Here is a 71,566-nt window from a genome sequence, read left to right as displayed (position 1 = left end):
AAAACATCGTTTTGATCTCTCCACACCGCTGGAATGTGTTCACAAAAAATGCTCGAATCTCACAGATTATTGTTTTGCCTCACCTATTCGCGACTCCAATTCCGTATAGATTGCATCACCTGTTTGTTTTTTGTTTTTTTGTTTTTTTAATATGCGGTTATAGTGAGGGTCGGAGATGCGTGGGGAATTACCAGTTTCTGAGCCTGTCTAGTGTGTTGGCTTCACTGAGCGACACAAATTATTATTCCTGCTTATACGAGGAAGATAGGATGTTATAAGCCGGGTCACCCCTGAAAGCAAAAACGGCATTTAACGTAATAGTTATGCCAGGAAAAACGTTTTAATTCTGGAACGAAACCGAAACTAACTTCTATTTTGGAGTGAATTTCTCGGTATAGGTGCTAATTTCGTATCCTTTAATAACTCAAAATGTGTCTCACAGCGTAATTATTGATCTAAAAAAGTTCTTCGCAGAATATTTTTTTTCCTTACGAACGTTTTTTTATTAACACCATCATCCATCACACCATCTAGAATAATTAAAGCCTCCGCATGGCCTCCTCCCCTTTCATAGAACGTCAACAGAGTCGGATAGCGCTAACTCGGCTATTGGGCGCAAGACCTTCGACGCGCTGATTTCGGGCACAAGTTCGCCCCATTAAGCGTTTAGTTTATTTAGTTATCATCGCCTCATCAATTGTCATTCGTGACAATACACATTAGAGGTAAGATAAAATATTGTATTTGTTGAAGAAATCTGCACTGATACTTTGTGTTCTTGCTACCTTATCTTGCTCCGATAATTGTCATGTGAAATAATCAACTGCGTTCATTTTTATTGGTTTTGGGGTATTTAGACGATTAATTGATTTAACTTTATTCCCGAACACCAGAATAACAGAATCAAACTGAATTTTACAAAATATCGCCACGGGTGATAAATTTAGAATATGTTTACAAGACGTATAAATCAAGAAACGCTGTTCTCACAGCAAAAATCCCAACGACGGAATCTGAGTCAGACAGCAGAAGTGTGTGTTCTTTAAAGAAATGCGTGAGGCATAAGACTTTATATAACATCCTGTGTTTGACTGCTTGTAGATCTTGATAAGGAAGTCAGTTTTTCATATGCTATAATGAAAACAAAATACATTTCTGGAAAGACTATTATGGTTAAATGGGGTATTTTTGTAATCGTGGCATTTATTTAAAAAAATACAGTGCGGAAATTTGTATTAATCATGTGGGACGCTCAATAATACTGCCACCCAATCGATCTCCCCTTAGTTAGATCTCTCAACAAGTCACACGTTGGAGAAGACGTGAATAAACATTCTAATATTCCTTGCTCCTTGTTCCTTACTCCGGCGGATATCCCAGCGATTGTCCCGGGTCCTTGGTGTCTGACCGAGTTTTCGGAGCTGGCTCGGTCCTAGAGGAGGCTATGTTTGGTGTCATCTGTGACGATGGTGGTTTAAGAATGCGACGACTGCGAGCTTCCACCGTTCTTTTTTCATACATCACGATACTTGCAGTTCACAACCGATAACTCAAGAATGTACGACTCATAACGTAACGGCGAGGCAAATTTTGGTCGTGACGTCACGAACGTACACCACAAGAGGGCGCCACCGAAACATCTCGGCGCTAATACTCCGTTTGACGAACCGTGTTTGCACATCTGATACGATACGATAGGCCCTCCAGTACGAATTGCGCATGCGCGAGTCTGATGGGGTAGGGCGTATACGCAGTTCGTAGTGCAAAAACGGTTCCCTAAAACTTTCAATTAGGGAGTTTTAGGGAACTGTTTTCGGCACATCCGATATGGTACGATGGGTCCTCCGGCACGAACAGCGCATATGCGAGTCTGCTGCGGTAGCGCATGCGCAGTTCGAACCGGGGGGGGGGGGGGGGCACCGTACCGTATCTGATCTGCAAAAACGGTTCCCTAAAACCCTCTATTATATGCCCGACCGTAGCCAACGCTACGTTGTGACGGAGCCAATCGGGCAGCGCAAAAGTTCGTCCTCATGGCGCTCGGTGCTTTTGTGCGTTTTGTACCACGAGATCTATCGCGCACATTAAATGCGGCGTGATTCTTTTTGTTTGTGCGTGAATGGTTCAGCCGGTAATAGTAAACACGCAAAGACGACAAGCATCGTACTTTTGTCGCTGCTTGATTGGCTACATCGAATCGTAACGTCGGCTGGGGTCCGACATAATAGGGCGTTTTAACGAACCGTTTTTGCACATCCGATAAGGTACGATGGGCCCTCCGGTACGCACTGCGCATGCGCTACCGCAGAAGACTCTCATATGCGCATTTCGCACCGGAGGGACCATGGTACCATATCGTATACGCAAAAACGGTTCCCTAAAACTGCCTAATGTGAAACGGAGCATCGACTAGCGGCGGTACGGCATCCGACTACGCAACCAAGAAATCTGCTAGTCACAAATCGGTGTACCCCAGCGCAGACGCCGCGACGCCAGCGCCACTGACTCCTCCTCGTTTGCTACGCCGACGTTTCTCCGGCCACCCACCAGGATCGCCACGATCTGAGGTGTCCCCTCGGGGCCGCCCGAGACGTGTTTTGTTGTCTTTTTCGCGGGTTCCTCGGGTTTGGTTTGCCTAGACTCGGTAGAAACACACACACCAATCACAGATCCATTCTCGAGACACCCTAGAGAATGCGCAAGTTTCACGTGCGGCGGCGGTTGTGCTGTACTCTCGATCGGTCAACTGGAACTGCCCGAAATCAAACAGTTCATGCATGGTTCCTAAAAACCGCAAAGTCATCCCCGTTAGTTATGCTAACACCGTTGACAACAGAACCACTTATGACCAGAACCTTCAACTCGCTCTATGAAGGACTGCAGGCAAAGCTGTGGGCGCTATGGATTAATCACCAGCCAGTTAGAGACCAAGTGGTATATTTAAGCAGCATGTCAGTGCACCGCTCGTGAGTCTAATAATAAACGTCATTAATATCAGTATCAAGGACGCATCACGGTGCAAGTGGGCAGTAAGAGAACGCAGCTTTCTTGAGTTTCGACAGAGAATGACAAGTGCCAACCCACTGACATGCTTCGTACCTTTTGTTGGCACCTAAAAACTATATTGAGGATAATAAAATCAATTAGCGCAGCGGTACGCGCGCATATGCTGCGTCACCTTAGTCGGTAAAGTTTGGTGTTCGAACATTAACGCGCATCAGCAAAACAGGACAAGGAGCCGCGATGTCGCCTCTGTACTTAACACGTCGCACGCTGTAGTTCAATATATTGTCACGAATGACAAAGGATGAGGCGCTGAGTTAACTGGAGAAACTAAACGTTTCATGGGGCGAACTTGTGTCCAAAATAAAATATAAGAACGTTAGCGTCCCAGGCGTCGATGTCGGCGAAACAGCAGGATCGAGCACTCGGGCGAAGCTGACTTCGACACTCGAAGCTTCTTTCGGCGTAGAAGGTTCGACGCGTAGAACCTTCGGACCTAGAATAAACCACAATGTTCTTGAATTCACCAAAACGGTAAACTGAAAGAATAAATACAAGACTCGCAACTCCCAGGGATCGAACCGTGGGCCTCCGCACGGAAGTCAAGCGCTGTAACCACTCGGCCATGCACGCGCTCGCTCGCCGACGCGCGTGGCGACATGCACATCTGCGATTGGACAAGAACCTCTCAGTCCTTGCTGTCACAGCAAGCGTCAAACGAGAAATCCAGACCTCGTTGAAGGTCTTATCGACATTAGAGACCCTGAAGTGTATAGGTTACGTCGAGTCTTTAGCACAGTTAACTGTCAGTTCCCTATAAAAAAAAAAAAAAAAAGCGATTGTTTATTAAAAAAAAAAAAAGGAATTACGGCTGGTGGTGTAATAAATTTCTGGCATACATGAGATTTATTTTTCACTATAAGCGGGAGAGCTACCGAATCTCGGTGGATATATTGAGTCACTTTATCAAGAAATCTGACATATTTCTATCGCTTGTTTGTGATGGAAATAGTTTTGTTTTGCCTAGTCGTGCACCAGTTTCAGCAGTCACGCCTAAAAAAGAGTCTTAACAGAGTGCGCCATGGCAGCGGGTCCTGTTTGTTGCTTTCGCTTCACTGGCAGCAGGTTCCTTAACACTGATGAGATATCAAAAACATGGTCCCTGCAACCCTCGGTTGTACCAAAAATAGAAGTTCGAGGTTCGACCTCGGAGATCAGAAACTTCAAACTTTTAAATTGTGTTAACTTCCGCTGGAAGCGGCCTTGAGCTTCCGAATGATGTCTTGCATTGCAGTCTTCGGGACGCTTTTAATGAACGCAATGAAAGCAGGAGAAGAGTCGAAGCCTTTGGGGAGAGCGTGAGAAATAAAACACATCGAGGACTTATTACAGCGCAGTCAATGCTTCAGCGAGAAGTCCATTACTTTGATAGTTTTGAGAGGTTGATATTGCCGCGTGCACTGTTCTGTCTGTCTTGATTTCCGTATGCACTGTCATCCTCTTCGCCTCTTACCTTTTCATTCTACGCGAAGCCAGCTCGCCTGTCATCACTTATCGCCGTTCGCAGCTCGTTCGTCTTCAGGGCGCTGCCATCTTGCTCGGCTGGGGTCCGCCCGAACGCACCCCACTGAGCAAGATGGCGGCGCCCTGAGATCGGACTTGCAGACGTATGTAGATCTTTGCATCGCTTATCACCCAAAAGAAAAATGCTGAGTCACTGAGCTGTGGACTCATGCGCAGCATTTGATATACCGCACAACACGTCGACAGCGCATGCTCAAAAGGCGTTCCACAGCCCAGCAGACATAGATTCACGCAGAAGGCGATTTTTGCAATGATCGAGAAGGTTCCAGGTATACGCTAACCATCTCGAATGTACCATGACTGTGCATAAACAGAACCGGGTCGCACACAGCGGCATTCCATTCGCCGACCGCCGACGGCGCTTGTCAGCCTTGCTGCTTCAAGTTTTCTTCGCGGGGAACTAGTTCGCCAATAAACAGTTTCTTCTCTGAACTATCCCCGTCACTTCACGCGTGACGTTGCCTCCGAGCAACACTATCACAAACACACACAAATGATTTTTATGACTTTCTACGACCTGTACATGCACTCGGGAACTGTATACGTAGGAAATGACGTATTTCATACGTGTCAGTGAAAACAAACCGATGTAATACGAACCAGACGTGCTTCAGGGAAACAAACTGACCACGTACAAAAGCGGTAAACGGTTTACGTTAGCGCGGAGGCAGAATCGGGAGTTTTCGTAGATCGTTTTCGCCATCCCGCAAGGCCCTCCGCAACCCGCTACAATAGCGGGAACTCCACAGTCAAGGCTATCGGCGCGCAGGCGCAGTAGCAACTTCTTCGTTGCGGAACGCTTAGCGGAGGGGGCAGCACAGTCTACGAAAACTCCGTATTACGTTTGAAGCGAAGGGAATTTTCGTGGCAAGCACAAGCAAAAAGGAAGGTCGTCGCTTATTTGAGTGATCCATTGAATAGGTGTTGTCATTTTTTGAGGGTATATAGACAGTTGCGTATATATTTTTGAAAGTGAATGTGCATTGTTGTGTGCTCATTACGAAACTCTGAGAGCAAGCGTGTGCAACTCTGAATTATGCTTACCTTGTTCAACCCTTTGCACTGTAGATAACTGACACCACTGTCCTGTATAAACACTCGACTACCTGTCCTTATATGTGGCAAATTGTTCATTCACTCATATCTTGAGCTTCTTCTGCGGATGTAAAGGGGAGGCGGGGGCTTCGTCAAGTAGCGACATGCTGCTTTTTTTCCTTGCCTTCCCCTCTTAGATGGAGAAGAAATAAAAATTGGTCGATTGATTGATTTAGTTATTAATCTTTTATTTTCGGAATGCGCAATGTGTAATTTGCGTAAAAGGCACATATTACAGGATGCGTGATATATATAATGACTGACTAACGAAAAAGTTGAAAATATATCTCAGCAAACAATCTCAGTAACCAACAAAAAAAAAAAAATCGCAACCCAAGAAGGCAAATTTCGCCACAGACTCAGAAACCTACAAGCAGTGAGTGTGAGACATTATTTATTAATAATAGGCGTCATGAAGATGAAATAACAGACACGACATTAAAATTGCGAGAACTATGAATAGCCACAAATGCCACTTCGATAAGGGAGAAGTAGACATTTCACTGAGATTAAAACCTGATTTACATCGGTTACAAGTTCCAAGCATGCATGCAGAATGCTGTGCAAGAAAAGTCAAATAAAATACAATATAATACATTACGAGCTATATACAGTGTTTACTGCTAGAACACGACTGCGAACTCGGAGTCCTGAGTGCCACAGCATGCCATGACCACTAATTCGGCATCGTAATCAGCTAATTTTGTGAAGTGGCAGCATTTGACACTTCATTTTTGCCTCATTTTTGGAAGGCATTGTGTGACTAACTTCGCCAAGGTACAACAAAGAAACCGAAAGCCTCCAGAATATAGAGTAGTGGAACGAAGCGTTTGGACGGTCACTTTTTATGATTGGGGCGACGTGGGCAGGTGCCCTAGCCTCAGCGAGAAGAACTGAGACACCAGAACCTCCATCAGCCTCTCTCCAACTGTGGTGACCGACGTCGAGGCATCGCAGTCGATGTCACTTGCTAACGCAGCGATGCAAGATTGAAACTCTTCACTGTCTGTGTTCTCAGTAGCAACGATGTCTGAAACCGAGTCAGTAGACATGTTCAAGGAGACTGCGCAGATCCGGGTCCAGAATGCTTCGGCATGTGGGCATCTGGATTGCTCGGTTCTCTTTGAAACTTCGACTTCGAAACTTCGAAACACGTTTAAATCAGCACAGTCTTTTTCGAGACGGTCTCCTTTGCGCTGCTCAACGTCCACCGGAACTAGGCCATTCTCCAGATTGTCCCTCGGGACTGACGGAAAGTCGTGTTGCCTTACTGAAACCTCGGCTGACTGTTCGGAAGTGGATGGCAGGGAGCAGTCGCGAGAACTTAACGAAGCCTGATGGGCTGGCTCACTGCGCTGAACCGGCGAATCGTCTTGAAGGCTTGGTGACGTCTGGACGGGAACAGTGCATGAACGTGTGGTGTCACAAGAACTGGTTGCGTTACAGGATCTGGTTGCGTCGAAACGACTGTTCGCACTAAAATAACTGTTTGCACCACAATAACTTGTTGCACCAGAAGGACGGGTTGCGCCACCAGGGCAGGTGGTTGGCAAGACAAGTGCCCAGAAGTCTTGTTGGGCGACTGTGGGTAACGGGTACCGACCAGGGGACTTTGCTCCCTGTTGCGGCAGCACTGCCGGTTGTGGGCTCATCGGGAGACCAGAGGAGTCGCAGTCGCGTACTTTAGGCCGCTTGCTTTTAGAAGGCTTGGAGCTGGTCTCTGGCAGGTCCTGATCCAACTGCTTAGGCTCCAATACACGTAGTGGTTGTCTCTCCTCGGCACACCTCTGACACGTTGCGCTGCTTGAAATGAAGGACAACGAATATTAACCTACTTAAGGCTCTAGATTCACCAACACAACACTAATTTAGGCTCGTCCAAAATTACCATCTTGACTACCTGAATAACAATTTCAGCAGCATACCTCGTTTACGAATATGTCTTTCTGTAGCAGCTGAAGACGTTCAAGAATAGGGCGTAAAAAAAGGTTGACTTAAGTGTCTGCGAGTGGTATAACAAGAACGCGTCAACTCAAGCAAAGTAGGATGTTCGGTCTACTTACCCTGCTGTGCGCTTTCGTTTCGCGTTCATAGCTGGGATGCCCCTTTTCTCTGTCTTGAGCTTCATTTGGGACCGGGAGGCACTGCGAGCGACGGTCACGAACTGGAGTTGTCTGAGAACCACTGACTCTGGATTACCAGGTCCAAAGAACTGGACAACTAGTTGGTACCGTCTGAACAGGTCCATGCATACCTGCGTGTATCACGTTCCCAAGGTATGGGAAAAGAAAAAAACGCTGGCGCTCAGCTACTTTTACGTCAGTCAGCAGCTTCCTCGCATCAGCCACGTGAACGGCTGGACAGGCCAATAAACATAAATATACAAATGAAGAGTACAGTCGCGCAAAAACACAAATACAAAAAAAAAACAAGAAAAAAAAACGGAGGACAGAAAAATGCATCTATAAACTAAGGAGTCCTGCCGAACACGAAAGTGATGATGATCGTTGTGACCGTTGCCCTGATCTGATTCATGTGCCATGTTACGGATGTGATGCCTGGATTGTCGCTGCGGGCGTCTGCCGCAACGAATGTCTGTGATGATAATGACTCTACTCTGCCATTCTCCAAAACTGTTAAAGATAACGTGAACGACGGGCCATGTTTGAACCTCTTCACTTTTTGACATGAACGGCCACCACGGACGAGACCAAGCAGGACGTTAAGCCTTAAGTTTGGTGGAAAATGGGACGCCATTGAATATGAATACTTAGAACATCTTCTCAATCAGCGATCGTCTCTCAATTGTCCGGAGGGTCGTGTCTTGTACTTTACACAAAGATGCTGAGATGATGCGGTCGGCAACTTGCACGACAGATTATGTTGGTAGATGATGATGCCAATAAAGGTGGGAAACAGGAGGTAATACGTCCTTCATTGCAGTACACTGATTATATCGAAATTTTATAACATAATCTTAGGCCGCTTAGCGGCTGGGTTGTTCTTGACGAGACAACGAAACTATATATTAGTATGATGCGGTTGACAGCAAACGCGTCAGGATGTGATAATTGTGGAACACAAAAGGATTTATTAAAGATAACCTTAGGCCGATTAGCAGATCGGTTGGTGGTCAACCATACGTCAGTGAATCCGATGAATTCTGACATCCAGCATAGGCCACTCATTGCTCCAGAGGGATGAACGTAGGTGGAAACTGAAAAAAAAAAAAAGAGAAGCGACTTTTGTCATTTTTATATTTCTGCTACTTTCTAGTTTTTCTAAGACAATAAAAATATTTAGAATTAAAATAGACATGATGACGCATTTGTAATTCGTCCAAAAGTTAAACAGCAATGTTTAACCCCACCAGCCCGCATGTTCCGTCTTTTTATGTGTAATTCTTTCGCTTGTTCTTAGACCATAACGATGCGCTCACCTGACTACCAGCACAAGCTTATCTTTAGCATTCTGTAGCAGAGTTTTCGGTGGAGCCATCTACAATCGTTGTCGTAAACACTTCACCCCAGGATTTGATTTAATGCCGAAAAACAGCTCGCTTGATTGGCTTTGTCGGTGGTCAGTGAATCCGATCAATTGGGACAGTCTTGAGGAAACAACCAACCGAGCAACTTTCAAAAAGCAGATGCTTTAAAAAAAGACAAAAAAAAAAAAAGACCTGCGTTTAGCTTTGATTATGAAGCTTTAAAAGCTATAATTGATACTTGGTATGGTATGAAGACTTGGGTGGTAAATGTTCAAGAAGGGCGACCAAATTATCAGAAGAAAGAGCGAACCAAGCGCCATGAAGACCCGTTTCTTACTATTTAAATTCCGCATAGGGGGCTCGTTGTCGGCAATTAAGACGCCGTCAAGTCCTCGAAGCATCATTTCCGTCGGCACAAAGAGGAGAACCAGCCTGTAAATTCCCTCGGGTTGGAGGCCTCGGACCCGGATGATCAGGGCCGGAGTCATCCTCCTACGTTGAGAAAAGCGCGGGACATCATTCAATTGCCTGTTAGTATACCTATACTGTCAAGCCTGAGAACAACCCACTCGACTGAGTAGCCTCGTGCAGTTCACTCCTTTTATAGATACAAATTTCTTAATTTACCTTTCGAAAGTACTGGGTTACCTGCCGTGTTAAAAGTAATATTTAACGTTATTAGCAAATCTGCACTGCTTCAGGACTCGTGCGGCAGCTTGCCCCAAGCGAACCGATTCGTGGATGCTAACGTCTTGCCATCTTACATACAAGTCCAGCGGGTGAGCGCCGCCTGTTCATCTGACAGGTAGAGCGGGTGAAATCCAAAGGTGCTTACAGTTTGAATGAAGATATTAGAGAGGAACTTTCTCTAAAGTTCTAAATAGCAGCCTAAGTTTGCCTAAGGGACGTATTAATCCTGGGGACTATACGTTCCGCTAAGATGGTCAGGCGTTGATACAATCCTACGAGAAAACCGTCATGAAGATCCGTCGCGAGGAACTGATGTCACGTGACACAATTACGTCACGTGTTTCTGACGTCACAGTGTCCCGTGACGTGATGTAACCTGATATTATGACGTTATTTAACATAACGACGTTAGCTTTCACCATGAAGTCGCTTGACGTCACGGGGTCACATGACACCATGACGTCATGCAAAGTCAGTCATGTCACCTCATACCGCCACGTTACGTCAAACACACCTTAAAGGCCGACCAACAAGCAGAAAGGGGAAAACTCAATTCCTCCTTTCCATTTGAGAAGGAGAGAGACACTCCTCCTCTCTGCGGGGAGTTGCTCGGAGACCCGTTCCCGTGGGCAGAGGAAGAGAGAAGAGTGCAAGAGGGAATGGAGAGAAAGAAACTGGGAACCGGGTTTCGACCCGGCAGAAGACAATTCTGGCCTTTAAGTCCAGACGCAGCCGAAGCTACGAGCTGATGCGACCCATCAGACAGCGTCAAAAGCGCTGCATCATGCATGGTGTTTGTAATGTTTTCGTACGTGTACCCTCATCGCCGAACCAATCATAAACAAGAAAGTCCAACTGACCTGCCCTTTTGACGCTGCATGATTGGTTCCATTAGCAGCTCGAAGCGTCGGCTGTGTCTAACGAAGTACAGAGCAATTTTGTAACAGCCGCGAGCCTCGGTGGCTTTTCATATCGAATACCTAAAGCGAATACAGGCAGGGGAAAAATGTGCGGACCAATTTCTCAGCGTTGCTCACTTACAGGTGGGGTTAGGATGGTCTGCCCACCGGATTCTTTACGTCTTCTATCTCGATCAAGCGCGGGACACGGATCGGACACGGATGCCGAGTCAGCGTTCGCCAACGTCCATAGTTCTACCGCTGTCTCACTAACTGGACACGCGTCCAGGGCCAACGCTGATGCAGCGTTCGGCTACAAACAAGTACTTTACTTTTGTTGCCCACACAGCTGAAGTGAACTGCTGTTAGTGCGTGTCTGTTCGGGACATGACAGATGGTGTCCCAAATGGACCTTCCGCAGAAAACGAGCGGGAAAAATCAACGCCCGGCAATATTAAAAGCTCGATCTTTCACGAAATGTACACAGAGCAGGTAAGTTCTACCGCCAGAAGTCCTCAAGGCGCAGTTCTCGTCCCGTAAAAAGAAATTAGAGCGAAAAACTCGCCCTAGTCAAGGTTGGTTGCGTTCGCAGACGGCCAAGCAAGCGACGCTATTTGCTTGTGGCGCCACCTCCCGATAGCCCCAGCGAGACGACGACGCACTCTGTTGTCTTCTCGCTGCGCCTATCGGGAGATGGCGCCACAAGTAGATACCATCGATAACTCGGTCGTCTGAGAACGCGCTCAGCCTTGGCTTTATTCTTTGCTTAATTTTTTTTTTTTTTTTTTTTTTTTTTAAGAAAGGATTTTTGCTTTGCGGTTACACAAGGTGCCCTGCTCAGTGCACAGTCGGCGAACCTTTGAGCTATGAGCAGGCGACAATTCTTCCGGCTAGTTTTACAGGGGAAGGAGCGCTCGGGACACCCTTTATAATGTTTCTTTCCAACATTAGATGGAGCTTGATGTATTCTACTTGAAATTGAATCCTGACAGGGGAAAGCGGTGCAGCCCTACCTATTACTGTTGGTCACTTCCATCTCGTGGGTCTCAGCGGCCAGTTGAGCCCAGATGTCCTCGTGGACCAGTTCAGCGGCCAAGACAAGGCGCCCGTCAGTCTGGCTGGCTGCGTCGGCTTCCAAAAAATAAACTTGTATTCATCATTCTGATAATCCAGAGGACCACTTGACGTATCGCGCGGGCATTATGCGTGCGTTATAATTTTCTGTGCTGGATTACTGGTTTTGCCTGGTTTCGCTTATACACTGCACACACGACGCACCCTCGTGTTTTCCAGGTTCGTCAGAACGATCAACGAAAGCATAGCCTTTTCTATATATAATCACAAAGCCTGGCAGATTTGGAGCGCGAGGATCTGGTATCAGAGAGCATCAAAGAGCCATTTCTCGGGGAACCTTGACGTCAGCGCAGAGCGTTTGCAGCGGCGAGGACCACACTTCTCCCGAACGAACAATTGTGTTTCGGTGTCTCGCCGCAGCGGGGCGCCAGGCACGTGAATCTCCTCTCATCCCGTTGCGCACCGCTCCATTTTTTCCATTTCGGCGGCCGCTTCTGGTGGTGATATGCCAGGCTCTATCAGTATATAGGAGGCAATGACATAAGTTTATAAGAGATTTTATAACTATTGACATGATTAAAAATACAGCGCGAGGTTTCTATCTTCGACAACGCTTAAGCGTCTCGTGAGCCTCGTGCGTGCACACCCGGCCAAAGCATGACGGAAGGCAACGAGCGCGTGCTGAAGACCGGAGATTCGAAAGAGTCCCCCTGCCGTTATTATCTCGTCACTGACTACAATAGAAAACACGACTTCATCATGGAGTGCACGTCGATTACCCACCCAAGCGTTACACTTTGGGTACTAACTGCGTTTCGACCGTCTCGGAAATACATTTTGAGTAACGGTGCATTTCAAGTACCTCACCTTAAGGACATTCCGTGAGCGTGTTGCATAGCATACTCGTGCTGCAGTACAGGTAGGCGACTACAGCAGTGGACAATGTAAGCTAAAGAAACCGAGCGATGACTTACTTGTATGGCTAGTAGCCGCCCCGACCCGAGAAGTTAACCTGTCGACGAGAGATGGCGTGTGGACGAGAGTGAGGTCGCCACGACCATCTGACTCAGCCTGTTTCTTTCTCACGCTTTCGAGCACTTTGATGTGATTTGCCTTTACTCTTTACTACCGCCCACCCACGCGTTTGTCGTCGCCTTCTGAGTGCGTGGACCCTACGCCCGTCACGGGATAATTTCCTTGTTGTCTCAACAGGCTGAAGTGATGATAACTAGAAACGCCCCCGGTATACCAGCACGTGCACAGAAAAAGCGCGCTATTTTAAAGCTTGATCATGTTGAGTCAGAGAGTATGCTGGGCTCTCGCCCGCGTGCTAACTTTCGTTGCTAGTTCAACTTGGATGGATGTATGAATAAGGCTGAGCCCTTTAAATCGGGAGGCGGCTCGCGTCGCATTACTAAAGCTTCTAATTTAGATTAACTTATCTCCGATTAAATTCGTAATCAATGAAGAAAGGCAATATAATCTTGTTTCGCTACTAAGCACAAGCCTTCATCTACCATTCTCCACAAAACTCAATTCTTCCCTCGACTCATGCCTCCAGTTCGATAACCTTTGCTTGGTGATCTCAGCTTTCCCAGCGTCTGTTTTTTCGTTGCTACATTTAAAGCGCAAAGCCTTCACACTAAATCAGTATCGCCTTGAACAACTGCCGAATGAAGCCGCTTACCGTAAGGTATTAAGTTCACAGCCATCTTCTCTTGTTCCCCACGTGCCACTTACACCGTGTCTATGTCCTGATATTTCGCTCTGTACACCCTAGTTCGTTCCTGGCCTCAAACAACAACGATCGCTTCTCCTGGAATCGTCATAGATAATTTCCTTAGCAATATCCATCTTATATTTTCTATAAGGCTCCGAAGTCGTTTTTTGTATTCTTCCCAGCTTCCCATATTTGCCTTTCCGTTGCTTTAACGCTCTTCTTAACTGTCATTTCCTAATCTGAGCCACTTCGTATCGACGGTCTTTATGTACAAGTACACGTAGCAGAGAGCGTTGAAAACTACAGAATACGCAGAAAGAATAAAACATATGAAGGACGAACACAGACACTGTGTTCGCCCTTCATGTGTTTTATTCTTTTTGTGTATTTGTACAAATGGCCAAAAACTCTCCATGCCCATTCATTGTTCCTCCTCGACGTTCTCCAGTTTCTACTCAAGTTATATCTTACTACTATCGTTCCTGCCCTCATACCTCTTGTTGGAAAAGAATCACCGGTAACTTTTAGTAGTCGATTGGTTTATTCAGCTTACTTGGGTGAGGATCACATATTTCTCGCATTTTATAAGAAAAATATACAATTCATCGTAAAATGTCTGCGTAACCACTTGACTATTCATGTCAATACGTTTGTTGTTTCTTGCCAAACCAATTGGCAAGGTTTCCTTTTGTCAACTTGTGCAATACTTCTTTCTAGACCCAGATACTACTTAAGGGGATTGTCCGGTCAAATTTTGTATTCGAGAAAACAATTGAATATCATAGTTATTGCCTCGAGACGCATCGTACGTGCAATATCTGAATTTTATATGCCACTCTGCGTGAGTACTTGAATTTATACTGCTCCAATCGCATTCTAGCGTAAACGCTGCTTTCGCTGGCAACATTGCAGCTCTGACGTCGCAAAACACAAAGCGAGCATTTTTGTCTCGTCGTTTGCTCAGTTTGCAAAGCTGTGGACTTCTCAGCGTGCCTTGTTTTGATTGTTGTGCTTGACTTGTTTCGTGGTTGGGTGAGAGTTTTGTTGCGCGGTTAGGTGCCGCAACCACCGGGCAGCACATGCAAGCCAAGACATGACGTTCCACACTTTTCCGCGAGGCGTGAAGTGACGAGCGAAGTGGAGCGTCGCCGTTCGTAGGGACTGGGTTCCTGTCAAGATCGAGATCCCGCTTATGCAGCAATCATCTCACAGAAGAGAGCTACGAGCTGAGCTCTAAGCAAACAGGCTGGTAAGCTGAGGTGTGATGCTGTGCCAACGATATTAACCTACGTCCATCCACCCTTGCCCAAATCAGATCAATCAATTTGATTATGCAGCGAAACCGAAACCAACAGCTAGGCCATCTGGAAATGTTATCAGATGTTGTATTTAGCAGTCGTGCAGCCCGATTCAGTTCGACCCGCGTGTGAAAATGGAGCGTGACTACGATCCACCAAGCAAGCTCGTCCAAGTCAAGTGACGACATGTATTTGAACGATTCGTCGTTTGTCTTCGACCCGCGGACATCGCCCCTGAGGGAACGACCGGCCGCCTCATCACCGATCCAGTGGATCCGCCGACACGTGTATCTAGATGCCGCTTTGTGTACCTAGGTGCCGCTTCAGAGGCGAAATCTGCATCCTTTGCTTTGCAAGCGCCCCAGTTCGATCGGTGGCCGTCGCAGTTGTGTTTGCGCGAAACGGCATACGTTTGTTCGAAGCTTATGGCTGTCTGCGAGTAATTTCCTGCTAAAAGGCGTGACTTTTTTTTGCACACGCTTGGGAACTGCATTACAAGAACCATCTTTCAGTACGGTACAGCCTAGGAGACTACATAATTCAAAACAAAATACAAGACATCCGTCGACCAACGCTTGTTATCCCGACCATCCGACAAACCTTTGCGTTTTGTGACGTCACGCAGCAGCTACGGATATCAGCCATTGACACTGACGAAATTTGGGGTGCAGTTTTGTATATAGGTTTATGAAAGGTTTTATTAATAACGGGAGATCATATATCAAAATAAAAATGACGTTTGTCTACATGAAGGCTCCCTGGACGTAAGGAGCGTAAGAACTTAAGTACTTCCGGTTGCGACCGGACAATCCCTTTAATACCCTAACGTCTCTTGTCATTACATAAAAACTGAAAGACTTTGTACTATTTTCATTAATACAAAATGAAACCTAACAATGCTTCCTAAAACGCTTAAGAAACAAACAAAAAAACAGTGACTTTCCTTTTTGGGAGATATTTCTTTTTTGCGGAAACTTGTAACGGAGGCTGTGAAGGATGACGTGTGCTTTCATATAGAACGAAACCCTATCGCAGTGACTTGCCATATATTTGGTTGATTTACAACCTCGACTTCAGAGCGCCATTATTCCTCGCCTGTCCAAACACATTGCGCAAGAAACACACATAGAAAAGAACGTCGGCGTTATTCCAGTCAGAATAATCAATATCTAAATTAGCGCAACGTACGGAAATAACTGCGACGTGGACTCGAGTACCGCGATGGTCTCGACGCGCTATTGGTTTATGGCCAACAAAACTTTTAATGCACGCCTGGTTTATCGACGGACACAGCTTTGTTGATGAAGCCCATTTTGACAGAACACGAGTAAATGAGAAAAGAAGTGGGCGCACACACGCCAACGTTTATAGTTGCGTCAACTTATTCCTTGCGCACTGGCGTATGTCTAAGGTGTCTCCATCAAGAATGATGTCGACGATCGGGTTAAAATGAAGCCCGTAACGTTACAGCTATTGGGACGCGATATTGTCACATGAAGGCTGATGTTGACTTTATGAAAGCAGCACCGTACCACCCCCAAAGTGCTAAATGAACGCGATCCATGCAGGAAATATAAAAAGACTATCGGATTTATAAAACTTACCCATATGTTCGATCCGGAGCGATGCTTTCTGAATCTTGTTTGTCGCCCTTCGTCTGATGGCACAATGTGTTTGGAATTCGTTAGATCCAGCTAGACTTCCTGTTCGGCATCAAGGTTCTGACCAATGGGAGGGCTTACTGGAATAGCGGATGGCACCGTGCAACAGTGACGATGCGTATTTCAGGAGCCTGCAGTCTGTCATATTTGACACCGACTGGGATGACCGCTGACACTAGAAGTCGATGGGCAAATCGGGCTACGTCACGTTCGCGGCGTCACGGAATTAATTATTTTTCAGTCCGTGGGTTCGGCTGAAGCAATCCAGTGCAGTCAATGCGCCCTAGCTTTGCGCTTCTGACATAACTGTTTATGCATTTCTATGGCTTTGAACCTTACAGTGCGCTCTGAATAGTGGTGAACCAAATAGCGGCGTGCGTTTATTTTTGTTTCATGTTCAATTTTTGCCTTTCTGATGTCACACTTCCGTCTTGTGCCAGACCGTAGAGCAACTGGTGGAAGGTTTCGAAACCGTCGACGTCAAGGCCGAGGAGCTGAAGACGGTAGGCGGCTTTTCAGCCATAGTCTTATTGTTATTATTACCGCCAGAGTAAGGTCGATTGTGCGAATATTGACTTTACGAGCAGTAATACCCCAGTCAGCCGGGCTAATTTAGTGAACTTCAGATGACAGAATGTCTCTTCAAGTGTTTCGGTGCCACACGGAATAAATTAGAGTCACTCGGAAATGACGACACTAACGATGGGAGTACTGTTGGACACCTAAAATGTTTAACCCATATATGCCTAGTGTCCTATATGTAGGACGCTGAAAAATTTTCAAATATCTCGAAAATATTTTTGTAAAAAAGCTAGCGCCCCCTCGCGGGTATTTCTGAGGCCCTACACCTTCTCGCGTGCAAGTCTTGGTTAGCGTGGGAGCGCACCTCGCCACGTGCTTGCAATCTCAAATTTCTCGTTCCGCGTGAGCTTCGACGAACGCCATGCTGAGGATTATAAATTCAAATGATTATTATATTATATTATATATTATTATATTATTATAATGAGTATTATAAATTCAAATGATTTTTGATGTTGTCGAGAATTTTGTCAGTTATTTCTCAGTAATTGAATATGCTCTGAAAACAATATCATCGTGATATATGCAAACGTTTTTTGTTCGCGGTTTGTCAAATAACGGTGTCCTATATGTAGGACGCTAGGCAGATCGGGGGTCATCGTTGTGTCACTTTGGAACGCGCGATGCGTTGCCTGCGTAACGTTGAGGTGACCTAATAAAAGACACATGGACGTCCAGTAGAAACCTTTTTTGTCCACTTGCAGTCAGGCGATTCCCTGCACTTCATTTTACCGCAGAAGAAATCCGCAAACGCTCAACGACATTCTAAACGACTTTGACGCCGGGGAGGATGTACCGTCTACTGTGGCCATTCTTCCGCCCGAAAATCACGCAGCGGCAGTGACTGATGAAGAAAGCGGTGATGAAGCAGGCACCAGCATGGACCATCTACCAGGAAGCACTCTTCGTGCTGAAGTTGTGCACACTTGTTCAGAGCCAAGTGAGGAAGAGAGCGACCAGGAACCACCAGCTAAGCAACTGAAACGACGTGTCAAGTGGGATAAACGCGACTTGAACTCGAGTTTCCCAACAAAGAAGCAAACTCACTTCAAGCCGTGTGTGCTCTTCAGAAAGAAGCCGCGAGGCACACTACACAAATGGCACTAAAGGCGAAGTGCACTCCGTTGAAGTGCACTGTATTTGCTCCTAGTCCACCCCCCCCCCCCCCCCCCCTCCCTCCCTCGCGACATCCGGTGTCTCCCTTTTAGGCACGGAGGTAGGAAGCTTCTGGAGGCGACGTGACGCCACCAGAGCTGAAGCCGGGGGAGACTTCCGGTTGGGAGGGACACACTCTCAATGATAACCAAGATTAATAGACGTTTTTGGACGGACACGGCACCCTCGGACGCTATTAGAGAGACTTGGGCAACCTTGGGGGCGGTCGCACTGACCGCGACTTTAATTTCGTCTTCATTTGAGATTTTCTCGTCGCCTTCTCGTCGCCTCCTCTCATTCCGGCCTCCATGCTTTGATATGCGCATACATCCGCTGGGAATTACAGAAGCTATGGTCTTGAACACCGCGACATCTGCAGTGACGTGTCTGCGCGACCGCGAGCATGCTAAGCCGCCATATCTTCGATAACCCTGCCACCTACACTGCAAGTACGCGATGCTTGGAACGCTACGGACCAATAGTCTTTATTTTAATTGTTCGAGTTCAACCCGTTGACGTCAAAAATTCTGAAGCTGTCAGATGGTCGCGACCCTAGCGGTGGCGCGGCATCGTAAGTGAGGTGCATGTTTGCAGTAGAGCGCCCCACGGCTGTCCAATCGATGGGAAGTTTGGCAACCTCGAGTTCGAACGCCGCGACGCCAGCGACACTGACGGCGCTTCTACGACCAACCACCAGGATCGCGACGATTTGAGATGCTTTCTCGTCGGCTTCGGTGACCTATTTGGTGTCATGTTCGCGGGATTCCACTCACACCAAACAGACGCGCATTCCGAAGACACCCTAGCGATGCCCCCGTGTCGGCCGTGTTATTTTTGCGGTTCAGTTAACTTGAGTATCCGATACGTATCGGCCTATGTAGCTTATCAATAAACTTCCCAACCAGCAATGTTGAGCAAAGTCATCCCCACCAGCAATGTTGAGGCTGCTGACCGCAGAGTCGCGTATTTCCTGACCTCGAAAACGTCCAACCAACAATATTTCGTCTCAATCCTACGACGAACTACAGCCGAAGCTGTTGGCCGCCAGGTCCAATCACAAGCCCGTTAAAGACCACGTGGTGTATATTGGTCCTAAGTGCATGCAAATGTGCCGCTCTGATAGTACGCGACAGGAATAATATTACAAGAACACTTCACGGCCCAACAAACGTGCGTTTGGAGCACGCACGTAGTCAGAGCAGGCCACCGCTTCCGTCCCTTTTCCTGATACTGGAAGACTATTATCTTCCTCCTCATCATCATCAAAGCAATTAGCGCAGCGGAATGTGCGGGTCTACGGAGTGAGTTTGGGGGGTGAACTTCGGTGTTCAACGCTAACGCGAATCAGTGAAGAAAGACAAATCACCGCGTCGCCCTCGTACTTATACCATGTAGTGCCCTGTACCTTGCTTCCTATCCACCTGCTACCGAAAGGTAATTTCTCCGGAGGGCAAGGCAAACGTTCTGGGACATTCCGCGGAATAAAATGTTTTCCATGAAGTATCACAATGCTTACTGATTTGCGTTATATTCTGCACAGGCAATTACACACCTCGGGAACATCGCTATTTTTAGTATTGATATCTTACGACTTTCCTCTTTAATATTCCCGTGGAACATTGCGGTGTTTGTTGTTGTTCATTTGAAATTCTCATTTTAGGGCACGCGCCGAGACGTTGACGTTCAAAATAGCTGGGGATGCTGATGGGGATCGCTGACCGATTGAATTATAGCCATGGCCTCCTCCGGCTGAACGAATACTAGCGGCGGGATTGTTATTCCCGCAGAATACTTCCGACGGCGACCGCTAGCCAGCGCCACAGTTCAATCTCCTCCCCAATATGGGGAGGATATCGAACGGTGGCGCTGGCTAGCGGTCGCCGTCGGAACTATTCTGCGGGAACGGGGATGAGCAGTATTTAAAATACAAGTATTTGAAATACGTATTTCAAATACTTTGTGTATTTTGCATTTGTATTTAATTACAAATCGGGTAATGTATTTGACGTGTGTATTTAAATACTAAAACGTGGGTATTTCAAATAAAATTGCAATTAAATACAATTTTGTGGGCGAAAATACATTCCTCAAATTTATTGTCACTGTCCAGAGCAGGAAGAAAACTACGTTCTGCACCGAATGCAGTGTCTCTCAATCATGTTGAAAAACAGCGCGACTAGGACGAGGAAACACAGAGACGAAGAGAACACAAGACAAAGCGTTGACTAGCAACTGGTTCGTTATTACAACATAAGGAAGGATGACAATGAAATGAAAAACATGGAGTCAAATGTTCGCGCGCTTGCTTGGCGCCTCGTGGAATATGCCCCTTTTTCCTTTTTCATCCGATTGTTGACTGGTGTTCTTCTTCTTTCCTCAGGAGCTTGGGTTACCCTGAATCCAAAAACTTCATCTCGCTGGGAGTCATAGTCACCGAAGGTTGGCTCACACAGGAACTGTTGCTCTTCATGATGTTGTAGGCTTCTACCATCTCTCGACTTGTTTGGTCGTGGTGTTGAAATAATATGCAGGTGTTTTCGAACTGTGGTTCGCAACCGCAATCTCTGCGATGCACCGCTAGATGTGAATTAGCGGTGCCTTTCAAGGAGCTGTGGTGCTCTCTTAGTCGGATGTTTAAGCACCGGCCAGTCTGCCAGTTGCTAGTCAGCGCTTTGTCTTGTGTTCTCTTCGTCACTGTGTGTCCTCGTCCCAGTCGCGCTGTTTTTCAACAAGAACTCTCACCAACTCGCCCAGTTATCGATCCTTATCAATGTCTCTCAATAAAGCGCAGGCGTTTACTGACTTTGTGATTACGGTGCTAGTCCAGGGCAAGAATAGTGACGAAATCGACGTTCACAGGCAGACTGGCTAAATGAGTGCTTGTAACAACTTGTGATGCTTTCCAGCCTTATTTCCATCCATATTTTTGCCCAAAACATTCTATGCGCGAATTAAAAAAAAAATTCTCTAGCTAGTGCGGCGCGTCTTGGTCGTCTCGGTTCTTCGTTGGTTTATACCAAAATGTAATCGACAAAAAAAGCTGCTTGAAGGTCTGTACTTTTTTCACCTATTTTGTCCAATCGGATTACACTTTTTTGTGATTATATTTCTATTACGTTACTAGAGCCTCGCACACTAACTTCGAGTGTGGGATGCAAAATTAAAATGAGATACCCAGAAACTCGTCGCAGGTGCCCTGAAGTCGCCGACGCAAATTTTGAGGAATGTATTTGGAAAAGTATTTGGAGGAGACCAAATACATTTCGTTGTATTTGCATCTTGTAATTAAATGTTTTTTTTGGAAATGTAATTAGATTTGTAATTAAATACATTTTTGACGAAGTATTTTGTATTTGTATTTCGATACATATTTGCATGTATTTTGCCCATCCCTGTGCGGGAATAACAATCCCGCCGCTAGTATTCGTTCAGCCACGGAGGACGAGTACTTGAGGCTAGTGAAAGGTACGTGGAAAATATTTATCTGCTCCAAAAGCATCTGCGTAGGGGTAGCATAGTCCCTGCTTGTCTGACCTTGCTTTAAGTGTCGCCGTATTCTCGTTGGAAGCAAAAACCAACCCACGTGTAGGCGCTCGCGATCGGCCGCGTCGTTCCGGCTGCGCACGCCGGGTCGTGCGTGACAGACGGGATGTGGCGATGTTTGTGCGCTTCCTAGGTTGGAGAAACCGTATTCACGAAACACACGCATTGCTTCTCAGTGTCCCTGTCCCCTGCAACGATCATCAGCCACATTGGTAAGAGCAAGAGGTGCCTCGTTGAAGGCGTGGACGTGTTGAAATGCGATCATGTAATCGAGCGCAGCGTCGCCCCGGAGAAATTTTCACCAAAACATGAACCAAAATAGTCATTACATTGCGTTTTTCTTGAAATGCCAAAATACAGAACACACTGGTGAACATTATAATGTAGAATATGGATAATTAGACTGCATATTGGCAATAAACGTTACAGGATGTCTTTTTCAGTTTAATTTATCGGTGTCACAGGTTCGGAGGTTAAAGATCTCATTTATGCAAACAAATTTGGAATTTGACTTGGACCGCTGTCCAGGTGTTAGGACCACACCTTGGCGATAGACATCCTGAGAGGCGGGAGGAATTGAGAGCAAAGCATGTCGACGTTAAGAACAGTATTTTATAAAATAATTCAAAAGTAAGGGAAGGGCGCACAGGACGTACATACAGTCGAAAGGAGGAAAGAAAAAAAATATCAAAAGTCAAATCGAGGTTGTCATACAGTTTTGGAGGGGGAGAGCCGAGTCAGCGTTCCAAGGTGCAGGTGGAGGTCCGGTTCGTTGCGCCGCCAGTCGGGGTCGAGAAGCCATGGTGGCTTGGGTGTTGTAGTGACGCACAACACTCACTCACAAGCACTCACACCCCTCTCCGTCGAATACTTTCTCGGTGTTTGAACAACCATACCGACGCGGATCTGCTCAGCGCCGACCATCCACACCGTCGCAACCTTGCTCCGCGGTGTGTTCCACAAAAAACCTCGCGCGCGCGGGCTAAGCTCGCGCTCTTGTCCTCGGCGCTCGCGCACCCCACCCACAAACACGGGAACGGACAACAACATAACCATTGAAGGACAAAAGTAGCGATTGAATTCTGTGACAATCGGTTATTCAAAGGTACACGGTTCACGATGAAATATCAATGAGTTCTTCACGACGAGGCCTTCGCGAAATTATTCACGCAGTTGCATAAATATCACAATATCGAACTGATACTGCTTCCTAATATGTTCCAGTGTAAAAGCTAGCCTGGAATAAGATAGTGATTAAATGATAGCAGTACTTCTCGGTGGCTTCCGAAGCCTCACAACCCGGTCGTGTGATCCCTTAGGAAGATTCTCCGACAGAACGGCGTTGCGAATCAAGAACCTCCTCTTGTGCACAGTTATGAAATAGGGTGGGGATATTTTGTCAGCAGCCAACACAACCACTCGGAAAAAGAAGAAAAAAATATTGCCGGGAGTTTTGGACGGCAATGATTATTCTAAAAAATAAATAAATATAAATCGCCAAATGTTTCACAAAAAAAAAAAAAAAATTGCCTACTTTGACTTGAACCTGGGACCCACGGCACGCGAGAGGAACACCTTTCCACTAAGCTACTTACACAACTAGAAGTTCCCATTTTGACTATTCCTTTTAAACGAAACCCCAAAGAAACAACTACCGGCAAATTTTTTTTTTGTTATGTTTTGCTCGGTTTATTGTGTTGGTTGCCGGCCAAATATCTACTATGTACGGTTTGAACGGACGTCGATGCAAGCATGATTTACGCGCGTACATGACTCGTCCATTAGGGTATTTTGCTTGGAAGGCATCGCTTGAAAAGTGACGACCACACACCACGTTGTGCGCAGTCAACTTCTTCCCTACTCTTACTTATTCACTGCGATTTGAGTTTTTTCTTTTCGGCAGGAAAGCGATGCAAACTGATTCCAGGCTCTAAAGCATGTGCTGAGCACTGCGGTACGCAACAAGAGCGTACTATGTTCTAACAAACCTGCAGGGAACGCGGTAACAACCCGGCAGCCAACGGCAGCACACTGGAGCGCCGGAGTTGTTTTCCACGCAGGCGGTATTTGTTTTGGTGAACGCAGCGCCCCCTATAGTTCGATCTCCTCGCCAATACTGACAAAGCCTGGCAGATCGCCACGAGAAGCGGCCGCCGAAAGTGAAAAAGGTATTGCAGCAGACAATAGATGAGAGGAGAGGCATGTAACAGGCGCCCCGCTGCAGCGAGACGCCGAAACACACTTCTCCCGAGCGATGGAATGTCCGTTCGTGCTTCTCGCGTTCTTCGCGCTGCCGCTTCTTTTGTCGTCGGGTTTGAAAACCTTGTTTCGGGTCTTCGCCGCTGCAGAAGCTGTGAGCTGAATACCAGAAATGCTATGTGCTACCAGATCCTCGCGCTCAAAATCTGCGACCGGGCACTCTATGACTGCCGTCGTCGAACTGCCGGGCTTTGTGAGTATATAGAAGGCTATTATTTAGCGCACCTGAGCTGGGAGCGCGTGGTGCGAAAGCTCACTTTGCTGAAGATCCAAAGGATCCTGGGTTCAATCCCCACCCGTGCCCGTTTTGATCTGGATGAGCATCGTACCGGCGCGCGATCGTGTATCACTACTGCGTGGTGCACGTTAAAGACGCCAGTTTAACAATGGAACTGCACCGGCTAAATTGCTCATCTACAGCGTAAAACAGAATCGCCGCACCTCAAAGGCAGACCCACCTTACGCTTCATTAAACACGAATGTTATTTGAATGCCATATAAAGGCAACGTCACGAGAAACCCAGACCACGTGCGAAGTCTTGTCGACATTTGAGATCCAGAAGTGCTTACTTTTTTTACTTTAACATTATCGAAAAGGCATAGATGGCAAATACATTTTTCGCATACGTAGAATTTGTTTGTCTCAGTAAGCCAGACACAACCACCGATATAACAATGTTTTTTCTTTGCAGCTTCTTGGCGCCCGTCCCCGCGTATAGCGGCGTCGGCGTCGCCGTAACCTGCGCGCGTTGCATTGTGGGACGTCACAGACGTACAAACCAATTCAATTCCCGGTAAATTTAGTGGAGAAACTGAATCGGTTTGTAGGTCTGTGACGTCGCACAATGCTATATACACTGCACATTCAGTTTCCCCGCTAAACTTAGCGGGAAAACTGACGTCACGTGACCTCAACAGCCATTCAATTCCCCGGCTAAATTTAGCGGGAATTGAATCGGTGTATGTCGCTGTCGGCGTAACCGCGCGCGTTGTATTATACGTCAGACCTATACGCCAATTAAGTTCCCCGCTAAATTTAGCAGGGAAACTGAATTGGTGTTGAGGTCACCTGACATCCATTTTCCTGCTAAATCTAGCGGGGAGACTGAATTTGTGTATGGGTCACGTGACACGAGGTCATTTGACGTCATTTTCCCTGCTAAATTTAGCGGGGAAACTGAATTGGTGTTAAGGTCACGTGGAGTCAATTTTTTAGCTAAATTTAGCGGGGAAACTGAATTGGTGTTAAGGTCACGTGGAGTCAATTTTTTAGCTAAATTTAGCGGGGAAGCTGTGATGTCATGTGACGCCACAGGCCACGACTTCACGAACTGCGGCTTCACGAAATCCGGAGTCACTAGCCAAAGAGCCTTTCACGTTAAGACAAACAGACATCACGCGCGTTGCATGCTGTGCTCCCACTGTACCCTCCTCCTCTACTCTGAAAAATGAAAAAAAAATACATAAAATGGAACACTCTTCGAGAGTGGAATCAACTGTATTTTTAAAAAACTAACCGCAAAAAAATTTCACTTTTTTTAAACGATATTTAACAACATAGAGTTGGTTTCATTCTCGCAGAACGCTCCGTTTCTTTTTGTTTTTGTTTTTATAAACTTTAGTGCAAGGTGTGTGGGAAATCCTGTGTATAAATAATATATCCATTCTATCACAGATGGCTCTTCTTGAAAAGCGCGCAGTTTATTCATAAATCAACGATGAGGCACTTTGTGGAAGGATTTCTGAAAGTCAATAAAAATTGCACGAGTCTCCATTTTACAGGGCAGGTTATTATGTATGTCAGCTATGAATTAAAAACGCTGGGTCTCACAGGAAAGAGACCGCCGGAATCTGTCGCGGTTAACAAAGAGGAGGTTGTTCACAAACAAGTGATCAATGATATTTGAAAATAATACACGTTCTATTAGTTTGCTCAGAACGCTCGCCAGAGAGATTGGTCGGTAGTTTGTAAACTCATTCCTTTGACCGCTTTTAAAAACAGGGGTGACGTTTGCCAGTTTCCAGTCGGCAGGTATTTGCCCAGTATTTAGGGATTGTTGAAAAATAGAACAGAGAAAAGCGGAAGCCTCAAATTTGCTAACTTTAAGCAGCTTCGTTGAGATATTTTCAGGGTCAGGGGCTGAGGATCTCGGTAGATTTTTTATTGACTTTTGAATTACATCCGCTGATAGAGTAATTGGACTCATTTGTCCCACTATATTGTAATCGGGCGACTCTGGTAGGAGAAAGGTGTCTTCAGAAAACATTCCGCTAAAAAAATTGACTAAACCGTTCGCACACCGTAGCAGTGTCGAGCTCATCTCCGGAGGAACCAGTGAATCCGTAGAACTTGGACGCTTGCTCGGAGTTAACCGCACTCCAAAATATTTTTGGGATTAGTTTTCATAAGACTCCAGAGGTCTTCGTTTAAATACTCGTTCTTCGTTTTTTTTTTTTTTCAATTTTGTCTTGCGTATTAGCTTGGCTTCATCGTACATTGTCCATGCAGAAGGAGACAACGATGAGTTGGCTATTTTATGTAGTCTGTTTTTTTTTAGTGAGCAGTCTTTTAAGACGGCTCAAAAATCATGGTTCTTCAAAAGAAAACCGGATATTTATTGTAGGAATGATCTGATCACAGAGGTCTAGTAACTTTTGTTTAAATAACCTCCAGTCTTCACGAACTGTTCTAGAGTCAAATTCAGTCACGTATGCAGTTGAAAAGGATCGTAGGCTTCGGAAGAAGCCATTTATATTAGCTCGGGAATAATTGTCGAGAGATTTGTCCAGTGGACTGTGTTTTTCCGTGGGGATAGCCAATTCGACGTCTATGGAAACATGATCACTTAGTTGTTTTATGAAATCCACTACAACTACATAGTCAGGTTCAGAAATTAAGAAAATATAAAAAAAAAACAGAGTTACGGGTTGGTTTTTCAGCCATTTGATAAAGAGAGAAGGAATTTATCTCGTCTACAAAGTCACGACTTTGCATTGGGAAGTTTTTACCACGCGTCACACGATATGAGATTCAGAGCAGCAGGTGATTTTATTTCAGGACAATTGAAGCCTTCGGAAAGAACAATGAGGTCATTTGGATAAGATAAGTCACAAAAAACAAAGAAAATTGTAATAAGCCGATTGGAGCTAGGGCGGCAAAAAAAAGCTGATGCATATATTATGACGAGTCCTTGACTTCTTGCGTACGCCTTGACTTGATTTCGGTCTCCTTGTTGTCTTTTGTGATAGATTAGTCAATTAACACTTTGGCTTATCTACTCAATAAGACCTAAATTATCGGCTTAATTAAGCGAATTTATGCTGAATTAGCCTTCGTATTTGACACGCACGTTATCTGCGGTTTGTTCTCGTGCAGCTAGTGATAAAAAGGGTTCAAATGGTATTTAAGACCTTGAATCTGGGTAAGTTCTAAGTCACGCAGAAACCCGGCATTCGATCTACTTGGTTCTCGCCCCTCCATTGTAAAAAGGTAAGCTCGCCTCTAGAGAGAGCTTTACACATATTCCTTCATCTGATTGAAGCCTAAGCTAGGTATATTTCTCTACAATCAAGTTACCGGTGTCACGCGACATATTGCAGAACCGTGAATGGGTCGTTCCGATATTTGTTTCGGTTCCCAGGGTTAGGAAGTGTTGAACAAAATATAGTTGGTACGATAAGGAAAGACATGCGCTTAATGTCTCTTTTCCCATCTAATTGTCCAGAGCGAACCACATATTCGACGGGAACACAGTTTGTTTTTGCCAACATTACCCATAGTACAAAGGTTAATCAAACATATAACTAGTAATAACGCGGTAGTACGCCGCGGTGTAGCTGAGTATATCCCATTTTCAATATGCGAGGTGATCTCAGAGTGAGACAGCTGCATGTGTAAAGAGCAGGCGCTATGCGCGATCAGGAACAGGTGAGGTAAGCGCATGCTCATTTGCATCAATGTCTCACCTTCCCATGGTTTCATATTGAAGACAGGTGACGTCCAAACGTTTTACACCGTAAAACATGCACCTTCGTACGTTTTCGACCATTGTTGTACTTTGGTTCAACGTTGATGTGTTGCCCAAATATATCAAAGCCCTCAATCAAGCCATACGGTCAAGATGTTTTCATGTAAAGGCTGGTTAAGACATCTGCAACGAACGGGTTGACTACTACTGCGTCCCTTGCGGCCAGAGCGACTATAACGACCGCTGTGCTGCGCGTGCACACTTACGCAAGAAACGAGGCAGCCCTGGAAAACATGGCACAGCACTCTCCATAGCAGTATCAGTTTGGATCCTAGCGTTTTAGTTTCTCTTCCCCCCCCCCCCCCCCCCCCCCCCCCCCCCGCCCCGTTCCCCCATTCTGAAGAAAAACGAAAGACAGGAATAAAACGCCGATTGCCTGTCCGCACTAACATGTCGCCCTATGTAGTACAAACGCCATTTTATTTATTATGACGTCAGATTTAAACCTTATCAGTCAAACCCGAAAAGACGTTAGTTGCATTAATAGTGCTTTAAATCGTTTTGTATTCCGCCGTCCGAAAAAGGCTTTCTTCTCCCGCAGAACGATAATGGCACTGAAAGTAGCCAAGTCGCTGATCTTGGTCCTCCTGTCTGCTGTAATTTGTACGGGACATCCTAACGGAGCTGACGACGAGGCCTGCAAAGACCTGTATCCGTCCCACGGATACACTGCCAAGAGCGCCGCTGAGGGCCACGCCGAGGGCTATCGTCTTATCCAAGACAAAGAGGACTACAAGCCGGGCGACGTCATCACAGGTGGGCCTTCGCATATCATTTTCTTGACGGACATGAAAAAAGGAACTACACATTTTTAGAATACTTGGGTGTCTCTAAAGACATCTTGACAGCGCGTGACTACCTCGTTGTCGAATTTCTACTGAAGGGGAGATAGTATCGTGAGATACTGTGTACGTACGCCTGTTCACCTAACTAATCTTGCTCATGGTCTCAATAATTGTTGTGCGGTTCAAATAGCTACCTATTCTATCGATATATTTTATAATTTTGAGATAGGAACGATGATTTCACAGTGCTCAGATTACAACGTGCCCATTTGACGGTACGGTATAGCGTATCCGAGTATTTGTTTCCAATGGTTCATGTCTAGGCGCTGATTGGTTACTGCAAGAAATGAGAGTAGATATACGCGGGCACTAAGCCTCCCTGTTTAACTTTTTGCTACATGAATTATGAAACTGGAAATCTATCTGAGTTCTATTAAGATTTCAAATTTTTATCAATAATCTCTTGCCTGCAATCTGGATTTCATGTTCCCAAAAACAATTTCAGATCGATTTCACCACACAAAACCAGTCCAGTCCACTGTCCAGCCCAGTCCAGTCCAAATTAACGACGACTGCATGACGTCCAGGGCGATAAATTCCTACACATTTAAAAAGAATTTGTATATGCCTTGCGGGCAGGCAGACGTTTTAACCGACAATTTAGAGTTAGGCTTGAGAATCCCACAGGGGTTCTCAACCAAAACTCTAAGAGATGTTTTAAAAGCCGCACCACAGGGAGGGTTCAGCATACTTTTCGTGTACAGTGACACTGTCTTCTGAGGCCTCTCCCTTCATGGGGTTCCTGATCAAGGCTTTCGACGAGAACGAGAAGGACGTGGGCTCCTTCAGGAGCACCGGGTCCGACTCGAGGGCCTTCAGCCACTGCGCCGGAATCACGCACACGTGGAGGAACCTGAAGAAGAGGGTCGTCGTCCTGTGGCTGGCACCAGAGGACAGATCCGGCAAGGTCCACTTTAAGTAAGTTTGCCCGATATATGTTTGGGCAAGCTGGAAAATCAACATAGCCGCAGATATTTCTCTCTGCATCGTCTTCACAGTCTCCATGAGGAATTTGCTTCAATTCACATAACAAATATAACCCATAGTGTTCCACGTAGGTTCTCCAATGTGTGTCCTTAATCGTTAGGCAGAAAATGCTAATAGGCTGCTATTAGGCGGGCGCTCTCCCTTCCGAGAGTGTCCTTCTGTCATAATTGTTTAATTGTCTATTGCATCCAATCCAACATTTATTTGTAACAATAAGAACAGCCCATTATGCCAGAATATCAAAGTCACTCATGAGTCATAATTAGCGATCACCGGATTGCTGTGTATGAAAGCTTCCAATTATTTATTCCATAAAGTTTTTAAACATTCCTGTAGTTAAGCCATATTCAGCATTGCGTCGACTTTTTCATATTCATTGTAGTGCGGAAAAAAAAATACTGTCTAGTAAGCTTCCCTACCGAAAAACCTAGTTTAACTTTTCGCTATCTGTATTATGGAATTTGAAATATACCTAAGTTCTTTCTGGATTTCAGGTTTTCAGAGCTTATTCTTTCGTCTTTAATCTGGGTTTCAGGTTTCCAGAAACAATTCCAGTTAGATTACCAGTTTCATGATCTACATAAAAAAAATTACTGTGTTTCTTCCAGTAGGGTTGCCTCCAATAAAATGTGTGTTTCGTATCCACAAGTGTAAACATAGCTTCCAGGTTTATCTTCTCGCTACTGAGAAACACGCGGTCACTGACAGTAATATACTCGTACATATAGGCAACCAGTGGTAAACGCGAAAATAAAGGAAAGTGCGTAGCCACGTTGTTGGTACATCAACTAGAGTTACACAGCGAAGCTTTATCAAAGGCCCTACAGATTCAGAGGAAGAATGAGTACTATTAATGTTGGTATATGAAACCTAAATATTAGTAATAATACATTAGACAAGGTTCAAGTTGGACACAATAAACATTAATATAAAATTTCGATAACCCAATATTTTATTTACACACTCAAGTGGGGATATACCCATATCACGCGATAACCACAACAGTATTTTGGCGCGAAGCAGGTGAATATTTAAGTTCAGCTAATATTTAGCGCGGCACCAGCTCCTACTACATGGTGACAACATGTAATGTCTTTTTGTTCCAGGGTCACAGTCGTCAAACAAGTAAAGAACTTCTACCACGCCATTCCAAGCACGTTAGCTTAAACCGGCCCATTGTTTTTACGACAGAAGAACAAAATAAAGACTATAGATGCACAGGCTGTTTTTTTTTTCTTTCGAAAAAAAAAACCTTTACCGGGGATTGGATTGAATCCCTACCAATTTGCGTACAAACATGCCGGGCGTGTACGGGCAATGAACACAGTGTCTTCTGTCTGATTGCACCTGCCGTGCGCGAATTCACATTCTTGAGCACATCACATAGCATCAATGATTCCTTTGAACTTCAGAAATTCTAATTCGCGTGGTCTCCGTCGCCCATCAGCCTTATGATTTTTTTTCTGTGACTTAATCATCATGACCACAATACTGTCCTTTGAGTCGGTGTTGTAACTACCTTTGATTTAGGGGCCCAGAGACATATTGAGTTTCAATAAAACCTCCACACTTCAGTTCATCATTAGGTCTGAAACCTAACAATTCGTTTTTAAATTTCACAGAAATCGGCATATCCTTGAATGTTAAATGAAGCTATGGAATAATTCCTTGTTTACGAAAACGTGCACACACACAGGTTTTCGCCTCAGCCAAATCATTTAACCCATTTTCATTGGCCCTGTTTACATTATTGTTGACAGGCAGCTAAATCCTTCAGGCAGAGTAATGACCGATGCAATAAATTTATTTTTGCCAACAAATCCCCTAACACTAAGTACACCGCTCTGTGATATGCCGCTTAAACATATTCTATACTAAGATGTGCCCGTTTAAACACAGGACTTGACTTGTATAAAAAGTGGTGAGGTTAGAATATGTTATATCCCAATGAAACCCCTCGCATTAACCTCCGCAACTTCAGACAAATCCTAGCCTTGTGGGTTGTAAGATTCAACATGGCTCGCTTTCCGTTCCATTCAATTTCGTTTACCGTGTGTTAGTAAGAACCTGTCACTGCAATTTTTTACATAAATTTCTTGTCAGTTGCCAAAGGAGGTATACTTGGTTTAAGCAACAGACAAGTGCTGATTGTTCGGCAAGTTGGTATGGTACGTTAGAAAACATTATTGCGCTTTGGAGACAGGGACATAGGGAAAAACAGACAACACAGAGCGCTAACTTTCAATTAATTTAATTCAAGAGCCTCAGCGTAGAAACACACTGTGTCACCGCACCACATCTCAACCAATCCGTGGCCCCATCACGGACCGCAAGTACGCTAAATCCTTATCTATCCGTTAAGTCAATTGACGCCACAGTGACACAACACGTGCCGGAACTACTTATAGCGTCAGCCTCCATAATCTCTCCAACAGTCTTATCTGTGTGCCTAGCGAGAACAGTAGAAGAAGTAAATAATGGTTTGCACCCGGCAGTCATGACAGTGACGCAACAGATGACCCCCATCCCGAACCCCGCTCACTTTCTGGTAGTGTTCCGTTAGCCGTACATTTAAAATGGTGAGGTAAGTACCGTAAATTGCGAAGCAGTTTACTTGACGTCCGCTTCCACTGGTGTCTTGGAAGATTGAGTTTACTGAGCGTGGATTCCTGCAGAGGAAATTTTCATTGATAGGATATTGACACGTCAATCAACATTTGATTCCTTCTTGGTAAGATTTATTGCGAAAGCCCGTTACAACCGCCGAACCGCATATTCTCGCATGCATCCGTTTGCTGGGCCACGCTACTTGAGCTAGCTGAGCACAGCTGGCAGCGGCGCGACCAAGGCCACGAGGGGAACGTGATGGTGCTCGAGCCGTCCCACTGTGAACCAATGTTTCGGCCACCCCACGGGTGCGTGTCGCCATCTATTGGTTGAACTAACGCCTTGTTCAAGATGGCTGCCGTGGGACCGCACCCTTAAACATCTGCCTGTCTGGCCGACATAAAAAGGAACAGCGTGGGTACGATTGCATGGCATTGCAGAGCGTCCTGAAGTGCACAAGCACCAGTGAAACCAAAGCTCTGCTGAATCCTGTGCTCTCTTGCCCATGCCGTTTCCAATACTGTTCGCGTCCAATGAGACCAAATGTAGAGCCTGCACTCTTCAACTGTTGGGTGATCAATAGAATCCTTCCGAAAATAATGCAGCAACACCGCAGGGTTGCATTATAGGACTTCGTTGGCCATGGAGAGGAGATGCACGGTTTCGGTTTCCATTGCCCCTTTGACGAAGTAGTGCATCTTAGCGCGACTTGAAAATGAAGTCAGCGCTCTCTTGCATTGCAACTGGCCATCTTCGTGAGAGCCCTCGTTAAGAAACAGACCTCCAGCGACTGTAAGGACCTGCCTAGGCTTAGTGAAGAGTGGTAAAACAGCCTATAGCTGCCGCGTCCCATGCCATTCCGGCGGCCCGGCTACCACCCCATGTGGAGCATGACCCCCTCTTCCCAGATCACGGATGATGTAAGTATCCTATGACATTAAGGAGACGATGAAAGAGGATTACCGGCCCAATATACTTCTTCCATGTGCCATCGTCGTCCTCTGTTGACCTGCGCACAAACTCCGGCACGCCGCGAGCTTGCAAAAACGAACCCCAGCATTACATCTCTATTGGTAGGCGACACCTAGAGTAATAAAATTTTAGGGAATGTCCCATATTTGAAAATGCACGCACTGTGCAGGGCATGCATCAAATATAGGACATTCTTTAAAATTTTAATACTGTAGGTGTCGCCTACCGATAGAGATGAAATGCTGGGGTTCGTTTTCACGATCAAATGCACATTTGATTGTGACAGGATGTCGTAAAGTAAGGTTGACCGATCGAAACTGAAACGTAGAGGCCAAGCAGTATCTAAGGTGCTGGGCGTGGCATCTGGCCGCTAAGATTGCCTAGGTTCTGGAAGAGGACTGTTGGGCCTGCACCGTGCGATTGGTAGCTTGAGATGTTTCCTTTCTTCCATTTTTTTACGTCGCAATACAGTGGTGATGTGGGAATTGGAAACAAGTAATGTAATACAATATGTGGAAATCCTGTTTTTGTTTTTTGAATTATTTGTTAAGAAATAACCCCGAGTAGACTTACCAATCACTCTTATACATAAGTAATTAGTAATTGCATTCTATTATATTTAAGGCTGATTAACTTGTAATGTAATAAATATTCTAAATAATGAGTACAGGTCTGTTAGGATCACCTGTGGTCCTTGAAAAATGTTCGTCTGTCTTGAAAACATCAAATTCAAATATGCATTCTCTAAATACGTCGGCAACAACAACTTGTACAACAATAACAACTGGCAACAACAAAAGCGTTACGTCTGTCCTATTCAAGACCCCTGTCATCTTCCTATCCCCTGTTGACGCTACAATTTTTTTTTTCAAATAATTTTTACTGGTTTAAAAAGTTTACTAACAAAATGCACTTGCCATGTGAGCCTTCCCCTTTCGCTTTACCTGCGCAACATATCCCACAAAGGGCACGGCACTTCTCACCGTCGGCTGTACCAAAAATAAAAACTCGAAGTTTTTTTTTCTTTTTTTTTTTGGAGATCAGATATTCCAGTTTTCAAGATTGTGTAAGTTCCCACTGGAACTGACCTTAGGCTTCCGATTAATATCTGATTGAAACGTTCAGCAAGCCTTAATTAAACACTACAAAACGCACACACACAAAAAACAGGGAGTGTTTAAGCTCACAGAAAGAACTTAAAAAAAAAACAAAAAAAAACATTGCCCTAGGTAGGACAGGCATGTCTCAAAAATAATGTTCGCCGGGAAAAAATCTTTTTTTTTTTTTCACAATATTGATGTTCCATTACGAATTTTTCGAGTTGTGAGAGAAACCGAAGCTGTGCCCTTGTGGGATGATGATAGCGTTTGTATCTAACTAGTGTGCGCCAGCGAACTGAGAGCGCACAGGCCCAATAAATACATATAGCTTCGCCAATACAGGAAACTCATATGAAAACCCATAGGAGCGGCGGTGAACGCGACAGTGGCGCCTCTAGTAGACTCGGAGTTTACGGAAGCAGACGACGCAATTAAAAGTAGAGGCTCCGCGACGTCCTCGAGCTTTGCGAGCCCCGTTTTGTCCCCCCAACAGCAGAAACAATTCATTATAGTCAGTCCACTTGCAAACGCAATCAACTGATCGCAACTGCAATGACAACCGAATAACGACGCGAGCAGAAACAAAGATAGAGCAGTTTATTTAGCGGTCTCAAACGCCACTTAGGGGGTCACACGCGTTTGAAGCGCATCTGGGAAGCGGAAAAAAGACGTTTAGCTACTCGAACTACATCGTAAGAGGTTAATGTTGATCCGTTACATGCTGCGTTGTCACAATTTCTTACCTGAATATGTGATCATTAAAACATGCGCTAACAACATGTTAATATTACCAGAACAAGCCCACTAGCCGCTGCTGCATCAAAACAAAAAGTAACGATAAAAATGATCGTGCAAACACTTTCCGAACTTTGCAGGAAAGATATAGGAACCGTGCGCATCTAATTCAAGCCCCGACCAGGGCGCCCCTAGCGGCAAACGGGTCCATCGCATCGGGGAGCTTCTGCCAGTCGCTGCGTTGGTTGTGCGTTGTAGTGGGTTAGCGTTGTAATTTCTGAGATGGCTATTCCGCACCAAGAAAGCCGCAACAATTGCTGCGTGGTCGGCTGCAACAGTACGTCGAAGATCGCACACGGCACGAAGTACTACATCGTCCCTTCGAAGCCGTACGGCCGTACGAGGCGGAGTACTGCGCGACCTGCAGGTGCGACTTGTGCGTCCATACAGGTTAGTGGCGTTTCTTACCTTTCTGTTCGCGCTTTGTTTAAGCTGCTGACGAATAATACAATTAACTTTTTTCTATTCTAGCGACGATGGAACAGCATCGACACCGACGGCAAACTCTAAAGTATGCTGCAAATACTTCACCGGAATCGAGAAGCGGAGTGCGGTCGCCCCCCTAAGCCTACACTTGGATGTTTCCATCAGCCTACAGGAAGATAGTAGTGGGAATCGCGGAACGGCGCGAAAAAAATCGCCCAGTTATTGTCAAGCTGATTCAGAAATAAACGTACATAATTACCACGGTCCACTCAACGCCAACTACATTTTTTTGCGGGCACGCTTAATTTTGTTAGCGGAGTACGGCGCTCCGTGACATCTACTTGTCCGTCGGAACGGACCTCCTTCACGTCGTACACGCGGCCAGATTCACGAAGGAGTTTTCTCTTCTTCATATTGGTACCACGGAAGAAGCTTTCTAGATTCGTAACCGCCTTAAACCCCGTCGTAATCACCCCGGGAACACTATATGCTGTGCTAGCTGTGCTGCTCATCGCCATTGCTTCCCCCGATGATTCTGCACCGGCTACCGAAGAAGTTTTCCGGATTCGTAATCGCCGTCTGTCCTCTGTGGTGTTCGTTGCTATTACTTCCCGATGATTCTGCGCCGACGGCACAGGCTACCGAAGGAACTTTCCGAACTCGTAACTGCCTTAAATTCCTTCGTAATCACGACGGGGACACTGTCTGCCGTGCTGTTCGTCGCCATTGCTCCCCGATGCTCCTGCGGCGGCTACCGGTAGGTCGCGGCGAACAATAGGCGACCGCCGCGACACGGCCGGCATGCTCGCTTCCTATGGTCGCCATCCCAGCCGAAAATATAAAGAAATGGGGCACAGTCGCGAACAACAGCGAATAAAAAAAGAAGTTAGCAGACAATACAAAGATAGAAATCACCCAGCAAAGAAACTTCTTTAACGACGATCGTTGCGCAGGTGGTGGTCGCCGTCGGTGTTGAGTCCACAACAAACAAAACAGAAGCAAGGCCAAGATTCCGAGACATTCGGGCTAGTTTCAAAACTTCCCACCACGCGGCGCTCAAAGACCAACCTGCAGAATATTTTTCAACCAGAAAAAAAGTTCCCCTCGCCACACTTCCCATTTCCTCCTCTCCCATAGTTAACTTGACGGCGGGGAGACTCCTTTTGTTGCTGCATCTCGGGGCCAGATAAGCCAAGCTAAGCGCATAATTACCAGTTCTGACGAATGGTACTTACCTGAAGTTAGAGCGGGAATTATACGAAGCCTATGGAAGCACTTACTATCAAGTTCACAACTGCTTTCCCTTCTATACCGGAACTGACGTCAACGTTTCAAAGCTATTTTGAAAATAAAAAATAGGTGGCGCCCTAGGCGCTCCCCCTTAGGGAAGTATTCTCCCCTTCCGTCTTCATCTTTCCGAGTTAATGGTTACAGCACAGCTTGCGGCTGCATTGCGATGGTGGGGCTCCCACAAGAAAGAGGCACTTGTGCACTCAGAACACTTTTATTTCCTGTTCTGGTGATGGCACCTGGTTGGAGCTCTCGCTATGCGTTACCTCTGGTGCCATGTTGAACCACCTCGACCTGCGACAGGGAAGAGAATGTGATAATTTACCCCGAAAATGGGCAGGGATGTGGTGGGAGTGTGAACTTGATAGTAAGTGCTTCCATAGGCTTCGTATAATTCCCGCTCTAACTTCAGGTAAGTACCATTCGTCAGAACTGGTAATTATACTTCAGCCTCTGTCGCACTTACTATCAAGTTCACAACTGCTTGTTCAAAGCTTTCGCATGTGTTCTCAGCACCTGGGTTCCAAAGTGAGCCCGGGTATCTGATTGCCGTCGGTAAAAGCGGTTAAATGTCGCCTCGGAGGACCAGTCGGCTGCTGCTAAGATGTCGGCAAGTGGTACTCCGACCTCCACAGCTTTGGAGGTGGCCGCTCCTCGCGTTGAGTGCGCTTTGAAAACCGACGTGTCAATGCCCGCAAGCGTTAGTGTGTGTTTTATCCAGTGAGCTACTGTGTCCCGTGCTGCTGGGCGGAAAGGCTTCTGCGTAGTGAGCAGAAGCTGCGTGTGGGCGCCTCGGAGTCCTGCAGTTCGTTCGAGGTACACCTGCAAGCATTCCACTGGACACAATTCCCGAACCTCTTCGAATGCTGGGAAGAAGAGGGTGGGAAGGGGTTTAGATGCCCCAGAAGTCTTTCTGAGGCCACTGAGCCCAAGCTCCCAACCCGCGGATTGTTTACGGATGTGGCATGTTGAAAGCAGGCACAAGTCTGACGTCCTGCCTGCTGAGGCAAGGGCTAATAGCATAGCTAGCTTGCTAGTGAGCATCTTGAGGCTAAGATCCTTGTTAGGACCCCACGACTGCAGGAGGGTTGTCACCGTTTCAACCCTCCAAGTTGTGGGGTATCGGGGTTTGGGGGGGTTAGAATTAAACACTCCCTTCATAAGGCGCACAACTGATGGGTGTTCCCCTAGAGGGCAACCGTCAAAGTTATGCAAGATCTGAGACAAGGCAGAACGGTAACACCCTATAGTGCGATACGCCAGGCCCTCCTTAAAGAGGCTAGCGAGGAAGTTGAGCACCTGTGTTAAAGTGGGAGAAAAGGGATCAACAGTCCTTGAATGGCACCAGCGTTCCCACCTGCGCCAGCAAGAGGTGTAGGTGAGCTGTGTTCCCCGCCTCCATGATGCCTCAATGAGGTGTTCAGCCTGCTCCGAAAGTTGGCTATGAGTTTGCTGGAGTTGGTCAGTCTCCATGCTGCTAGTGTCAGGCTCCCCGTGCTGAGCATTGGATGTACCTGCCCGTCGTGGCTGCGCAGTAGGTCGTGTGATTGGGGAAGACGACGCGGTTCCTCGTATGAGTGGTGCAGCAGCGAGGCATACCATGGCTGAGATGGCCAAACTGGAGCTACTAGAATGAGCGGACTGTTGGAGCTCTGCAACTTGGCAATGCATCTGCTCACAAGGCTGAACGGTGGGAAGGCATAGAGGCCCTGACCCGTCCAGTCCTGGCTGAGAGCATCCACTGCTGCCGCCTGAGGATCCGGCTTCCAGCTGTAGTAGTGCCTCACCTGGTGGTTGGAGAAGTCTGCAAAAAGGTCCGTGTGCACGGGGCCCCACAGACAGTTGATCCTGCTGAATGTGAACGGGCACAGCTTCCAACTGCTGGCATCCATCACTCTCCTGGATGCTTGGTCTGCATCCGTGTTCATGTGCCCCGGAATATGTTGCGCCCTGACTGATATTCCCCTCGCCCAACACCACGACCATAGCTCGTGGGCTATCCTGGTGAGTTGTGGAGAGCAGGCGCTGCCCCTCCTGTTGATGGCCGCTACTGCTGCTGTGTTGTCTAGCTCGAGGAGGATGGAGCCCCGAGACACATTCTTTGCCAGCGCCTGAAGGGCCAGGAAGGCTGCCATCAGCTCCAGGGCATTGATGTGCCAAGTGGATTGGAGTGGTGTCCAGTGATGCCCGATCGTCCACCCCTCCGAGCATGCTCCCCACCCCTTCAGCGAGCTGTCCGACTGTATCGTCTGTACTACTGGGGGTGTCTTGATCTGGCCCCTTGGGGTCTTCCTCAGTGCTCGGATCCACCACGCTAAGTCCTGCCGCGTGTCCCTGGATAGTGTAAGAGTGGTCGTGTATGTACCTCTCTGTAGGGCCCGTCTCAAATCTGTTTGAAGGTTCCTGATATAAAAGGAACCCTCCGGCAGTACCATTAGGCATGCATTCAGTTGTCCCGCCAAGCTTGCGACTTGGCGGGCCGAGATCACCGGTTGCTCTAGCCTCTGCTGTAGGTGGTCTAACAGGTTGGCGAGTTTCTCTCCAGGGAGCTCGAGCGTCAATCGTCTCGAGTCTATCGATAGTCCCAGAAACAACAAGTCCCGGGCTGGTGTCAGTACCGACTTCTCCAAGTTTACGGCAAAACCCAGGCTTTGTAGGAGGTTCACGATTAGATGTCCCTGGTTTGCGAGTAGGGAGGGGGATTGGTCCATGACAAGGATATCGTCCAAGAACATGACAATGCGAAGTCCCTTGGACCGGAGATAGGCCGCGACTGGTTTCAGTAGTTTTGTGAAAACTCTCGGTGCCGATCTGAGGCCAAATGGCAGCACGTTCCAACGGTAGACCCTGTCCCCCTCTCGGAAGCCGAGCCAGGGGCGGTCCTGGTGGCAGATTGGGACAGACAGGTATGCGTCCTTCAGGTCGATACGTATCATGGAGTCGCCCTGCTGGATAAGATCCCTCACAGAGTGCCACCCCTCCATCTTGAAGTGGTTGTGTTGCACCGACTCGTTTAGTTGTCGGAGATCTAGAATTGGGCGCATCTTGTTGTCCTTCTTTGGTACTATGAAGAAGGGGGAGAGGAACTTCACTTCGGAGGGTGGTACCCGAGAGACCGCTCCCTTTCTGACCAGCTCGGACACTGCCTCCCGGACCTGATTTGACTGCCCTCGGGTCGGCACGTTGTGCAACCCTTGAATCGCTGGTACCTGTGCAAACTCCAGCTTGTACCCCTGTGTTGTCTGAAGGACCCAAGCATCGTGGGTGAGTAACCTCCACGCTTCGCGGCAATATGCCAGTCGGCCCGCGGGCGGCAGTGCTAAGAGGTGCGGGCTTACCGTTGCCTCGATGTCCCTGGCGGAGGTAGGCCCCCCTCGTGTAGCCTCGGGAAGGGGGCCCCCCGTGAAAGGGCTGCCGGCCCACACTCCGGCTCTGGGCACTGGTCCCTGGGGCAGCCGAGCTGCGGGACCTCTTGGCTGCTGGCTCCGCGGCGGGAGGGGGCGGTTGGCGGGCTTCCCGGAGGACCTTGATGGTCTCGTTCCGCGTTCGCAGCTGCCCCAGGAAGCCCTCTCCAAACAGCAGTGGGGATCCCTCGTCCCCGCCGTCATGGGCCACCATCTGGCGGAGGTCTGGGGCCACTCGTGCAATCACCCCCTCCCGGCGCTCGCGGGAGAGCGACGCGAAGAGCCGCCCGAGATGGGCGGTAGCTGCCCCCACGTGGTCAGCCACCGTCTTTCTATCAATGGCCTCCTCCGTGAGGCCAATCTCTAATAGGCCAACCAGTGGCCCCATAGCAGCGGCCACTCCGTCTTGGCTTTCTCGGAGTGCCTGGTCCCGGGCAGCGACGTTGGCGGGCCCTTCCGAGCCACCCTCTGGACGGCGGCTCCTCTCCTTCGCCAGGGCCTTCATTTCCAAATTTAACTCCGGCACTGTGGCGAAGGGGAGCCGCGGTCGCGGGAAGCTCGTCAGGGCCGCCCTGCACCGCTCCGCGCGCCCTTCGGGGCCCCAGTGCTCTTTGAGGAAGTCAAGGAGGGCAGGGTCCACCTCCCGGGGACGGCCCTCCGTCGGTCTCCCCAACCAGGCATGGGGCTCGTCAGCGGGACCCAAAGGGTCCAGGTCTGGCGAGTTGCTCCGCTCACTATGTCGGAGTTCGACATCCTCCGTGGCTAACGGAGGGAGGCGGTTGGTGAGCACCGCTACCGAAGTAGCGATGTTCGCCACCGTTCGTTGGAGCTCCACGATCTCGGCGGTTGACATCTGAGAAGCCCAAGAAAGTCACATATCGGTTAGAAACGATTACCGCCGCACTGATCTCCGTTGTCGAACGAAAGGGATAAAGGTGCTAAGTGTGGCCCTTGAGGCTGTTCAAGAACGCGCCACGTCGTCCGGAGCCGGAGCTCCCAAGACGCGAGTGGGGGCACCGGATGTAGCTTGAGATCGCCGCCTCTGTTCGGGGCCGGGGCCCATAGAACAACAAGGGGGATCGGACAGTTTGGCTTATTGAATAGCCCTTGTGACTGTCTAAGACCGCGCCGCGTCGTTTGGAGCCGCAGCTCCCAAGACGCGAGCGGGGACGCCGGAAGTAGCTTAAGATCGCCGCCTCTGCTCGGGGCCGGAGCCCATAGAACAACAAGGGGGATCGGGCCCTATTGCAAACCGAAAATAGTCCTGCTCTGTCCGGAGCCGGAGCCCATAGGACGTGAGCGCGGACGCCTGAAGTAGCTTAAGATCGCCGCCTCTGCTCGGGGCCGGGGCCCATAGAACAACAAGGGGGATCGGGCCCTATTGTAAACCGAAAATAGTCCTGCTCTGTCCGGAGCCGGAGCCCATAGGACGCGAGCGAGGACGCCGGAAGTAGTTTAAGATCGCCGCCTCTGTTCGGGGCCGGGGCCCATAGAACAACAAGGGGGATCGGACCCTATTGTAAACCGAAAATAGTCCTGCTTTGTCCGGAGCCGGAGCCCATAGGACGTGAGCGGGAACGGGTCCTTCAAGCCACTAAAACTCCGCTGCTTGAAACTCCACTGCCTTTGTTCGAGGCCGGGGCCCGAGAACTTAGGCCTAGCACCGATAGCGGACGTGCGACAAATAGGTTCAAAATTGTTTACTCAGCGGTCGGATAAAGTTTCTTCTAAAACCTCGCAGAAGGCGAAGTCAATTTCTTGACGAGAGTGAGCCTCTCCGAGTTCTATCGGTTGAAATCTCCGGAGAACAAAGAAAAGGCTCGAAGAGCGATGAAACTTACGACTCGTCGCTCCGATCAACGAAGGAAAGATGAAGACGGAAGGGGAGAATACTTCCCTAAGGGGGAGCGCCTAGGGCGCCACCTATTTTTTATTTTCAAAATAGCTTTGAAACGTTGACGTCAGTTCCGGTATAGAAGGGAAAGCAGTTGTGAACTTGATAGTAAGTGCGACAGAGGCTGAAGTATAATGGGCGATTTGCGGCGGGAGGCACAGCGACCCCTTTCCTCCGGCGATACCAGAGAAGCGCCCGAAACCGAACTCTCCTTTCTGCAGCATTTCAAAGCCTAGCCTCTCGGTTTTGTCGCTGAATTTTTGTTTTGTTTTGCGATAAGCATGCTTGGCTACTCCGAGCATTTGACTGCTTCTGCCGTCCATGTGAAGTGACCCAGGGCCATGTGAGGATGGGCATAGGCCAAGAGCCATCGTCCAAAAACCCTAGAGTTCGCAGGAACTACCGCATTTTCAGGACTATAGCCCGCACCCGGTGCATAGTCCGCAGGGAAATATTTTTCGTCAAAAATAGAAGTGTTTTCTTAGATAGTCCGCACCCGGTACACAATCGGCACCCAGTGCAAAGCCCGCACTTAGCACCTAGTCCGAACGTAAAAAGTATCATACTCAGCAGAACTTGACAAACGCCTACTGTATTAGGTCACGATGAAGCTTTATCGTACGTAAATCAACATTAGTATAGTCCGTTACTCATAAAATCCTTCACGATTGTCATAGTGAAGGATCTAGAAAAATTAAATCATTGTATTGTCCGCACCTGTAGATATTCTGCATCGGGTGAATTTTCAACTTTTAAACTTGTATAGTCCGGAAAATACGGTACTACAGAGTGTACTGTGACCCTGGGTACTTGAAGAGAAAGCGGCGAGCCTTACAAAAAGTGTTTACGGGACGGGAACTCATGCCAGCGTGCGTACTCTAACATGTCCGGTGCTTTTACCCCAACCCACCTGGTGTTGCCTATATATGGCACACGTTGAAATAAACAGTGCTGGGGGCTGTCAAACCGTTGTTTTTGTACTGAAATTTGACCGAAATTCCAAATATTGAGATCTGCAAAAATCCATAATACGAAACAGCCTTTTTTTTTTCCGGTTCCTTGCATTTTTATATTGCGTTTTGAGATCCTACTAGTGACCAGTGCCGCGTTTAGACGTCATATTGCACGTGGCCACACCGGTGACTAGAACTCACCCTTCCGTAAGCAAAAGTTTAAAGTACAAGTTCACCCGTCAAATTTTGGAAGTGTAATTACAATATTGCGTTAATTTTTCTCAACTCAATATCTCTTCTCGAAATGGTTAATCACTTTAGTACAGTCGCCCTCTTGAGATTTCTAGGCGAGAGATGGCAAAAGCACTTTCCAAAACTAACTGTTTTACATTACCGATTCCTTTCTTAAAAATCACTAAAATTTAATTATATCACATTACAAATTACTGATTACTAAAACTATGGGCATTCTCTTCGTATTACATTTAATTTTTGCAGGTAGAGTTTGCTTGACGATAATGAAATATCAGTCTGCTGTTGCAAACAGTGCAATGTAGGCGCAATATAATATATTACTGTCATGCCGCGAGCTTGTTCAGGAAGCCGCCGATGACAACGAGGTTTTACGATGAGCTAATAACTCCAAAGTATCTGAATCAGTGGTGTCGCCATGCTGTACTAGAGCGCAACATATGAGATGAGACCATAACCGTGCTCTCGCAAGCTCGTTTTTAATCAAAAAGAAGATAATATTTTTTCTTTAATTCTCTACTTGTGCTTGTAAGTTGCAACACAGCAAGAGCTACTCAAGTCTATTGTAATGTATCACTGATATCCGATAAGCTGAGGTGGCGTAACCTGTGCAGCATAAAATGCTTTGACGGAATCGTTTGTTTTAAGATCACGCGTGAGGTGCGAGCTAACCTAACCTATACTTACAGCCAAGAATAAAGGCTCCGAGCATTAATTGGAATGCGACGGAAGCACTTCGACTTTCCGGACTCTCGTGACTATATCTGGAATGACTTCTCTAATCAAGGTGAACACACGCACACATATACCGGAGGCACTGTTGAAGTTTCAGGGGCTCGGGTTTGAGTAGAGATTATCATTTGCGCCGATACCCGGTTTTCGCTTTGCTAAAATATTTCAACAACTGCCAGTCTTTAACGGGTCAACGAAAGAACTGATCGTTTTCACGTAGTTGGGTTAAAACTATGTGGTTAGGCTACTGTATGGGTGCACTACTAAAACCAATTATAATAACATCTAAAGCGACAATCACTCTCATGTGTACTTTATCTCGTAAATAACACTTTTGCGATTGACAAGTACTTTTGCGCGCGTGCACCGTCGGCAAAAGTCGCACCATTAAATGATCTCCCTTATTTTTTTTTTTATTTTTTTCTGAGCGAGAAAAAAGGGGGAGGGGGAGAGAAGGTTGTTGAGGGTAAAAAATGTTGGAGATATGTGCTCTGATTGTCATGATTGTGCATTTTTGATCACCTAACCTTTACAGCTCCCACATGAACGCGACGTCCCATGATGTCAACCGCAGAAACAGTTTGATCACTACTCGTACATCAGCCTCTGCGTTCGGCTTTCAGGTTATTGTGTACCTTCGTGCGTGTGTGCGTGCGTGTTACTTTGATATTTGTATCTGATGTTTGCGAGTGCATATTTCGTAATATTTTCTTTCCGGAACGGTAAATCATCTAAAAATATTTTTTTTACTCGAGTTTATAACTGAAAATATTTACAACGCTTCAAACGTGCCTCAATGTGAAAAGTTCCCCAACTTCAGCGTGCAATTAAAAGAAAACTTCGTTTTTCTTTTTTTCTCGAGGAAAATATTTTACACTATATCGCGTGGTGTTCCATTAATATGTTGCATTATTTTGTCTCCGTGCAAAATGCAGCACTTCGAAATACACGAACTAGGCCACTTTTAAATTTTTACCCAATATTGGTGAGTTGTTATCTGGCAATGTCTTCAAGAAATAGCATTGAACTATTTCTAATATGTTCTTCCCAAGAGGGCCTATCAGCTACATGAAAATCATTGCACTAACTAATAACTGGACAAATTTACAGTGCGGCAAACAGCTCCCAGGGCCGAACTCGGTCCCAAGCAATAACAAAAGTTGCAAGTACAAAAAGAAAAACGGTACTGACATTTTCAGTGGCTTTTATTTCTACGCCACATAGTTTTATTGTGTCCAGAGTTTGCGAGCTCAGGCTGAACTCAAGCAGGATTTACCAATGAACCACTCTAAGCGATCCATTATTCGCAAACACAAAGCAGCGTAATCTGTTACGATCCGTTCTACCTTAAAATGGACCGCAGCGGACGCTACGAGTCATCGGAGCTGAATCAGTTCTGAGTGTGTGACACGTGACATGCGCTGAGTGTGGAAACACGCGAAGCACGAGACCAAATGAAGCGCTCGCAGCGCTGCATTGGCTGCAACGACTTGCAGCGTCCGGTGAGGTCCATCCCTGGGTATACAGAACATAATCTTGTACCAAAGCAGTATGTCTGACTTCCCGGATCACCCCGAAGACATCTCCAAGCAGCTCACAAAAGTGTCATTGTATATTGTCAGAATGTTGAACCGGACAAAACCATTATCACGGAGTACCTTCCACACAGGACAAGGCGAGGCGTTAAGTGCTCGTTCAAGCGTGGTGAGAGCCAGTCCTTTGAAGACAGGATATAAAGCTACGACCCTCGTGAGCCAATCGGGGCATCGGAGCAAAGCACTTGACGATGTACCATTGAAACACGATCCTCCCACGGAGAGCTGTCTCGTGCGTCGCTCTTTTGCTCTGATTGGCCAACGGGGATCGTAGCTTTCGCCGTTTATCAAGTTATGCTGAAACGGAGATACACTCAGTCCGTGTAGCTTTTCTATCTGATCATTTTTTCTGTTCCACGTATTTTTAAAGTCCAATGTAACGGTTTGAGCGGAGAACGTAACGTGGCTTTTCGAACCTACTGGAGAATCCAGTGCATGTCTGTTATCTGTTTCAGCGGTCGTTTACTTACAAAAGCAAGCCGGGTGTTCCTGACAGAATAAAGTGCTCCTCGCCGACATTTACGATTCTGCCCCATTCCATAATCAGTTTAAGAAATAATCCAAATCCGAAAGCCCCGTTTCCATACCCCTGCCGCAAACCCCCGCGTTCTGTCACACATCTTCAAGATCCCCGGCTTTTAAAAACCAACGCCCGCTTAACGATTCTCCAAGCTTCTCCCCTTATATTGCTGTCAACGCGTTTCTTCCTACGCATTGTATACATGATTAAGCAAGGGATAGAGTTGACAACGCGACCACAATTACTACTTTTGTGTACTTGTTTATCGAATGCGCTCTCGTGGCCCGAAGTCGTTATAGAGCGGAAGGTAAATACATTGCCAAAATAGTCTGTACATCTGTAACAAATAATTACTAATAATAAACAGAAACAAAGAAGCAGGTCACGGGCCACCGCAAAAACGTCACTGATGGCATTTCTAATCAAGTTAGGTCATTGATATTAGCAACCAACCAGATGAGGTGGTTTTATCCGTGGACTGAGCAAGGTAGGAAAGATGAACTCGTATTTCAAATTAATGATGGAGATTGGGTCCGGACACTTCATCGAAGCCATTTCATCGAACGTTATTGAATCAAACGCCATTTCATCAAAGCCGTTTAATTGAATGCTTTAAAAAAGTATTTGGAGATCGTTTCTCGTTTTCGGAAACAGTTCCTTTTGCATCGAAGGATAACTATATTCTATGCCATATTTTCAATTAAATGTCAGGACCAAGAAAAGAACTGCTTTTCTCCGGCAATATAATGGTAGTCGCATGAGGACAAGCACGCGTACACTATGCAGTGCTGACTACCCCGCGACAACAAGAAAGTTTCAGGCTCAGTGACTTGGTGTGCGCCGCCTATTTGTGTCACACTTGTGCTGCTAAGCTTGTCTAAAGTAGGGAACATCCAAGTTACGCACGAGAAAACCAGAAAGTTTTAGATGAGGCGATGAAAGGGATAAAAAAAGGGTACAAATATTTTCGGACATTTCATTATGCACGTAGTTCGTAGCTCAGGCTCAAATCAATCACGATTTGCACAAGAGGCTGTCTGGTTTTCGAAGCTTTCTCCCAAGCCTCCCCGTTATTTACAGACTTGGGCATGAAACATTGAACCCAAACGCAAGAAAGAACGTAGTGGAGCCTCCTCTCCCCCCCCCCCCCCCCCTTCCTTCCCCCTCGAGCGCCTCGATACCATGAGACATCGGAGGTGACTCAGTGCTGGGAAAAGTGACACGTGGCATTCGGATTTGGTGCAGCGATGCGCGCCAAAAAGCGAGAAGTCATATGCAACTCAGGGAGCCTTCATGTGCGCTTTGCTAATGAAACCCTCACAGCAGTGCATCGGCTGGAACAGCTTGTAGCGTCCGGAATCCTACTTCCATTAAGCCCAGACTTGTACCGTACGCATTACAAGTAATCAAATTACTTGTATTCGATTACTTTTTGGAGTAATTTTGTAATCAGCTGATTACTTTTATTAGGCAGTAATCACAAGAGTAATCAGATTACTTTTTGAAGTAATAAAATTACTTGTAACCGTTACAATTTGTCCACGGGACCCCCCCCCCCCCCCCCCGGCACACGCCTTTTTTTTTTTTTTTTTTGAAATGACAAAAATAAAATTTGCTTTTTTTTTTTTTGAACGGAAAAAATAAAGATTTTTGCGGAGCTGTAGGAAACGAGGTCAGTCTCTTTCTACGTACAGTTTCTTAGGAATGTCCATTTTTTTTTTGTTCGAGCTGGGACTGGGATTGGGAAGCCCCAGGGAAGCCACAGTGCGTGACAAAGGCCATTCAGGGCGAAGTTTGAGGAAGCAGAATGTAGCTTTGTGAGTCCTTCGTTCAAACTAGCCCCCTCACGCACACACACACAGAAATAAAAAAAAATAAAAAATCCTGCTTAGGGTACCTACTTGCAGCCCGTAGGAGAACCAGAACCAAAGAATGCCTAAAGCGGATGCAAAATATAACAAAGGCAGTTGAAATATTTCCCAATTTTCCCTACGTGGTATTTGTGACAACCAATGTTTCGAGTTGAGAAGTGTCGGTGCGATCTCGTCCGCTAATGGATACTACACATGATCCGTTTCAAATCCTGGAGCTGCTGCTCTTTTGTATAACATGCGAGCTCATCCACATGTGAATAATAAAATGAGCGACGCAAACTTTGAGCGACTACCCTTGCTCAAGCTTAACAAGATCTAGAACCCCCTCCGCTCTCCCCCCCCCCCCCCCCCCCCCCCCCCATCAACACACACACACTGGCGAACGCCCAAATCATTAAATGTCTTCGAACGAATTCTATGCTTGTGTCCGCATTGTGAAGGTGCAACGACCACGAAGAGGGTGCCAGTTTTTCTTCTTCAATACTTGTGCAAATGTGAAATATAGGTTGGAAGTAGTTCATTGTTATGAGCGCTAAAGATGTGTCTTCACACAATAAAGTAATCGGAAAAGTAACGATTACTTCTTTAAGTAATGTCCAATTACTTTTGCCGTCGAGTAATCAAGTAATCTAATCGAATACTTTTTAGCCAAGAGTAATAGTAATTGTAATCGATTACTTTTTTTTAGTAACGTGTACAAGACTGATCAAGCCCCACCTCAGCGACCCGAAGAAATTCCCCAAGCAGGCTCTAAAGCAACCCCCCCCCCCCCCTTCTCCCCCCTCCATTGTGCGTTTCGAAAACCTTGAACGGGGCAATAACGTTATCACAGAGTTCCTGGTATACTGAACAAAGAAGAATGATAAGTGACCCCCCCCCCCCCCCCCCCGTCCTCGCTTTCAGCATGAATCACACACACCCTGTTCCAGTATTGCTTCTGTTTTTCTTTTTTTTTTAAATTCAATATTTCCAAGCGCGGGAGGCATGGCATGTAAACGGTCCGTCAACGACCGCTCTTGTGAAAGTTTGCATAAGTTTTGTTTTTATATATTATTATGAAGCCGCCAGTCGCTGCAGTTATGGCTTAAATCTCTGATGAACCCAGATACTTGGCGTTTTACAAATTTAGAAAAATACAAGGAGAGTCAAATGGCCCTGTCTTTATTCGCAAGGTTGTTGGATTCTTCAGACTGGGGATCCGAACAATTCAGTGTAGGGCGTTTTGGTGTAGGTCGTTTCGGTGCCGACATTTCGGAGCACGGACTTTTCGGTGCAAGGACTTTTTGCTGCATGGAGATTTTTGTGTAAATAGACGTTTGGAAGTTCAAATAGCTGAGCTTTCCAGCCGGCATTGTGGACATTTGAATGTTCAAATATTGTGGCGGCAGTGGCGCATAAAATATAATGGATGTAATTATCAAGATGTCTTATTTGACTATGTTTTTCCCCCTCATGAAAATATACGATACGTGTAATTAAGCAATTATTTGCCTGTGTGATCCAATGAGGACATGTTCATAAAAGACGTCAGGTACACGGATATTTCGGTGTAAACGGTCCGTCATTTCTGGCAATAGCATGCTTTAATATTCTAAAGGTTAGAATATACGTCTAGGACATCTTTATTAAGATTTGTCATAAATATGTCTGGATGATACGTATGTAACGTGCATAAGCATAGGCATATGAAGTTATTCGCATGTGTGGCTTGATAATAATATATTCCGGAAAGAATGCCAGTTTCTAGCCCTCCCAAATACTATAACGCCCTCGTATCACAGGTGAGTCGTCGTATACGTAATAAAGTTAAGTCTGAGGCCAGCGGCCTTCAAAAGAAATATAATCATGCACAAAGGGTAATGTGGACCCCTTTTATTTACAAAACGCTTGTGCTCACTGCTCTGTGACCTAATCGGCGTTGCTAGCAACGCTTCTGAGGAATCGTCGAGCATCATTGCAGTCCCTGATCCCGGCTTCCCAAAAGACGCTACACGGGGGTGCAAGTTTATTCATTGTGGTCGGAGGCGAGAAGACACATGCTCTAACGCCCGTGGGGCGCTGGTGTCTGCTAAAAAGTCGAGCAGAAAGAGAAGATGACATGTTTTTATGAAGTTCGGGCAAACAATAATCGTAAAATAAGGACAAAAGCGACTCTTTGCGTCGCTTTGTGTTCCACGTTCATGCAACAAAAACTCCGCACACCGAATATTTCGAGCACCGAAATGTCCTGGACTCTTCAGACTGCTACATGAAGCCTAAAACAAACCATTGTACTATACATGGGCTGCACCTACGCCACAAAAGGACGTCGCACGCCGGTGTCGACCATGATGGTGGTTGAGACGACCGCGATTTGCGACAGAGCTATGGAAGACGGTGGTGCGTTGGGCTGCCGCAAACGCTCGCGCAACAAAAAAGAAGCGGAAACTACACGGCCAGCTTCTACCGTACTCCGGCGATCGCAAAATCGGCGTGCACTGCGACGGAGATGCTGTCCAGAAAAAGAAGGCACGAATGGCATACAGAGGCGGCTCAGGACAGACGTCGATGATGCGGCCACTCATTATTGAGTTTGTGGGGCGCATTTATTTGTTAGCGGTGTGTGACGCACTTTCATAAGGTGTTTGTGAATGCTGTCAGGGCCAATGCGACACCGACGCACTAAAGTTAGTGGCCCCAGTGATGACTTTCCACTACACCATAAGTTTGTGTGGTAGAGAAAAACAGTCTAGTGAGGTGCACCTTGTGTTGTTGAGCAGCGCTTCGCAAACTTGGAACTCAGAAAATGTGGTTATGGTTGAGTATGAAGTCACTTCCTAATGTACACAACTTCACCATTCGAAATAACATTCAATCTCGGCTCCTGCACCCAGCCGATCGTCAAGTGGTTCTGTGCGCTTTAAAGTGTTTGCGTACAATAAGGCTTCTTTTTCGGACAAGGTAATCAATCTCGTGACATGCGCTCTACTGGTCATGCGCTCTTGTGACGTGCACTCTAATGGCAAGCGCGCTCCTATCGCAGCGCTCTCGAGTCGCGCGTTCTAACGTCGGCGCTCTAGTTACACTGAACTAGAATATAGGGGCAATGGAAAAAGTGTCGGCGGCGTCCCATCGGCCGTGTGAAGCCAGAAGTGCAGACTGTGCAGACTGCCGCGAGTGGCGCTGTTGTCGAAATCCGGAGGACATGGCTACTGTAACATGGGATATGGCGTCGCGTACGTTTGGAGAGCGATAACTAAATAAATTCTGGGCCGCTTCAAAAGCACTCGGGCATACGTGTCATAGACCTAGAGGAGATTCCTTATTTATTTATTTATTTACATATACTGCAGGCCCCACATGGGCCCAAGCAGGAGGGATAGCATACATAATAAATATAATAGTAATACATACGGCAAAACACATGAACACAGACGCGTACATATAAGGCTGCGTTACACAATTTACCATACAGCATAAACAACACTTTATAACAGAGTTTTTCAAATGTGCGCATAAACAAAACAAAACAAAACAAAAAATTGCAGTTTTGGACCAGACTGCCCCCTAGAGAAAAAAAAAACAAATTCCAAAAAGCAAAAAACAGCAGCAAACGAAAATAGGTTGTAATGTGATGACGGTGCTAGTATTAAAGATACGATAAAAAAGATATCTCCGTTTCGAAGGCTTCGTTTGGCAACTTATTCCAATCTTCAATGGTTCCGGCAAAAAAAGAATTCTTGTAAAGATTAGTTCTTGCAAATATGGGGGTTAAGGTGAGTGAATGACGATGCCTTGTCGAGCGCGTGTCAAGTTGTGAAATATAACTTTGTGGCTGAATACCCAATCTATGAAAATAAAGAGAATAGAGAAATTTTAACCGAGCTATTTTTCGTCGTTGAGTAAGGGTGGGAAGGTTGGACAGACGTAACATGTCTGTTGGGGAATCAAATCTATTAAACCGTCGGTAGATATATCTCAGTGCTACGTTTTGTATCTTGTCGAGTTGTCCTATATCTTTCTTTGTATAAGGGTCCCATACTATGCTAGCATACTCTATAGTGGGTCGGACGATTGTCGAATAAGCAAGTTTTCTGAGTTCATTTGGTGCCTCGCAGAGTTTTCTTCTTAGTAGTCCAAGCTTTCGGCGAGCGTTTGAACATATGTTATCAATATGTTTTGACCACTTTAAGTTACTAGTTAGTGTTACACCTAAGTATTTGTATTCTGACACTTCATTGATGGGTGTTCCTCCGATTGTGTATTGAAATTTTAAAGGGTGTTTCTTATTTGTCATGCAGAGGTGAACAGTTTTGTCATAATTGATTTCCATTTTCCATCGTTCACACCAACTGGCCAAACGATTAAGTTTATTGTTCAGAACTTCTTGATCTACTGGAGAGGTGATAGCGGAAAAAATAACACAATCGTCGGCGAATAAGCGGACTGAACAGTCCGCGCCCAGGAAGGATACTAGATCATTAATGTATATTAAAAATAACAATGGTCCCAGCACGGAACCTTGTGGCACCCCCGACGTAACCTTCAATATGCGAGAGTAACTTCCGTTAACGTCTACGAATTCGGATCTATTACGAAGATAAGCAGCTACCCACTTAAGTATATTATGAGGGATGGCAAGCTGATGTAGTTTAAATAGTAATTTATCGTGGGGTACTTTATCGAAGGCTTTCGAGTAATCAAGAAATATGATGTCTACCTGGCCGGCATGATCAAGAACTGCTGCAAACTCATGTACCGTGGTTACCAGTTGCGTGGCAGTAGAAAACCCCTGTCTAAACCCATGTTGCTGATCAGAAAGTAGATTATTTCGTTCTATGAATGTTTTAAGATATTTTACCACTATATGCTCCATAAGCTTGCATGATAGACAGGTTAGAGATATCGGACGGAAGTTAGTGACCGACATGTAATCTCCTTTCTTATGGACGGGTACAACGCGTGCTCTCAGCCAGTCATTGGGTAGAGAACTTGTTAAAAATGAAACTTGAAAAATGACTGTTAGGAAGTGAGCAAGTGATTCAGCATACCGACTAAGAAAGGCACTCGGTATGTTATCAGGCCCCGGCGCCTTTTTTTCATCAATGTTTAATAGCATAGATACCACCCCATGATAGGAAATTTCAAAAGTCATGTCGCTTTCATCATCCGCATTACACAACAAGATTTCACTACACTGCGTAAAAACTCCCTGAAAGTAATTATTGAATGTGTCGGCAATAACTGCGGCGTCTTCAATTATCGTGCCGCCTTCCTTAAGCCGCTCAACTTTCTTATTTCCGTTAGACAGATATTGCCAGAACTTTTGTGGGTTTTCCCGGACGAAGTTTGGAAGCGTATTCGTGAAATAAAATGATCTTGAGTCTTGCAGTTTTTCCTTTAGTGTGTTACTTAGTTGTAAGATAACACCCGAATCTGGGTTTTGTCTTTTCCTTTGTCGCTTAATCCTACGCTTTAACTGAATAATTTCTCGAGTTATCCACGGGTTGTTACCCCGAATACGCTTCCGTTTGTCGGGTATAAATTTTTGTAAGCAATAGTTGACATGCTCCTTAAACGTGTTCCATAAAATATTCACATCATCACCAGAAAAGTTTTCAAAACGTGAATCAAGGTAGTCTAAAACTGCAACGTCGTCTGCTTGGGTGTAGTTTTTAACGTACACAATATTAGGGGTTGATGCGCATGACACTTTATGAACAGTACAGCAAAAATAGACAACCTTGTGGTCGGAAAAATCCTCATTGACAGAAATGGTTGTAGTTTCAAAGCAAGTGTTATGAAAAACCAAATCTAAGATGGAACTGCACACGTTAGTCACTCTCGTGGCTTGTTTTACCATTTGCGTGAGATTATATGCGAGGATCATGTCAAGAAGAATTTCTGAACTTTGCGTATTAGTCCGACCACAACTTAGAGTTGCCCAATCGACATCTGGGAGATTAAAATCTCCAGCAATTATTAATTTCTGGTTTCTAAAGTGGTTAAGGTGATCATATAGCTTATAGAGAAATTCAGGTTGTGCAGATGGAGCTCTGTAGACACCAATTATCACAACGTTAGTACCCCATAAATTTAGTTTGCAGCAAAGACTTTCGTGGTTTTCTATTTGCTCAAGAATGACACATGGGATAGTTTTTTTAACTAATATGGCTACGCCACCTCCTCTAGAAACGCGGTCCCGTCTGAAACTGTTGTAGGAGGGAGGGAAGATGTCACAATCAGGGATATCAGTGCTAAGCCAAGTTTCACTGATCACCGCGACATGCGGGTCATAGAGCATTAGAACATGTTCGAGACGCTCTTTTTTATTCACAACACTTTGTGCGTTAATACAAATCAAACGAAGCTGGGTTTTGGCTCTGGCTTGTTGAAAATCATCATTGCGTCATTCCCCGCTATTTGGGGGTGTTCTCGCGGCATTCAGTCTCACTCTAGAATCTGTTTCATCATCCCACGTGTACACTTCTCCGTTTACAAAGAGCTTATCATGCACTAGTCTGACCCTGGTGTCATCTTGTCTATTGCCCTGTACAGATGACCAAAGCTTTTTTCTTTTCGACAGAGTGCTCTGGGAATAATCATTGGATACTGATAGGCCGGTGTTTTTTAGCTTTTTGCAGTTATTTAAAACTTCCTGTTTCTCGTTGTAATTAAACAACCGCAGTATAACGGGCCTCGATTTTCCTTCTTGCAACCTACCGAGCCTGTGAATGCGCTCCACAGATGACACGGTTACACCTAGCTTTGTGGAAAATGTTTCGTGAATAACCTTCTGCTCCAGGTCGTTCCGTGTTTCACCTCGTTGTTCAGGAAGTCCAAAAACAATGAGGTTGTTTCGACGAGACCGATCTTCGTAATCTACAAGCTTTCTGTTTTGCTCGTGGAGTGCCCTTTGAAGTTCTTGCACTGTGCCCTCCAGAACAGCTAGTTTTCCCCCAGTTTCCCTGGTAGTTTTAACAACTTCATCTAACTGATCGAGTCTGGTGTTTATCTCATTAAATCGCTCGTCCTGTAGACGTATGCTATTTTTTATTTCAAGAACTTCTTTAAACAGTTTACTCTGTTCATGCAGCACGCTCTGTACCAATTCCTTCAGATCGTCAGGACCAGGGTTGCTCTCAATATCGCCGCCGAGTAACAGACACAACTTCAACCAACACTCATTCAAACACTTCACACATTGGCTGGGGCACGGCAGCACAACTAAGGAGTATGAACTTGGTTTAAAGCATTTAGTGTATGAGTCGTAACTAACCTGCGGTATGAAGAAGAGGTTTTTAGGCATCGTGCTCCATGCGTTGCTGCCGTGCCGCCCTCTGAGCCAAGCTGCCGGACGTTGTGGTTCTATAACCTCCCATGGTGACGTCACAGTCCCGTGGTGTCGTTGTCTCATCCATGCGCAGTTGTTGATGCTCTTGTCATCCCCGAAAACGGGGGTGACGTGCAGGTTTGTCGTCCCGGTTTCATGAACTGGAAGATGCAGTAGCAGCAGAATCTGCGGTATGAAGAAGAGGTTTTTAGGCATCGTGCTCCATGCGTTGCTGCCGTGCCGCCCTCTGAGCCAAGCTGCCGGGCGTTGTGGTTTTATAACCTCCCATGGTGACGTCACAGTCCCGTGGTGTCGTTGTCTCATCCATGCGCAGTTGTTGATGCTCTTGTGATCCCCGAAAACGGGGGTGACGTGCAGGTTTGTCGTCCCGGTTTCATGAACTGGAAGATGCAGTAGCAGCAGAATCTGCGGTATGAAGAAGAGGTTTTTAGGCATCGTGCTCCATGCGCTGCTGCCGTGCCGCCCTCACAATGAATTACAGACTGCTGAGCGTCGCCATTGATGGTACAATTGACGGCGCGTATGCCCGAATTTGTGGGAAACGCCCCCTTTTTGGCTGATTTTGGCGTCTGAGGCAACCTTTGGAGAGCGATAACTAAATAAATTCTGGGCCGCTTCAAAAGCACTCGGGCATACGTGTCATAGACCTAGGGGAGATTCCTCATAATGAATTACGGACTGCTGAGCGTCGCCATTGATGGTACAATTGACGGCGCGTATGCCCGAATTTGTGGGAAACGCCCCCTTTTTGGCTGATTTTGGCGTCTGAGGCAACCTTTGGAGAGCGATAACTAAATAAATTCTGGGCCGCTTCAAAAGCACTCGGGCATACGTGTCATAGACCTAGAGGAGATTCCTTATAATGAATTACAGACTGCTGAGCGTCGCCATTGATGGTACAATTGACGGCGCGTATGCCCGAATTTGTGGGAAACGCCCCCTTTTTGGCTGATTTTGGCGTCTGAGGCAACATTTGGAGAGCGATAACTAAATAAATTCTGGGCCACTTCAAAAGCACTCGGGCATACGTGTCATAGACCTAGAGGAGATTCCTCATAATGAATTACAGACTGCTGAGCGTCGCCATTGATGGTACAATTCACGGCGCGTATGCCCGAATTTGTGGGAAACGCCCCCTTTTTGGCTGATTTTGGCGTCTGAGGCAACCTTTGGAGAGCGATAACTACATAAATTCTGGGCCGCTTCAAAAGCACTCGGGCATACGTGTCATAGACCTAGAGGAGATTCCTCATAATGAATTACAGACTGCTGAGCGTCGCCATTGATGGTACAATTGACGGCGCGTATGCCAAAATTTGTGGGAAACGCCCCCTTTTTGGCTGATTTTGGCGTCTGAGGCAACCTTTGGAGAGCGATAACTAAATAAATTCTGGGCCGCTTCAAAAGCACTCGGGCATACGTGTCATAGACCTAGAGGAGATTCCTCATAATGAATTACGGACTGCTGAGCGTCGCCATTGATGGTACAATTGACGGCGCGTATGCCCGAATTTGTGGGAAACGCCCCCTTTTTGGCTGATTTTGGCGTCTGAGGCAACCTTTGGAGAGCGATAACTAAATAAATTCTGGGCCGCTTCAAAAGCACTCGGGCATACGTGTCATAGACCTAGAGGAGATTCCTCATAATGAATTACGGACTGCTGAGCGTCGCCATTGATGGTACAATTGACGGCGCGTATGCCCGAATTTGTGGGAAACGCCCCCTTTTTGGCTGATTTTGGCGTCTGAGGCAACCTTTGGAGAGCGATAACTAAATAAATTCTGGGCCGCTTCAAAAGCACTCGGGCATACGTGTCATAGACCTAGAGGAGATTCCTTATAATGAATTACAGACTGCTGAGCGTCGCCATTGATGGTACAATTGACGGCGCGTATGCCCGAATTTGTGGGAAACGCCCCCTTTTTGGCTGATTTTGGCGTCTGAGGCAACATTTGGAGAGCGATAACTAAATAAATTCTGGGCCGCTTCAAAAGCACTCGGGCATACGTGTCATAGACCTAGAGGAGATTCCTCATAATGAATTACAGACTGCTGAGCGTCGCCATTGATGGTACAATTCACGGCGCGTGTGCCCGAATTTGTGGGAAACGCCCCCTTTTTGGCTGATTTTGGCGTCTGAGGCAACCTTTGGAGAGCGATAACTACATAAATTCTGGGCCGCTTCAAAAGCACTCGGGCATACGTGTCATAGACCTAGAGGAGATTCCTCATAATGAATTACAGACTGCTGAGCGTCGCCATTGATGGTACAATTGACGGCGCGTATGCCAAAATTTGTGGGAAACGCCCCCTTTTTGGCTGATTTTGGCGTCTGAGGCAACCTTTGGAGAGCGATAACTAAATAAATTCTGGGCCGCTTCAAAAGCACTCGGGCATACGTGTCATAGACCTAGAGGAGATTCCTCATAATGAATTACAGACTGCTGAGCGTCACCATTGATGGTACAATTGACGGCGCGTATGCCCGAATTTGTGGGAAACGCCCCCTTTTTGGCTGATTTTGGCGTCTGAGGCAACCTTTGGAGAGCGATAACTAAATAAATTCTGGGCCGCTTCAAAAGCACTCGGGCATACGTGTCATAGACCTAGAGGAGATTCCTCATAATGAATTACAGACTGCTGAGCGTCGTCATTGATGGTACAATTGACGGCGCGTATGCCCGAATTTGTGGGAAACGCCCCCCTTTTGGCTGATTTTGGCGTCTGAGGCAAACTTTGGAGAGCGATAACTAAATAAATTCTGGGCCGCTTCTAAAGCACTCGGGCATACGTGTCATAGACCTAGAGGAGATTCCTCATAATGAATTACAGACTGCTGAGCGTCGCCATTGATGGTACAATTGACGGCGCGTATGCCAAAATTTGTGGGAAACGCCCCCTTTTTGACTGATTTTGGCGTCTGAGGCAACCTTTGGAGAGCGATAACTAAATAAATTCTGGGCCGCTTCAAAAGCACTCGGGCATACGTGTCATAGACCTAGAGGAGATTCCTCATAATGAATTACAGACTGCTGAGCGTCGCCATTGATGGTACAATTGACGGCGCGTATGCCCGAATTTGTGGGAAACGCCCCCTTTTTGGCTGATTTTGGCGTCTGAGGCAACCTTTGGAGAGCGATAACTAAATAAATTCTGGGCCGCTTCAAAAGCACTCGGGCATACGTGTCATAGACCTAGAGGAGATTCCTCATAATGAATTACGGACTGCTGAGCGTCGCCATTGATGGTACAATTGACGGCGCGTATGCCCGAATTTGTGGGAAACGCCCCCTTTTTGGCTGATTTTGGCGTCTGAGGCAACCTTTGGAGAGCGATAACTAAATAAATTCTGGGCCGCTTCAAAAGCACTCGGGCATACGTGTCATAGACCTAGAGGAGATTCCTTATAATGAATTACAGACTGCTGAGCGTCGCCATTGATGGTACAATTGACGGCGCGTATGCCCGAATTTGTGGGAAACGCCCCCTTTTTGGCTGATTTTGGCGTCTGAGGCAACATTTGGAGAGCGATAACTAAATAAATTCTGGGCCGCTTCAAAAGCACTCGGGCATACGTGTCATAGACCTAGAGGAGATTCCTCATAATGAATTACAGACTGCTGAGCGTCGCCATTGATGGTACAATTGACGGCGCGTATGCCCGAATTTGTGGGAAACGCCCCCTTTTCGGCTGATTTTGGCGTCTGAGGCAACCTTTGGAGAGCGATAACTAAATAAATTCTGGGCCGCTTCAAAAGCACTCGGGCATACGTGTCATAGACCTAGAGGAGATTCCTCATAATGAATTACAGACTGCTGAGCGTCGCCATTGATGGTACAATTGACGGCGCGTATGCCCGAATTTGTGGGAAACGCCCCCTTTTTGGCTGATTTTGGCGTCTGAGGCAACCTTTGGAGAGCGATAACTAAATAAATTCTGGGCCGCTTCAAAAGCACTCGGGCATACGTGTCATAGACCTAGAGGAGATTCCTCATAATGAATTACAGACTGCTGAGCGTCGCCATTGATGGTACAATTGACGGCGCGTTTGCCCGAATTTGTGGGAAACGCCCCCTTTTTGGCTGATTTTGGCGTCTGAGGCAACCTTTGGAGAGCGATAACTAAATAAATGCTGGGCCGCTTCAAGAGCACTCGGGCATACGTGTCATAGACCTAGAGGAGATTCCTTATAATGAATTACAGGCTGCTGAGCGTCGCCATTGATGGTACAATTGACGGCGCGTATGCCCGAATTTGTGGGAAACGCCCCCTTTTTGGCTGATTTTGGCGTCTGAGGCAACCTTTGGAGAGCGATAACTAAATAAATACTGGGCCGCTTCAAAAGCACTCGGGCATACGTGTCATAGACCTAGAGGAGATTCCTCATAATGAATTACAGACTGCTGAGCGTCACCATTGATGGTACAATTGACGGCGCGTATGCCCGAATTTGTGGGAAACGCCCCCTTTTTGGCTGATTTTGGCGTCTGAGGCAACCTTTGAAGAGCGATAACTAAATAAATTCTGGGCCGCTTCAAAAGCACTCGGGCATACGTGTCATACACCTAGAGGAGATTCCTTATAATTAATTGCAGACTGCTGAGCGTCGCCATTGATGGTACAATTGACGGCGCGTATGTCCAAAATTGTGGGAAACGCCCCCTTTTGACGGTTGAGGCAAGCTTTGGAGAGCGATAACTAAATAAATTCTGGGCCGCTTCAAAAGCACTCGGGCATATGCGTTGCAGAACTAGAGGAGATGCATTATTATGGCTTATAGAGTGCTGAGTGTCGCCATTGATGGTACAATTGGCGGCGCGTATGCCAAATTTCTGTGACACGCCCCTTTTTTGCCTGATTTTGACGTCTGAGGTTGTGATGACTTAAGAGATTCTGGGCCGTTTCAAAAGCTCTTGGGTCGCACGCGCAGCAAACCTACATAAGATTGATTAATTAGCAGTAACAGCGTGCTAAATGTCGCCATAAATGGTACTCTTCATGTCGCGTTGGCCAAAATGTCTGGACCACGCCCACTCATTTTGGCATTTTTATTTTTAATACCATTCTTGGGGGGGGGGGGGGGAGGAAGTGGAATAGCTGGTGAAATGAAATTTGGACACTTTGTAAAATATAGTTCCGATCAAAAAACGTTTTGACTCCTTAATTATTCAGCGCTTTAAGTATAATGTATTTGAACTAATTACGTGATGAGAACAAAAAAAGAAAAGAAAAAAACCTGCATTCAGGTTCTGTGTTTATCAATTAAGAAAATATTCAGTGTAGTTGTCGTTTTGTTATACATTACATATGATGCTAAAAAATGTATTTAGGAACGCAACAACGTCACTGAATCCTCGAGTCTCCTCACCAACTGCGGATTCCTTTTGGTATTTAAAGGAGCTGTGCAACGATATTCAGTTGGAATGTTTTTCACTATACACGAGCTTACTGGCACTATTGGGACTCAAGGATACTCGCACGCAACGCCACTGGCCAAGAAACTCCTTTGTTGCGGTAAAATTTCCAGGAGAAAAGCAATTATTTTCGTTAAATCTCTCCTTCGCAAAATTTGATGACGTAACGTGGGGATCGCAGTACACCCAAGTGACGATATTTGAATGCGGTTCCTAGATTGGACCCGAGCCCTGCGTGGGCACTCGATTTGGGCTCGTGATAATCACTAGCTCGAGAATCATTCGGGTAGTCGCCCGCGTCCAATCGCTGCAACGACGACAATAGCCGAGCCATAACAATATCTGGAACTCAGCGCGTGTCGTGTGCTTTGCCAACCCCAGCGCGTGACTATGATCAACATTGGCGGCATATAATCGGCTCCAGATCGCGTGGCCGCTTGTTCTGGCTGCGAGTTGAGGGGGTGAACGCTGCTCGCTTTTCTTTATTTTTTTTTCTGGGACTTCTATTGCGTGAAGTGAAAAACGAACGCGTGTTTCATAGGTCATTGACGTCAGGCATTCGTTCTAAGCGGTATTTGCGCAAAGTACAAAAATTGTTGCATCGCCCCTTTAAAGTCCTGGGGAACCACTTTAAGTTTAAGTAATTTGAAAATAAAAAAGGTTTCCATGGAGCTAGAGACACTGGCTATATATATAGCAAAATGCAACTAAATTGATGGTGTGGTTCTCTTAGGGTTTGCATTGAATGTTGAAAAGACGTATGATTTTTCTGCGGTTCGCCATAGGAACCAATGAGTAAAAGTTTGGTTGCATTTTGGCCAGACTTAATACAAACCCAGGACCACGAAATTTCTCGCGGAGGTTGAGGGCAGCGAATTAAAACGTGACAATAAAGTGCAAAGGGATTGAGTGATTAGTTTTCTTTGTATAAAAAAAGATCGCTTTGCTCCATTGAGTTACGGGCGCCGGCGCAACGGCGGCCGATAGATGGCGTAAGCAGTGGCGGCGCTCGCCTGTCCGAGAATCTTGGGGTTGCAACCAGACGAAACTAAATAAAAAAGAAAAGAGCTTCATTTTTTTTTCAGCTGCTTGTTACGCGTTTGTTTATTTGCTTTCGTGGCGTTGGTATGGACTAAAAACAAAAAAAAAAAAGGAAAGGAATGACGTAGTCCAGCTCACACTGCATACTTGGGTAGTAATTCAATTACAGTAATTAAATTACTGTAATTTAATTACTTTTCCTAGTAATTTGTAATTGTAATAATTACTTTTGGCTGAAAGGAATTGTAATTGTAATTTAATTACTTTCTAGCATCAGTAATTGCTAAATTTCAGGCACAATTACAATTACTTTTGCAAGATTTTGCGGCGGTGGCGCTTTTCCCCCCTGGCCACGGCGACGAGAGCACAACCGAAGCAATAAAAGAGAGAGTCTCCCAACCTGCTCAAAAAAAGGGAAAAGGGAGGCTGGGATAGAACGGAATGAAGGATTTTGTAGACTGCAAAACGATTTAATGAAGAATTTCAGAAATAATTTGATAAATGAGGGCTTCATTCGCGTCCGTTTTCGTTCCTGTCGTAGTTGAATCTGACTCTTCGTCTCGTTCGCTTCCTGTTGCTCCTGTTTCTAGGGGTCTTTCTTATTTCTCATTCCCACACGGGGGTATGGGGGTCGAAGTCGAGCTGGTTGGCTCCGATCACATCATCCGGTCGAGGCGGGGAGGTTCGAAGTTTTCCTTACGCGTCTTCGCCGCTAGCATATTCGCTTACATATTTCAGTCAAGTTTGGGGACTTTTTTGTTCATGTAATTATTCTCTTTTCTTTATGAGTTTTCACGTCTTTCTCCTCTATCTCGTATGTTGGTACCACTAACAGAGGGTCGTGCTACTCTAATATCGAGGCGAAGAAGCGCAGTTTAGCAACAACAGTTGGAAGTAAGGCAGGGTGAGTCGTGTTAATTAGACCTGCTGCTTCTTTGCTTCTTCGCCTGACATGACGATCCTAAATTTATTATATATCTCAGGAGCTTTTTTTTTTTTTTGGTGTTACCGTGCACTGAATTAACCCAGAATCCCTGGCAAGAGAGTTGCTGCTATTGTGACACTAGTTTTGTGGAAGCGACCGCAGTTCGCGTGCTACGGTTACCCACATCCGACATGTTACAAGTCCACAGACAGGGAGAGGCAGCGAATCACCGAGTTTTATGATACCAGTACTGTCGCATATTTGTTTCCTTGTATTATTTTTAAGTTTATTTTTTGTTGGTTTGACTTGGATACCATTTGCACAAGCTCTAAAGAGATTCACCTCGCACCTGTGAATTTTGTCGCCATTTATTTTTATTTTTTGAGAATATAAGAAATCAGAAGTTCATTACTCCAAACTATTAAGTTCTATAATCCATTTAACAAATTTCATAAAAGAAAAGTACAATGCGTGACATTTATACAGCGGCCATATAACTCGTTTACAGTTATATGGCCCAAGGTGGGTAATTCTCAGAAATAAGTAATTGTAAAGTAATTGCATTACTTTTAAAAAGTAATTTGTAATTGCAATGAACTACTTTCGCGTAGTAGTAATTGTAATTGTAGTTAAACTACTTTGGGGGCTAAGTAATTGTAATTGTAATTAAATTACATTTTGAAAGTAATTTACCCATGTATGTCACACTGCCCGTAAAACAAGAATCGCAGAGTCGCATGCTGTAATCTATACTTCGCTTCATCTTCGGTCCGAGCGTGGCCGATGTTATGAGCCTAACGGCCAATCAAACAGTGTAAAAAGCGCAACGTCATGGCGTGCTCTTTGCGCTTGACTAGCCGGCGGAGGAGCATACAGTGCACAGAGAGACGGCGAATACCGGCTGGTCCTATCAACAACAGAGAGCACGCCATGACGTTTTGCCTCTTCCGCTGTTTGATTGGTCCTTCGGCTCACAACATCGGCCGCGCTCGGACCTAAGATGAAACAAAGTATAGTACGTGCAAGCAGAGTATGACCTTTTTTGCTTTCTCACTTCTATTCCCAGTGACTTTAGCAGGTTGTTTGTTTGCTCGCTTGACGAAGCAGTTCAAAAGTACATTCAAGTACTTGTTGACGTACTGTACGTGCCCAGGCAGCTTTGCCCACCGCGTCTTTGTCTTGTCGATCAGCGGCCTCAAGTCGGCCTTCAGCTGAGCTTTTGTCTGGTATGTCGAATAGGGGTGTCGCGAACTTTTGTCGAACCAGATGTTTTGGTCGAACTTTCGGGGTTCGACTGGGTCGAACCGGTTCGACGAACCTTTGAACCTTTCACCAGATTCGACCGGTTCGACTTTGTGGACAGTGTGACCAGACCTTGATACAAGCATGTCTAGGTTTGGAGAATTTCTTTTTTTATGCAAAGGGTTATTTTATTGCGTGAACAGCTGCAATTAAAAGAAACTAATTCTATTCACTGAAGAAGTTAATAACTTAAATTTTAGTACTGTATTGACTGAAATAGCCGATCAGCGCTGCACTTAATTCATCTCTTAGCCATTACCATCCAATCCAAAGCCAACTGGCCAGCCTGTCGCGCATGCGCACGCGAGTCGAACCTCAATACAAGGATCGACGAACTTTTCACTATAAGGTCGAAAAAGTCGAACCTGGTCGAACTCGAACCGCGGCCGGTTCGCGACACCCCTAGTGTCGAAGGCACGGCTGATGTTACCGGCTAGGTGACGAGCTAAGGCGGAAGGTGGTGTTATTTTCGCATGCGAATAGTTCTCGTTCTTTAACGAAATGTCTTTCGAAGTGTTGCATAGTTTCTGATTGCAGTGGGACTTGGCAAGCACGATGAGAGATCTGACTGGCTGTCCTTCCGCCTACATAGGACTGGATGTTGAGTTGTGCGTCTGATCTGTCGTCCGTGAAGTTCTCCGCGATCTCCGTGGAGTTGCTATAATCGTCTATTGAGGCGTCAGTGGCGATTTTGAAGACAGACTTGGATAGCTATTCCAGTTTAATTTGATTGCAGCAGTAACTTGGGTTTACTACGGTTGATACAATGCCATTTCGTCGAAGTACGTTTTAGAGAACGGGCACGTTCTATCGAAGCACGGTTTAGAGAAAGCAGAGCCTCGGTTTAGAGAAATGCCATTTATCGAAAAGGGGACGCTATTTCAAAAAGGGTTTTCTACTGCGCGCGTGTATCACTGGTGCACGTGGTAACCCAAGCCCCCCGCTGCGCTCCCGCCGCTTCGCCACGGCAGTCCGCGGCGGCTCATGACAAAAATTTTAACTCACCTGGTTTACCTGCAGACGCCGCTTCGCGGCGTCCGAATTTTCTAAAAGGAGGCTCATCGCCATTTTCTCTAAACTGGGTTTCTCTATAAAGGAATTCGATAAACTGAGGTCGGTAAAACAGCGTTCGCTAAATCGAGCTTCTCTAATCCGCATGCCTCCGCAGTAACTTAATTACTCACGTTTGTTCGGTCTTCGGAAAACGGAAGAAGGATTTTCGACCACATCGCAGAAACTTGTTTTTGCAGTGGTAGGCAACATATGGCATGCCTGCCACCTCCATGTATGCGCTGGTGTATGCCCGAAGGCGGCCGGCTAATCAACACACGATCACCCATAGCAGATGTGCCCGCGGAAAGAGGAGGTCATCGCAGACGACAGTGAAACAACACATCGCACCGGCGTGCGGTCGTGTACCACTACTGCGTGGTGCACTTTAAAGACTCCAGGCTAGCGGTTGTACTGCACTAGCTAAATACAGCTGGGAGACTCGTCGCCCGTTGAGGCAGACCAAGTTCTAGGCTGTATAAACATACAAACAACCCAATTATAAAACAACAACAACAGCAACAACAAAGCAGCAGACGGCCCTCAAAATGTCCGGGCATAGTAAACGTTAAAGCGAAGGAAAGAGAGTAAAAACTAAGCTAAACAAGGCAAAGAAAAATACGCGATGGTTCTAACGTCAAGTAAACACAATAGAAAAAAAAAAACATAAAAGCAGGAGGAAGACAGTCCGCGCCGGCATAGCATAGCCTCAAACATAAAAAGAAAGTGGACTTTGAAAAATGGAGGTTACCGTAGAAGACGCAGAAGACGTTATTTGTCCCTGCACTAACAATCAGAATTGGTGCACCGTACATAACGCGACCGAAATCGCTTTATTTGCACTGCAACGCTCTCCTCTTTTTTCTTTTGCACACGCAAAAAGTCTGTTTTTTTTTTAACTTTGTTTTTATTAATTTCACGAATATCGTCAGATTGACATGTGCACAATCGACTTCTTCCAGAACATATTGACCTTGCAGTAACGTACGTGGTTCGAAATCTCCTTTTGCTTCTTCATCCTTAGACGATCTTAACGGGATTAGCCAGCTCGCCTATTCGACAAAACGGTTATAAGCAAGACATTCAGGAGAAATGCGAATTGCCACAAACCGAATTGATTGATACGAACAGCAAAATTGAAACGAAGCTTTGTTCTAAAATTTTTGTACATTGCGCTTTTTCAAAAAACTGCGCCAAAGGTACATTCGTGTTTTGTCTGGCTTAGATAAGTTTTGGCAGAGTGTTTTCTTCAGGAGAGCCCGAATATCGTACCCTGAAAGCTGCAACACCTTTCCCCCGCGACGAAAATGTCCTTCCCTCAAAAGGTGGCACTTATTTTTTAACATTCATAGCAGCGAATACCCGTCACAATTTGTTTTTCATTGGTCACCTCGTACGGAGATAGGTAAAACCAATGCGTTATAGAGAATTCGTCTACTAGCGGAAACTTCGAGCTCGCCAGGGTCTCTGCGATCACTTTTCGCCCGCTCTCCGCGGGAGTTGCCGGTATTTGCTTGCAGAGTATTTGGGGCCGAAGGCTGACGGGCGGAGCACTACCTCAGAAAAGCATCCGCATTGCAAAAGAGTGTGCGAGAGGAATTCCATTACGCAGTGTACAAAGAGCACTACTTTTACATATATGATTCTCTGTTTTTATAGTGCTCTATTTTATATGTGTGAAGTAAAGGTACATGGTATTTAGTTTCATAAACATTCATGGCCATACTTCGTAAACATGTTCACTTTTTGGAGAAGTTGGGAGGCGTGCTGGCAACAATGACACAAAGTCGTTTCGCCTTAGACGTATCAATCCAATCCAATCCAGTTTTTGTGTATTTACCCGAACCCGTATCTCGCTCCCGCGCGTGGTCCGTACACTGATCTCTATAACAAATGTTTTTTGTTTGTTTTTTTAACCTTGTGTAAACAGTGATAATTGTGTTTGAGAACTGGTGGAAAGTTTTACGAAAGCGCAGCACCGCAGGAAAAAGGCACAACTCGTCAAACGCAAGTCTCGCCGGTCTCGCGACGTGATCAAAGCTTCCTTGGCACACCGAAGTTCTGCGTCTCTTTGCATTCGCGCGCTTGGATACTGATTAAGAATCGACGTCGTGGCAAAGATTTGAAGGTGTGTCGCGCGTAGATGTCTTTGCTGCATACATATGGGCCTCAGCGTTCTGAATCGTTCCTGCGAGCTGCTAACAATAAAGCACCCCGTTTAACCAAGATCACAAGTGCAACTTTAAGGGTTCAAATCACATCGCCATTTATTTGAACAATTGAACCAGGTTCGTTGGAAGTGTTTTGGAGTTGGGGGAAAGGGGGTGCACAGAATTAAAGATTTTTGTTTTGCTGAAATGTTTGTCATAAGCGTCTAGCAAACAAAAAACGCCCCACGGTCGACGGCGGCGCGTTTTTTGCCTATCCTGTCCAGGCAGACATGCCTGTCCTATAGCCACGTAGAAACATTTTTTTCTCCTAAATTCAGTGTCTTCATAAGAAAAAAAAAAAAAAAAAAGAAAACACATCGAAGTTTGACCACAGCGAAGCCAATGCTGAGATGTTTTGATTTTTCAAAGCTAATTGTTGTGAGTGTATGTTTATACAGTTAGAAGTTTGTCAACCCCGATGGGCGTCTGGTGTCTCAGCTGTAGATGAACAACTGAGCCAGTGCAGTACAACCGCTAGAAGTGAGGCGCCAAAACAAAGAGGACACAAGGAGAGATGCAGACAGGACGAGGCGCCTCGTCCTGTCTGCATCTGTCCTTGTGTCCTCGTTGTTTTGGCGCCTCACTTCAAGCATGTATACAACCAACTAGCCCAACTCGCCGTTCTAATACAACCGCTAGCCTAGGGTTTTTAACGTGCACCACGCAGCAGTGATACACGACCGCATGCCTGTACGGTGCTCATCCATATCGAAACGGGCAGGGGGTGGGGACTGAACCCAGGATCAGGCAGGTAGCCAAGGGAGGGGAGGGGGGGCACGCCCTCCCCCTCCTCCCAAATCTTTCATTTTGCTGGGGCCTCCCCTCCGTCGGCAGTACTTCCAACTCGGCGAGCACCGTTATGGGATCGCCGGCAAATGCCCTCAAAAATCGACAGAAAGAGACTTTTTTTTATTTTTTTTTTTATTTTGAACGCGGTAAGAGCATTTGTTGATATTTTCACTCAATAGTTCTGCCACCTAGCCAAACCTTTGTTGTGAATCATGGAATGACACGTCGAGAAGAAGAATTTTGTGGACTGTTTAAAAAGGTTTCGAGGCGTTAGTGTACACGCTGAATAAAAGGCTCGGTGCTACAGACTTCACCAAAGTACAGCAGGAAACAAATGCTTCGAGAATGAGCGGGGCTGAAACAAAGTCTAGGCGTACAATTTTCATGACTGCGACGCCGTGGGAAAGCGCCCTAGCCTCAGCGAGAAGAACCGATACACCAGAACCTCCAGGAGCTTTTCTCCAACTGTGGTGACCGATGTCGAACCATTGCACTCGATGTCACTTGCTAACACGTCGATCCATGATTGAAACTCCGCACTCTGTGTGTTCTCATTCGCAACGATGTCTGCAACTGAGTCAGTAGACAAGTCCAAGCAGACTGCACAAAACCGAGTCCAGAATGCTTCGGCGCGTGGGCACGTTGGTTGCTCGGTTTTCTTGCGAGCTTCGAGCAGCTGAGATGAGATACCCGCGTTTAAATCAGCACAGGGTTTGTAGAGACGTTGCTCTCCACGCTGCTCAATGTCCTCCAGGAGCAGATCACTCTGCGGATCGTCACAGGGGACTGGCGGAAAGTTCTGGTACCTTTCTGAAACCTCGATTGGCTGTTCAGGATTGCAGGGCAGGGAGGAGTCGCGAAGACATGGCGACGCCTGAGCAGCCGATTCACTGCGAGTAACTGGCGGACCGCTTTCAAGGCTTGATGACGTGTGGACGGCAACACTGTGCGAACCTGTAGTGTCACAGGAACCTGTGGTGGTTGGCAGGGCAAAGCCCCAAAAGTCTTTATGGGCGGTTGTGGGTAGCGAGAACTGATCAGAGGAAGCTGCTTCCTGCGGTGGCAGGCATGCTGATTGTGGATCCGCGGGGAGTCCACAGGAAGAGCAGTCGAATGCATATGGGCACTTTTCTTCAGAAGGATTGAAGCTCGCCGTTTCCAGGCTCTTACCCAACTGTTCCGAATGCAATCCATGGATCCTCTGACGCATCCCGCTGTTTGAAAAATAAAGAAGAAACAGACAGCTTCCATTGCGTCTCAGATTTACCAGCACAGCATACACTCACGGCCGCTCAAGATTAGTGTTTCGGTGACTGCAGCATTTTCCGTAGCTTAGCCTGTCTACAAACACATTTAATGTTACCAAGACGCTCAAGATTTAAAAAAAGGTCGTGAACAAGGCTGCTTGACATGTCCCAAAGTTTTATAACAAGGACACTTCCTGAAGCAACATTCGTCTTTTTTTTTTTTCGCCTTACACACTATGCTTCGTAACGGAAGATGTAGGGGTGCTTACCTTTGTGTGCGGATCCGTTTCATGTACGAAGCTGAATTGCCCCATCCATCTGCCTTGAGTTTCACTTGCAGGCGGGACGAGCTGCGACTGACGGTCACGAACTGGAGCTGGCTGAGAACCAGAAGCTCAGGATTGCCAGGTCCGATAAACTGGACGGCTAGTTGGTACCGCCTGAACAGGGTCACGTGTACCTGTGACAATCATGTCCCCATGGTGCGGAAGAAGAAAACCAAGCCGCTGAGTGCCCTGCTCACAACTAATGCTACGTTGATCAGCTTCATCACATCGTCTACCTCAGCAGCAATGGCCGACCTGACCGATGAACAGAAGGATACAGAAGAACGCACTCGCATACAGAAACACAAGAAAAACACGAAAATGAAGAAGGAATGAACGTCCGCATTCAATTGACAGTCGGCGCCTTGTGTGTGTGTAGTCGCGGATATTAAGAAAAAGCCCAGGCGGGCGCTTGACTTGGAAAGCCTGCAGCGCCATCTACGAGAAGAAAGTTCTACCATGATCGAGGCTTCAGGTTCTGTTCGGTTTTTAATATCGTTCCCTTCCTAGCCCGGCTGGCGCTGTGTTAATGCTTATTTCAGTGTCGAATGTAGAGGCCTTCCGCGAGAGAAGGCAAAATCAAGCGCTGCTGAAACGACCAGGGCGGCAAGCTGAGCGATCGGTTTACGGGTGTTTGATAATAAGTTCGCTGGATAAAAGACGAGAAGCGGTCTTTTACTTTATTTCATGGAGCATTAATTTTTGTCAAAGCCCGTCTTTTTGTATTGGAACGACGTAAGCCTGATCCCATAACATTACAGGAAGATCCATTGTTGGATTCTTAGCGAATGTGTTAGCATGACTCTTGGAAACGCCACACACGTCCCACTTTGGGAAATGCAAACGCTGACCCCTTCCTTTTTTCTTTTTACTTTCCTTTTTGCGTTCTCCATATTTTACTGCTTTTTTGGGCCACATTAAGAGGTCAGTTTTAGCGCTTTCCAAGGGTCATGCTAACGGATTCCCCAAGAATCCACCAATGGATCTTCCTGTAATTTTTTTCACCCCTTTTCTTTCCTCTGCCTGTCAGAGTACGTTGACGCCCTTGGATACGGTTATCCATATCACTAGGGGAAAGGGACCACATCCGTACCGCTCGTGGAACGAACCGAATCCATCGTTTTAACTACGCATAGACATCAAAGCCCACGCACCAATACTACGGAAACACAAAGCGAGCAACAACCGTTGACAGCAGAGCGGCAACTGAGCACGCCCACCTTTCACCGCGCCGCCTGCTAAATAACAAAGTCGTAGTACTGAATGAGATGCCGTCAACAAAGAATGCTAACACTGGGCACAGGTTGGACACGACGATTGCGTCAACGTTTGACTCAAACGAGCGCTGACGTACTCGTATCAAATCTATGTTCAGCGCTGGGCTTCTCTGATTTAGCTATCAGATTCAGCACTACGGCTTTGTTAGCTAGGAGGTGTTGCGCGACGCCTCTTCTTCTCTGACTCCGCTTCAGCTGTGCGCGTGACTTGTCCGAAAACGAAAGGGCTCGTTTTGACGAAAACACGGAGGTGTCTGTCAGTTTGTCAGCGCCGGAGTCAGAGGGAGATGTTGATGCGTGCTGACGCCAGCGCTTCGGACCACTGA

General features: G+C 46.3%; 4 protein-coding genes across 4 annotated transcripts in view; 1 reads left to right on the top strand and 3 right to left on the bottom strand.

The window, feature by feature from the left end:
• Positions 1 to 27,439: 27,439 nt before the first annotated feature.
• On the top strand, positions 27,440 to 31,127 carry LOC121838396 (putative ferric-chelate reductase 1). The gene is made up of 4 exons (XM_042294628.1): positions 27,440 to 27,540; positions 28,620 to 28,834; positions 29,628 to 29,841; positions 31,017 to 31,127. The coding sequence occupies exons 2-4, from the start codon at positions 28,627 to 28,629 to the stop codon at positions 31,075 to 31,077; spliced, it is 483 nt and encodes a 160-aa protein (XP_042150562.1). The 5' UTR covers positions 27,440 to 27,540; positions 28,620 to 28,626; the 3' UTR covers positions 31,078 to 31,127.
• A 6,171-nt stretch (positions 31,128 to 37,298) lies between these two features.
• Positions 37,299 to 39,128, bottom strand: LOC121838395. Its single transcript, XM_042294627.1, has one exon. The coding sequence runs from the start codon at positions 39,084 to 39,086 to the stop codon at positions 37,575 to 37,577; it is 1,512 nt and encodes a 503-aa protein (XP_042150561.1). The 5' UTR covers positions 39,087 to 39,128; the 3' UTR covers positions 37,299 to 37,574.
• LOC121838534 lies at positions 37,299 to 41,009 on the bottom strand. The gene is made up of 2 exons (XM_042294840.1): positions 40,439 to 41,009; positions 37,299 to 37,394 (listed from the first exon to the last, which is right to left on the bottom strand). Exons 1-2 carry the CDS (start codon positions 41,007 to 41,009, stop codon positions 37,363 to 37,365), a joined length of 603 nt encoding a protein of 200 aa, XP_042150774.1. The 3' UTR covers positions 37,299 to 37,362.
• A 27,495-nt stretch (positions 41,010 to 68,504) lies between these two features.
• LOC121838394 overlaps positions 68,505 to 71,566 on the bottom strand; it is a 3,642-nt gene continuing 580 nt past the window's right edge. The window contains exons 2-3 of the mRNA XM_042294626.1: positions 69,907 to 70,097; positions 68,505 to 69,604 (exon numbers count right to left, since the gene is read on the bottom strand). Of these exons, the coding sequence (XP_042150560.1) occupies positions 68,773 to 69,604; positions 69,907 to 70,097 (1,023 nt within the window). The 3' untranslated portion in view covers positions 68,505 to 68,772. The remainder of the gene's footprint in view (positions 69,605 to 69,906; positions 70,098 to 71,566) is intronic.

This window comes from Ixodes scapularis, unplaced genomic scaffold (assembly GCF_016920785.2).
Source record: "Ixodes scapularis isolate PalLabHiFi unplaced genomic scaffold, ASM1692078v2 PGA_scaffold6__148_contigs__length_123643588, whole genome shotgun sequence".
Lineage (NCBI taxonomy): Eukaryota > Metazoa > Arthropoda > Arachnida > Ixodida > Ixodidae > Ixodes > Ixodes scapularis.
This window is presented reverse-complemented; position numbering and strand designations above follow the sequence as displayed.

What these genes read in the sequence shown, in the direction of transcription:
- LOC121838396 (XM_042294628.1), top strand. Translation starts at nt 28,627, where the DNA reads ATGGCACTGAAAGTAGCCAAGTCGCTGATCTTGGTCCTCCTGTCTGCT. An exon ending in GCCGGGCGACGTCATCACAG is followed by an intron (nt 28,835 to 29,627) that starts GTGGGCCTTCGC and finishes TTTCGTGTACAG; the next exon opens with TGACACTGTCTTCTGAGGCC. An exon ending in TCCGGCAAGGTCCACTTTAA is followed by an intron (nt 29,842 to 31,016) that starts GTAAGTTTGCCC and finishes TTTTTGTTCCAG; the next exon opens with GGTCACAGTCGTCAAACAAG.
- LOC121838395 (XM_042294627.1), bottom strand. Translation starts at nt 39,086, where the DNA reads ATGGTCGTGGTGTTGGGCGAGGGGAATATCAGTCAGGGCGCAACATAT.
- LOC121838534 (XM_042294840.1), bottom strand. Translation starts at nt 41,009, where the DNA reads ATGAAGGCCCTGGCGAAGGAGAGGAGCCGCCGTCCAGAGGGTGGCTCG. An exon ending in CCAGGGACATCGAGGCAACG is followed by an intron (nt 37,395 to 40,438) that starts GTAAGCCCGCAC and finishes TCCCTGTCGCAG; the next exon opens with GTCGAGGTGGTTCAACATGG.